A 72,089-nucleotide genomic window follows, 5' to 3' on the forward strand; every position below is an offset into this window, starting at 1 on the left:
GAACATATTGACTGCATGATATTTTCTGTAATTTCAGATGTTGCAGCCCCTAGACTGTGGAACAGCATCCCCTTTCTCGTCAGAACTGCTCCCTCCATCGACTCTTTTATGTCAAGACTAAAGACTTATCTATACTCCCAAGCCTTTCCTGACGTCCTCTGAGTGAGGGTGACATGTATATATGTATGTAGTTTGTTTTGTTGTGCTATTCTTATAACAAATGTAAAGCACTTTGGCCAACGAGTTGTTTTTTAAATGTGCTATATAAATAAATGTGACTTGACTTGACTTGACATCCTTAAGTTATATATCATTTGTAAATTTTGCTCAAAACAAATTTAATTTTGTGAAATACTTAATTTAGATAACCCCACCATTACAGACAGATCTCATTCCACTCTCTGGCTATTGGGAAGAGCAGACCCATTTTATTGTAGAGAAACAACTCTATAGACACAAAAACATTAATGAACATTCCAGGGCGATAGGAACTGGAATCTCCATATTGCTATTATTTTCCCAAATAGTGCAGTTGTGAACAGTGTGATTAGATGAATGAATTACAGAGTGCAAGTGTAATACAAAATCAACTCAAACACAGCTTATGAGCCATTTAAAAAGAAATGATTTAAAAAACATTAAAAAAGAAAATTACCAGTCAAAATGTATAAACATTTTATTCTTTAAGACGAATTAACCAAATTATGAAGGAACAGAATTATGAACTAACCCTATATCACACACACAAACTGTTCCCCCGCAACGTTGATTACACTGCGAGTCAGGTTGGGTCCGGTTACTGAAATGGACAACAAAATGCCCAGGTTCTGCTCCATTGCTACCACACGTCAGCCCATTGCATTACGCAGGAGTGGCCTATCTTGCTCCGCTATAGGATCTTTGGTAGGGATTACCTGAAATTAGAGAAGTCAATGTTCATACCGCTGGGTTGCAAACTGCCCAAGCGAAATATGAGGTGCTGCTCCTCCAATTTACGGTGGGCCTCACTCTGGCCATGGAGGAGGCCCAGGACAGAAAGGTAGGATTCAGAATGAGAGGGGGAGTTGAAGTGCTCAGCCACTGGGAGATCGGGTTGGTTAATGCGGACCGAGCGGAGGTGTTTGGTATGTGTGCGTGAGAGAGATAGTGTGTGTGAGAGAGCAATAGAGAGGATGTGTGTGTGTGTGTGAGTGTGTGTGCGTGAGAGAGAAAGTGTGTGTGAAAGAGAGAGGATGTGTGCGTGTGAGAGGGAGTGTGTGAGATAGGGAGCGAGAGAGGGAGTGTGAGAGAGAGGGAGAGAGAGAGGGAGTGTGAGAGGGAGAGAGAGGGAGTGAGAGAGAGGAGGGGGCACAAGAGGGTGAGTGCGTGTGAGGGAGTGTGAGATAGAGAGCGAGAGGGAGTGTGAGGGAGAGAGAGGGAGTGAGAGAGAGGGAGTCTGAGAGAGAGGAGTGTGGCACGAGAGGGTGAAGTGGAGAGAATTTGTGTACCGGGGGGGGGGGAAGTGTGGGGAGAGAGAGGAATGTATACGTGCATCTTTAAGGGACATTGGTCAGGTAGCATTTGGAGTATTGCATACAGTTCTGGTCATTCCATTCCATTACAAAAAAGGACACAAAATGCTGGAGTAACTCAGCGGGACCGGCAGCATCTCGAGAGCAGGAATAGGTGATTGAAGAAATGACCCTAAACGTTACCCATTCCTTCCAGCATTTTGCGTCTACATAAACAGCGCCTATCTATCCACGTGGCGGTGTGCCAGCCGGCTGGTGGAGCGGGCAAAGGCCTTGCCACAGAGTGGGCATGTGAAGGGGAACTGGCCGGTTTGGACTCGCCGGTGCTCCAGCAGGTGGTCAAGGCGGGTGAAGCCCTTCCCGCAGGACGGGCAGGTGAAGGGACGCTCACCGTTGTGGATACACCGGTGCTGCCACAGGCTGAACATGCGGGTGTAACCCTTGTCACACTCAGCGCACACAAAGGGTCTCTCTCTGGTGTGTATCCACTGGTGCTCCCGCAGCCCCCGTGCTCTCTTGTCACAGTGGGAGCAGCTGCCCGCCGACGTGGGTCCACCGGTGCTGCCGCAACACCCGCGAGCTGTCAGACTCCTCACCGCAGTACGGGCAGTCGTCAAAGGCTTCAAGCTGGCCACTGGTGCGCACGCGCTGGTCAGGCAGGGCATGGAAGGCCATGGCAAAACGCTCTCCACATACCGGGTTGGGGACGGGACGGTCGCCGGTGTGCACCCGCTGGTGGGACAACAGCTTGGAGGAGCAGGTGAAGCCCTTGCCGCATTGGGCGCAGGTGAAGGGGCTCTCGTCGGTGTGGATGCGCTGGTGGGACAGCAGGTTGCCGGAGGAGGTGAAGCCCTTGTCGCACTGGGCGGAGGTGAAGGGGCGCTCGCCGGTGTGGGTGCGCTGGTGTTGCAGCAGGCTGCAGGACTGGGTGCAGGTGTAGGGGCGCTCCCCGTTGTGGATGCGCCGGTGCTGCTTCAGGTCTGGCGACGACTTGAAGCCTTTGCCGCAGTCGGAGCAGGTCGCTCACTGCGGTGCACCCGCAGGTGGTTACTCAGCCCCGACAACTGGGCAAAGCTCTTGCTGCAGGTAGAGCAGCCTTAGGGCATCTCGCTCGTGTGCACCTGCCGGTGGGTTTTCAGGGCATTCGCCGTCTTAAGCTCTTGCCGCACTCCGAGCAGTCGAAGGGGTTGCCAGACCTTGCCACACACGTCGCACTCATAACGCTTCTCCTTGTTGTGCCACATCATGTGGTCCTCCATCGAAGCTTAGCCCCTCGAAGCTCAGCCCGCACACCGAGCAGATGGGGGAGGGGGGCTCATCTGCACCCTGGCCGCCCTCAATGGCCACTCACGTCCCCGTCCACAGCAACGACTCCTAAACCCTGCATGAGGCGTACACAGAAGGTCAACAAGCTGGCAAACAGGACATTACTAGCACATATCGGGTGCGTTTATGGTGGAGGAAACCATTATATAATTCTGCGCGGCACAGTGGCGCAGCGGTACAGTTGCTGCCTCACCGCCAGAGACCCGGGTTCGATCCTGACTACGGGTGCTGTCTGTGCGGAGTTTGTACGTTCTCCCCTTGACCTACGTGGGTTTTTACTCCGAGTGCTCCAGTTTCATCCAACATTTCAAAGACGTTCAGGGTTGTAGATTAATCGGCCTCCGCAAAATAGTTAAGTTGTCCCTAATGTGCGTCGGATAGTGCTAGTGTACGTACGGGGTGATCGCTGGTCGGCGCGCAGCGGGGGAACAGTAATTCATTCATCTAATCACATTAATATAATCACACTGTTCACATCTGCAGTATTTGGGAAAATAATAGCAATATGAAGATTCCCGTTGCTCTAGCCCTGGAATGTTACTTAATGTTTTTATGCTTATGTTCTATGGAGTTGTTTCTCCACAAATAAAAAGGGGTCTGGTCTTCCCAATAGCCAGAGAGTGGAATGACTGTGGGGCTATCTAATTGAAGAATTTCACAAAATTAAATTTGATTTGAGCAAGATTTACAAAAGATGTATAACTTAAGGATGGTTTTATTCCATGAGCACACAACTGACTAGATTGTGCTGGAAAGAACACACATACATGAATGTGATATAGATGTATATAATCATATAACACACACAATTATATTTCTTCTGATCTTTATATCCAATGATGAACTTTATTTCAGACTAGACAAGGGACATTAAATAATAAACATTGTAAACCTCCCCGCAACTTCACACACACTAGGCCATATCCCACCCCTCAACAGCAGGAGGAGATTAGCAAGAGATACGACTGATTAGCTCTAGCCCAAGTGGGAGGAGAGAAGTGAGTCAGTGCCGGGGGTTGACATGAGGAAGACACTAACGATGTTCTAAACAAACCATTCACAAAGACAGAATTCAACCGAGCTCTTAGAAAAACCAAGATGTCTGCACCAGGTAAAGATCAGATTTGTTACACCATGTTAAACCATCTCAGTGAAACATCCAAGGATTTTTTGTTAGAATTTTATAATAAAGTGTGGGAGGGTGGGAAATTACCGCAAAGGTGGAAGGAGGCAGTAGTAATCCCAATAGGAAAGCCAGGTAAAGATCTGACAAACCCAGGGAATTATAGGCCTATTGCATTAACATCCAACATATGTAAAGTAATGGAAAAAATGGTAAATGAAAGGTTAACATATTATGTAGAAAATAAAGGATATTTATCCAATTACCAGAGTGGTTTTAGGAAGGGGAGAAACACCATGGATCCAGCTATATGTTTAGAACATGAAATTAGGAGAGCACAAATTAATAGAGAAAGTGTAGTAGCTGTATTTTTTGATATTGAGAAAGCATATGATATGATGTGGGGAGAAGGGTTATTAGTGAAACTAGGTAAATTGGGGATTAAAGGTCGTATATTTAAATGGATTAAGGATTTTTTATTTGGGAGGTCAATACAAGTACGAGTTGGAAATCAATACTCAGGAACATTAGATATTGTAAATGGAACACCTCAAGGGAGCATAATAAGTCCTTTACTATTTTTAGTAATGATAAATGATGTGTATGATGAAATTGTAAATGAAATGGGAGTTTCACTGTTTGCGGATGATGGGGCAATCTGGAAAAGGGGGAGAAATGTGAAGTTTATTGTGCAGAAACTACAGAGGGCTATAATAAAGGTACAAGAGTGGTCTTATAAATGGGGATTCAAATTTTCTGTGGAAAAGACAAAGATAATGTTTTTTACTAGGAAGGAAATTGGTAGTGAGGTTAAACTAAAATTATATAACCAGGAATTGGAGAGAGTAAAATACTATAAATTTTTAGGTTTATGGTTTGATGAGAGGATTACATGGATAGTTCATATTCAGAAAGTAGTGGACAAATGTAAGAAGATACTTAATGTAATGAGATGTTTAGTTGGATGTGATTGGGGGGCAGATAGAAAAGCTTTGAAGGCTATATACAATGGGTTAATTAGATCTGTGTTAGATTATGGTTGTGTGGTGTATGGGTCCGCATCAAGTACTTCTCTTAAGAAAATAGACAACATTCAATATCAGGCATTGAGAATATGTACAGGTGCAATAAAAACAACTCCAACCGCAGCATTACAGGTTGAAATGGGGGAGATGCCTCTAGAGATGAGAAGGATACAGCTTTCATTAAATTACTGGATTAACCTACAGGGCCAGAGTCAAGAACACCCAGCACAAATTACTATCAAACCATGCTGGGAAAAGGAGAGAAGGGAAACAAAAAGTTTTGGATGGACAGTGACCCAGAGAGCAGTACAAATCGGCATAGCACAATTAAATGTGGTTCCAACAGTTCCATTACCTTCAATTCCACCTTGGATACTTCCAGATGCAACAGTAGATTTTACAACATTAGAACAGGAAAACAAGGATAAACAACATAGGTATAATTCAGTCATCATACAGGAATACATTGACAGATACTACAGTTTTGTCCAAATTTATACAGATGCATCAAAAGATTCAGTAGATAAAGTAGGAGTAGCATTTATTGTACCAGAATTTCACATCAAAGTAGGGAAGAGGATCAATAATGAGGTCTCAGTATACACAGGTGAAATGATTGCAATATTGTTAGCGGTACAGTGGGTCGAGGATACTAGGCCTTTAAGGACAGTTATTTGCTCAGATTCAGGTTTAGCAATAAAGAGTTTACAGCACAGCCATTCAGACTGTAGACCAGACATTTTGATTGAAATACAACAAACACTATTCAGAATTCAAATGATGGGGCTTACAGTCATATTTTTATGGGTACCAGCACACATTGGCATTAGAGGAAACGAAATGGCAGATAAGGTAGCAAAAGAGGTAGCAAAAAGAAGTAAAATTGATTTAAGTATTAACATAGGTAAAACTGAAATCAAAGACATTATTAAGCAAAGACTGAAGGAAAGATGGCAAAAGCAATGGGATGAAGAGCGGAAAGGACGGTGGTTCTACAGAGTCCAGAGGAAAGTGGGAGAAATGAGATGTGCAGGAAAAAACAGAAAAGAGGAGACAGTAATCTCAAGAATTAGATTTGGACACACTGGTCTGAACAGTACACTTTTTATAATAGGCAAGCATAATACAGGTAGATGTGAATACTGTGGGCAAGAAGAGACAATAGAGCATGTCATTGTACATTGTGAGAGGTATGAGGAGGAGAGAGAACAGATGAGTGAGCAGTTCAGAAAAGAAAGAATACAATTTGATTTGGTAGATATTTTGCAAGGAAGTTCATATAAGTGCTATCAAATCCTGTTGCATTTTCTTAGGGTAACCAATTTGTTCGGAAGGATATAGGTTATTAGTATATGTAATGGTGTTGTTTGATCCACACTCCATGCCAGTTGGTGGCGGTAATGTACCAAAAAAGTTGTTTGCCAACCGCCAAAAAACACCACATAGAAGAAGAAGAAGAAGTGAGTCAGTGCTGGGAAAACAGTTGAAAACTGAGGAATTTGGTTTGTAAATTGGTAAATCAGGCAATTTATCAGTCAATTTAAGCAAGACTGCTCTTAGGGAGCGGCCTTGTGAGTGAGCGGCCTTGTGAGGGAAGTGCCCTGTGAGTCTTTGGCTCGAGAGTCTTCGGAGAGGAGACCACGCAATACGCTTGAGAGGTAGAGACGAAAGAAGGAGATGTCAGGCAAGTTGATTCAGTGCGATGCTTGCAGTATAATAATAATAATAAACTTTATTTATAAAGCGCTTTAAACAACCGCAGTTGCCACAAAGTGCTGTACATGAGAACTCATGGACAAAAAGTTATTACAAACCATTAAAAACCGTAAAACGAAGGACTAAAAACAGTAAACATTAAAAGACATTAAAAGCACTAAGAACAGGAGCAATGTCTCAGCCAGTGTCGAAAGCCAGAGAATAACAATGCGTTTTTAGGGAGGATTTGAAGATGGACAGTGAGGGGGCCTGTCTGATGTGCAATGGCAAGGTGTTCCAAAGTGCTGGAGCAGCAACAGAAAAGGCTCTATCCCCTCTGAGCTTCCGCTTAGACCGTGGTACCTCAAGGAGCAGCTGATCATGGGAGGAGGTCAAGGACACCGCTGGTGCCTCTGGCTGCTACAAATGCGAGAAGTGCATCCAGGTAGAGCTCCTGAAGGACCGTGTTGGGGAACTGGAGAAGCAAGTGGATGACCTCCGGTTCGTCCGAGAAACTGAGTCGTTCCTCGACAAGTCCTACAGTAAGATTGTTACACCTAAGGTACTGGAAGAGAGAAGGTGGGAGACAGTGAGAAAGGGAGGGAAGCATGGAATGCCAATGTCCCTGGGTTTTGTACCTCTTGTGAACAGGTTCACCCACTTAGAAGCTGTCGGGACAGAAGACGTGTTTACACTGAGCGGTGGTCTGGCTTGCGATGCGAATAGGGCATTTGAGCCAAAACCAAAAAGGCCTAAGGCAGGCAACGCCATTGTAGTGGGAGACTCCATTGTGAGAGGTACGGACAGGGGTTTCTGCGGCAACAGACGGGATGCGAGGATGGTGTGCTGCCTTCCTGGTGCCAGGATCCAGGATGTCACGGACAGAGTGCAGAAAATCCTCAAGGGCGAAGGTGAACATCCGGAAGTGGTAGTGCATGTCGGCACAAACGATGTCGGAAAGAAGCGGATGAATATTCTGCAGCGTGACTTTAGAGAGCTCGGAAAAATGCTGAAAAGCAGGACCTCCAGGGTTCTTATCTCCGGTTTGCTTCCAGTTCCTCGTTGCTGGCGAGAGCAGGAACAGGGAGATACGGGACCTGAACGTGTGGCTGAGGAACTGGTGCACGGGGCAGGGATTTAGATTCTTAGATCACTGGGATCTGTTTTGGGGTAAGGGGGAACTGTACAAAAGGGACGGATTGCATCTTAACAGGTGTGGGACCAGCATTCTGGCAGGCAGGTTTGCCACTGCTACACGGGTGGTTTTAAACTGAATAAGGGGGTGGGGTGTCAAATGGGATAGTTGGGTGGAGTTAAAGGGAAAGGGTTTCTTAAATGTGTGAGCGTAGAGACAGAGGGGTGTAAAATGAGGGTAGAAGCAATAGGTAGCAAGGTGAAAAGTAAAAGTGGCAGGCTGGCAAATCCAGGGCAAAAATCAAAAAGGGTCACTTTTCAGCATAATAGTATAAGGGGTAAGAGTGTTGTAAAAACAAGCCTGAAGGCTTTGTGTCTCAATGCAAGGAGCATTCGTAATAAGGTGGATGAGTTGAATGTGCAGATAGCTATTAATGACTATGATATAGTTGGGATCACGGAGACATGGCTCCAGGGTGACTAAGGCTGGGAGCTGAACATCCAGGGATATTCAATATTCAGGAGGGATAGACAGAAAGGGAAAGGAGGTGGGGTAGCGTTACTCGTTAGAGAGCAGATTAACGCAATAGAAAGGAAGGACATTAGCTTTGAGGATGTGGAATCGATATGGGTAGAGCTGCGAAACACTAAGGGGCAGAAAACGCTAGTGGGTGTTGTGTACCGGCCACCTAACAGTAGTAGTGGAGTTGGGGATGGCATCAAACAGGAAATTAGAAATGCGTGCAACAAAGATAAAACAGTTATAATGCGTGACTTCAATCTACATATAGATTGGGTGAATCAAATTAGCAAGGGTGCTGAGGAAGAGGATTTCTTGGAATGTATGCGGGATAGTTTTCTAAACCAACATGTAAAAGGTCAAAGGTTATTTATTAGTCACATACACCTAGGTGTAGTGAAATGCTTCTTGCCAGTGCAGCACATAAAGAAAGAATACAGACATAACATTAATAAGAGATTAAACATAAAGAACATCCCCCCACAATGGCTCCCACCATGAGGGAAGGCACAAAGTCCAGTCCCCAACCCCAGTTCACCCATAGTCGGGCCCATTGAGGCCTCCACAGTTGCCTCTACGGAGGCCCGATGTTCCTGGCCGTTCTCGCCGGGTGATGTTGACCGGCGTCGGGAGAATCCTCGCAGCGGCTTGGGAACCCTGGAACGGCCGCCTCCGTACTGGAGGCCGCGGCTTCCGAAGCCTACAAGGCCGCGCCGGTTGGAGCTCCACAACTGGCGATCTCATCTAGAGATCCCAGGCTCCCGGTGTACAGTTCGGCGCCGCCGCCCGCAGCTGGTCGCTCCACAGTCCCGCATCTCCGCGATGTTGTTCCCGGCGGTCTTCAGCTCCCCGGAGCTCCAGCGCGGCGACCCAGGCAAGGCATCGCCCGCTCCACGATAGCGCTCCAGCGCTGTGCCGCTGCCGAAGCCGTGGTTCTGGGCAGTGCCCGACAGGAAACGCCGCTCCAGGCCCGCTGGTAGGCCGCGAGGACGGGTCGGAGCTGCAGCCCGGAGAAAAGCTGCCTCTCCGACCAGGTAGGGACCCTGAAAGGTAGTTCCCCCCCCCCCCCCCCCACATAAAAAAGTCTAGAACTCCAGAAACAAAAACACTTTAACTAACTAAAAATAAAAAAAAGATGAAAAGACAGACAGCTGCAGGCTGGGCAACCGCGCACAGGTCAGCGCCCCCTGTTGGTAGAGGAACCAACGAGAGAGCAGGCTATTCTAGACTGGGTATTGAGTAATGAGGAAGGGTTAGTTAGCAGTCTTGTGCGTGGCCCCTTGGGCAAGAGTGACCATAATATGGTTGAGTTCTTAATTAGGATGGAGAGTGACATCGTTAATTCAGAAACAAGGGTCCTGAACTTAAAGACAAGTAACTTTGAGGGTATGAGCCGTGAATTGGCCAAGATTGACTGGCGATTGATTCTTAATGGGTTGACGGTTGATATGCAATGGAAGGCATTTAAAGGCTGCATGGATGAACTACAACAATTGTTCATCGCAGTTTGGCAAAAAAATAAATCAGGGAAGGTAGTGCATCCGTGGATAACAAGGGAAATCAGGGATAGTATCAAAACAAAAGATGAAGCGTACAAATTAGCTTGAAAAAGCAGCCTACCAGAGGACTGGGAGAAATTCAGAGACCAGCAGAGGAGGACAAAGGGCTTAATTAGGAAAGGGAAAATAGATTATGAAAGAAAACTGGCAGGGAACATAAAAACTGACTGCAAAAGCTTTTATAGATATGTGAAGAGAAAAAGATTAGTTAAAACAAATGTACGTCCCATGCAGTCAGAAACGGGTGAATTGATCATGCGGAACAAGGACATGGCAGACCAATTGAATGACTACTTTAGTTCTGTCTTCACTAAGGAAGACATAAATAATCTGCCGGAGATAGCAGGGGACCGGGGGTCAAATGAGATGGAGGAACTGAGTGAAATCCAGGTTAGCCGGGAAGTGGTGTTAGGTAAATTGAATGAATTAAAGGCCGATAAATCCCCAGGGCCAGATAGGCTGCATCCCAGAGTATTGAAGGAAGTAGCCCCAGAAATAGTGGATGCATTAGTGATAATTTTTCAAAACTCTTTAGATTCTGGAGTAGTTCCTGAGGATTGGAGGGTAGCTAATGTAACACCACTTTTTAAAACGCGAGGGAGAGAGAAAACGGGGAATTACAGACCAGTTAGTCTTACGTCGGTAGTGGGGAAACTGCTAGTATCAGTTATTAAAAATGGGATAGCAGCACATTTGGAAAGTGGTGAAATCATTGGACAAAGTCTGCATGGATTTATGAACGGTAAATCATGTCTGACGAATCTTATAGAATTTTTCGAGGATATAACTAGTAGAGTGGATAAGGGAGAACCAGTGAATATGTTATATCTGGACTTTCAGAAGGCTTTCGACAAGGTCCCACATAAGAGATTAGTATAAAAACGTAAAGCACACGGTATTGGGGGTTCAGTATTGATGTGGATAAAGAACTGGCTGGCAGACAGGAAGCAAATAGTAGGAGCAAACAGGTCCTTTTCACAATGGCAGGCAGTGACTAGTGGGGTACCGCAAGGCTCAGTTCTGGGACCCCAGCTATTTACGATATATATTAATGATTTGGACGAGGGAATTGAATGCAACATCTCCAAGTTTGCGGATGACACAAAGCTGGGGGGCAGTGTTAGCTGTGAGGAGGATGCTAGGAGGCTGCAAGGTGACTTGGATAGGTTGGATGAGTGGGCAAAGGCATGGCAGATGCAGTATAATGTGGATAAATGTGAGGTTATCCACTTTGGTGGCAAAACAGGAAAGTAGACTGAATGGTGGCCGATTAGGAAAAGGGGAGATGCAACGAGACCTGGGTGTCATGGTACACCAGTCATTGAAAGTAGGAATGCAGGTGCAGCAGGCAGTAAAGAAAGCAAATGGTATGTTAGCATTCATAGCAAAAGTATTTGAGTATAGGAGTAGGGAGGTTCTACTGCAGTTGTACAGGGTCTTGGTGTGACCATACCTGAAGTATTGCATACAGTTTTGGTCTACGAATCTGAGGAAAGACATTCTTGCCATAGAGGGAGTACAGCGAAGGTTCACGAGACTGATTCCTGGGATGTCAGGACTTTCATATGAGAAAGACTGGATGGACTCGGTTGTACTCACTAGAATTTAGAAGATTGAGGGGGGATCTTATAGAAACTTACAAAATTCTTAAGGGGTTTGTGAGGAAAGAGTTAACAGACATGGTTGATTTAGACTAGGGATAGAAATAAAAACTTAGAAAAGAAATGAGGTGTCAGCAGAAGCCAGACTGCTAGTTGAATAGAAAGTAACGATATACAGAACAGAGAGAAATTCTAGATAAAAAGTAGCAATAGAAATACTTCAGCAGGAGTTTTGAAAGAAGTAAGTGAAGGGAGAAAGTACATAAGGTCAAACAGATCTGCGCAGGCCTGATGAGATTATATGAATATGTACTCACACCCACTATGACAAGATGCCTAATTTAAATGCACATGCGATGCATGATAGGGAGGTGCCTTTGACGTTGGGTTGGGCGTTCCACGACGTTCTTGTGGGAATCTGGGTTTTATGTTATGATTGGAAGAAGCTCAATGGGGAGAGATGAGAATGTGATAATAATGAAAAGAAATGTATAAAGATAGAAGACATCCCGATCTTCGGTGTGCCTCTAGGGGATAACAGTGGAGAGGCACCTATTCTGCAGAATATGAAATTAATAAAACATTTCTTTGTCTGAATTTGTCTCAAGAGCATTTGTGATTTTTGAATCTCACAGGTTGGACAGGCTAGATGCAGGAAGATTGTTCCCGATGTTGGGGAAGTCCAGAACAAGAGGTCACAGTTTAAGGATAAGGGGGAAATCTTTTAGGACCGAGATGAGGACACTTTTTTCACACAGAGAGTGGTGAATCTCTGGATTCTCTCCCACAGAAGTAGTTAAGGCCAGTTCATTGGCTATATTTAAGAGGAGTTAGATGTGGCCCTTGTGGCTAAAGGGATCAGGGGGTATGGAGAGAAGGCAGGGATGGGATACTGAGTTGGATGATCAGCCATGACCATATTGAATGGCGAACGGTGCAGGCCGAATGGCCTCTACTCCTGCACCTGTTGTCTATGTTTCTATAATCGACCATGAATCTGCCCTGACCGTAACTACGTGTCTGCTATAAGATCCTGGGTGAGTGGGGTGATGATGATGAAGCCGTTTACTGACCCCGCCCTGTCCCCCCTGCGCCGTGACGTGACCGCCAGTGACGTGACGTGACGTGCCGTGACGTGTCCGCCAGTGACGTGACGTGACGTGCCGTGACGTGACGTACCGTGACGTGCCGTGACGTGACCGCCAGTGACGTGACGTGACCGCCAGTGCCGTGACGTGACCGCCAGTGACGTGACGTAACGTGCCGTGACGTGACCACCAGTGCGAAGGCGGGACGGACACAAAATGGCGGCGAATGTGGAAAGAGTGAACGTAAGAATGAAATAAATACACACAGTAATAAATAAAAGATAGATAGATAATGTGGGGGAGATACACAGAGACAAAACGAGTCGAGAAAGAGAATGAGACAGAGAGAACGAAAACAAAGTCAGAGACAGAAAGAGACAGAGACATATCTATCCATGCACATATAGACTTGTATTACACTGATGCAGTTGAAATATGGATGGTTTCATATCCACTGATGCTGCTGCTTCACACTGAAGGGAAACACACACACAATGCTGCACACTCACTTAGTCATAGAGTGTGGAGACAGAGAGGGTCAGAGAGAGGGGGTAAGAGAGAGAGGAGATGGAGAGTATAGAGAGGGATATAGAGAGGAGGGATGGAGAGAGACAGAGAGTGAGGGGATAGAGAGAGATAGAGAGAGGGAGGGACAGAGAGAGAGAGAGAGAGAGGGGTAGATATAGAGAGTGACAGAGGGATAGAGAGAGACAGAGACATACCAGAGCGAGAGATAGAGAGAGACAGAGAGGAACAGGGAGAGAGAGAGGGGTAGAGAGAGTACAAAGAGAGAGAGAGATGGTAGAGAGAGAGAGATGGATAGAGAGGTAGTAGAGAGAGGTAGAGGAGAGAGATAGAGAGAGAGAGAGATAGAGAGAGAGAGAGAGAGAGAGAGAGAGAGGGAGAGAGAGAGATAGAGAGAGAGAGAGAGGAGCGCAAGGGACAGCGAGAGACAGAAAGGGACACAGAGAGAGACAGACATAGAGGGATAGAGAGACAGAGACACAGAGCGAGAGAGAGATGGAGAGAAAGAGATAGACAGAGAGAGAGAGAGAGAGACAGAGTAATGAGAGAGACGGAGAGAACGAAAGAAAAGTCAGAGAGAGAGAAGGGGGGGCGAGAGAGACGGAGAGAGAAAGAGACACAGAGCGAGAGAGAGATGGAGAGAAAGAGGTAGACAGAGAGAGAGAGAGAGCCAGAGAGAGAGACGGACATATCTATCCATGCACTGTAGACTTGTATTTATACTGATGCATTTAAATATGTATAGTTTTCACATCCACTCCCTGCGGCTGCTGCTTCACACTGAAGACATACACACACCAACACACACACACACACGCAGGCACGTACGCACGCACGCACACACACACACACATACACACACAATGCTGCACTCACTTGGTTATAGAGTAGCAATGTTACAAAATTTTGAGATTTTAAAAATTAAGTCTGCAATTTATCCCATCAGATAAAATATAAAAAGAAGTTTAATTTGACACCTCTTTCACTTTCATATCTTCAGTATTAAAAATCTTTGGCCATTTTCATACTCGGAAATTAGCATCTTGTTCCCTGTTGCTTTTCCATTGAAGCTGTGATCGTGGACAGTCACATCCACTCCCTGGCCCCCCTCTTAAAAGGCGCCAAAGTCGCGCACACGGGCAGTGACAAAACTGCAGCGCCGCTGAAGGTTAAGTTTTGTAACGTACCTACATAGAGTGATCATAGAGTGGGGAGAGCAGGGCTGCCAACATTGGGTGAGAGTTGGGAGTGAGAAATTGCGAGAGACCAAGCCAGAAGGAGGGTAGCGACCGGGGGGGAGGGTGTTGGAGGAGGGTGTCGTCGTCCCCTCCCCTCCCCCCCCCAGGTATGTAGCTGTTGCATTCTTCAGCTTGAAACTGTGCAATATGGTGCATACTGTAATATTGTGGCAAATCTTTTACACTTTAATGCAATATATATGCTTTAAAATGGATTATCTATGAATAAGGTTAGGCTAAATTGCATTGCGCATGAGAGTCAAGCTCCAATCAACAGGTGCAGCACATGAATGATCTTAGTATATTCATGTATGGAAATCAGATTATAATCAAACACTTGGCCCATGTTGACGAACCTGGGTCTCGCTGCACACCTGGTACTGCTCCTGATCCTGAATGCAGCCTTACACCTGGCTCCCTTTACAACCCTTACCTGCTTAGGTTCCCAGTGCTGAACACACCCCTGGTCCCAGCTTCGATTGCACACCTAGTACTATTCCAGACCTTGACTCTGGATGCAAACATTGTCTTGCTCCTAGCCCCTCTACACTGACAATATATCTGGCCCACGCATGAACATAGAAACATAGAAAATAGATGCAGGAGTAGACGCCATTCGGCCCTTCGAGTTGGCTGATCATCCAACTCAGTATCCTGTACCTGCCTTCTCTCCATACCCCCTGATCACTTTAGCCACAAGGGCCACATCTAACTCCCTCTTAAATATAGCCAATGAACTGGCCTCAACTACCTTCTGTGGCAGAGAATTCCACAGATTCACCACCCTCTGTGTGAAAAATGTTTTTCCTATCTCAGTCCTAAAAGATTCCCCCTTTATCCTTAACCTGTGACCCCTTCTTCTGGACTTCCCCAACATCGGGAACAATCTTCCTGCATCTAGCCTGTCCAACCCCTTAAGAATTTTGTAAGTTTCTATAAGATCCCCCTCAATCTTCTAAATTCTAGCGAGTAAAAGCCAAGTCTATCCAACCTTACTTCATATGAAAGTCCTGCCATCCCAGGAATCAGTCTGGTGAACCTTCTCTGTACTCCCTCTATGGCAAGAATGTCTTTCCTCAGATTAGGAGACCAAAACTGTACGCAATACTCCAGGTGTGGTCTCACCAAGACCCTGTACAACTGCAGTAGAACCTCTCTGCTCCTAGACTGAAATCCTTTTGCTATGAATTTTAACATACCATTCGCTTTCTTCACTGCCTGCTGCACCTGCATGCCTACTTTCAATGACAGGTGTACCATGACAACCAGGTCTCGTTGCATCTCCCCTTTTCCTAATTGGCCACCATTCAGATAATAGTCTACTTTCCTGTTTTTGCCATCAAAGTGGATAACCTCACATTTATCCACATTATAGTGCATCTGCCATACATTTGCCCACTCACCCAGCCTATCCAAGTCATCTTGCAGCCTCCTAGCATCCTCCTCACAGCTAACACTGCCCCCCAGCTTCGTGTCATCCGCAAACTTGGAGATGTTGCATTCAATTCCCTCGTCCAAATTATTAATATATATTGTTAATAGCTGGGGTCCCAGCACTGAGCCTTGCGGTACCTCACTAGTCACTGCCTGCCATTCTGAAACGGACCCGTTTACTCCTACTCTTTGCTTCCTGTCTGCCAGCCAGTTCTCATAATCTATTTTCCCTTTCCTAATTAAGCCCTCCTCTGCTGGACTGATTTTTTCCCAGTCCTCTGGTAGGCTGCTTTTTCTGGCTAATTTGTATGCTTCATCTTTTGTTTTGATACTATCCCTGATTTCCCTTGTTATCCATGGATGCACTACCTTCCCTGATTTATTCTTTTGCCAAACTGGGATGAACAATTGTTATGGTTCATCCATGCAGTCTTTAAATGCCTTCCATTGCATATCCACCGTCAACCCTTTAAGAATCAATTGCCAGTCTATCTTGGCCAATTCACGTCTCATACCCTCAAAGTTACCCTTCCTTAAGTTCAGAACCCTTGTTTCTGGATTAACTATGTCACTCTCCACTCTCCATCCTAATGAAGAACTCAACCATATTATGGCCACTCTTGCCCAAGGGGCCACGCACAACAAGACTTGCTAACTAGCCCTTCCTCATTACTCAATACCTAGTCTAGAATAGCCTGCTCTCTCGTTGGTTCCTCTACATGTTGGTTTAGAAAACTATCCTGCATACATTCCAAGAAATCATCTTCCTCAGCACCCCTGCCAATTTGATTCTATGGATGTTATGGAAACATATTGTTTGAGCTTAGGCCCTCTACAGTCGCGTCATTTGCAGACTTGTAAATTGAATTAGAACAGAATTTGATCGCTATACGTTTGTGACTGTATAGATATTATAGTAAGGGGCTGAGAAAGCAGCCTTATGCTGGACTGTTATTGAGAATTATCATGGAGGATATTTTGTTACCAATCCTTTTCGAATGCAGTCTATGGTTCAAGGAGTCAATGATCTAGTTTCAGAGAGGGATACGAAGTCTTCCTTCAAGAGTTTGCTTGGAATAACGGTGTTGAATGTGATGCTATTGTCAATAAACAGGAACCTGATTCAATCACCTTGATAAATTCACCTTATAGTAATGATTTAGACGAATTAATTCATTATTAACGACGTAGAGGAAGGAATTCATTATTAACGATTTAGAAAAAGGAATTAAATGTAACAACTCCAGGTTTGTGGAGGACACAAAGCTGGATGGCAGTGTGAGCTGCGAGGGGGATGCTCTGAGGCTTTAGGGTGACAAGGATAGGTTGAGTGAGTGGGCAGATGCATGGCAGATGCAGTATAATGTGGATATATATGAGTTATTGTCTGAATGGTGTCAGATTATGAAAAGGGGAGGTGCAACGAGACCTGGGTGTGCTTGTACACTAGTCACTGAAGTTAAACATGCAGGTACAACAGGCAGTGAAGAAAACAAATGGCACGTTGGCCTCCATAGCTAGAGGATTTGAGTATAGGAACAAGAAGGTGCTACTACAGTTGTACGGGGCCCTTCTGAGTCCACACCTCGAGTATTGTGTGCAGTTTTGGTCTCCTAATTTGAGGAAGGACATTCTTGCTGTTGAGGGTGTGCAGCGTAGGTTCACAATGTTAATTCCCGGGATGGCGGGACTGTCATATGATGAAAGAATGGATCACTGCCTTATATTGACTGGCATTTAGAAGGATCTTATAGAAACATATACAATTCTTAAGGGATTTGACAGGCTAGATGCAGAAAAAAAAATCCGGTGTTGAGGGCGTCTAGACCAATGGTCACAGTTTACGACTTCCATTTAGGACAGTGACGAGGAAAAACTTTTTCACCCAGAGAGATGTGAATCTGTGGAATTCTCTGCCACAGGAGGCAGTGGAGGCCAATTCACTGGATGTTTTCAAGAGAGAGTTAGATTTAGCTCTTAGGTCTAACGGGATAAAGGGATATGGGGGAAAGCAGGAACGCAGTACTGATTTTAGATGATCAGCCATGATGCTGCCTCAAAGGGCCGAATGGCCTACCCTTGCACATATTTTCTATGATTGATATCCATATATTTCATGGGCGAGTGCATTTCCAACGAGAAGGCATTTGTCCTGGACCTGTTGCAATGGCAGGTGAATGGCAGTGATCCAGTCCGTCTGGGGATATGTACTAATCCTCCAATATCATGCCTGAAAAATCTAGCTCAGAATTAAATGGGTAAACCTCTTATCCTGAAATCACCTCGTTGACGAAAGGAATCCCCCTGCTATTTCCCTATAACATCTTTTAACCAAACCTCTTTCCTGAACTAAGCACATAACATATTCATGATCCCATTGCTATGTGGGACATTGCCAGGCACAGCTATCTGCCATTTTCTTGCACAGCAGCAGTGACCAAGACATGTATATGAAGGAACAATAGGCAGCATCTGCGGAAAGAAACAGTTAACCTTCCAGATAGAAAACAGACCATTCATCAGAACTGGTCCTGCCCACAAAAGCTGCCTGATCCAAGAGTGCTTCCAGCATCTTCTGTTTTTCATTACAAATGTAATCTGCACTTCTTTTGATTTTAATCAATACATAATTACTGCTATGGAATGATTTCATTTAAAAAGCATTAGATCATTGAGATATATTTTCTAAACACGAAGCAGCAATTCCAATGTTTGCTTTCTCCCAAACTAGACCTCAGTGCATTTCTTTTTTTTAAATGGAGCATTCACATTCACTCCATCAATTCATTCACACTTTTAGCATTGAGCTGTATACAACCCTGTTCCACAGAAGATGAAGGCAACGCTTGTTCTTCTCCCACTATTATTCTACTGCATCAGCTCCAAAAGCTGAACTCTCTCTACTAAAGGGCAGCGGTCAGAGTAAGATAACAATGTGTAAGGTCTGAAAAAGGATCTAGACACAAAATGTCACCCATTCCTTCTCTCCAAACATGTCCCGCTGAGTTATTCCAGCATTTGGTGTCTACCTTCGATTTAAACCAGCATCTGCAGTTGCTTCCTACACAATGTGTAATGTTTCCTGCACCACTGTTGCCCTGGCAATGGAGGAGGTTGCTCACCACAGGTAACTGAAAAGTAAGAAATTCAACATTTCCTACTCAGACCTTCATTACAACAAAGATGAATCTTGAACATTGAGATATATTTTCTAAACACGAAGCAGCAATTCCAATATTTGCTTTGGCCATGATCATATTGAATGGCGAATGGTGCAGGCTCGAAGGGCCGAATGGTCTACTCCTGCACCTATTTTCTAGGTTTCTATGTTTTCGCCCAAACTAGACCTCAGTGCATTCAGATAAATGTGAGGTTATCCACTTTGGCGGCAAAAATAAGGGGGCAGATTATTTGGTCTTAACTAATATTTTCCTCTTCACATACCTAAAGAAGCTTTTACTATCCTGCTTTATATTCTTGTCTAGCTTACCCTCGTACCTCATCTTTTCTCCCCGTATTGTCTTTTTAGTTATCTTCTGTTGTTCTTTAAACATTACCCAATCCTCTTGCTTCCCGCTCATCTTTGCCACGTGGTACTTCTTCGCTTTAATTTTTATACTGTCCCTGACGTCCCTTGTCAGCCATGGTCGTCCCTTTCACCCCTTGGAATATTTCTTCCTCCTAGGAATGAACTGATCCTGTACCTTCTGTATTATTCCTAGAAATACCTGCCATTGTTGTTCCACTGTCATCCCTGCTAGTGTATCTTTCCAGTCAACTTTGGCCAGCTCCTCCCTCATGGCCCCATAGTCACCTTCATTCAACTGTAACACTGACATCTCCAATCTACCCTTCTCCCCCTCCAATTGTAGATTAAACCTGACCATGTTATGGTCACTGCCTCCTAATGGTTCATTAACCACGTGGTCCTTTATCAAATCCGGTTCATTACATAACACTAAATCCAGAATTGCCTTCTCCCTGGTTGGCTCCAATACAAGCTGCTCTAAGAATCCATCACGGAGGCACTCCACAAAGTCCCTTTCTTGGGGTCCAGTACCAACCTGATTTTCCCAGTATACCTGAAGGAAACGTCTTTGAAATAGAGATAGCTCAGTACAGGCTTCTGAAGTACCTAGATTGATCAGTTCCGTGTGGGGGTCCAATTTTATTTTCAGTGTTTCCAGAAGTTATGTAACTTTATACAAGAGACACAGGAATGGGTTATAGTTGCTTCCTGAAGAAGACATTTATCGCAAATAGGTGATACATTTAGAAAGATATTATTCAGTTTGGACTTTGAATAATAGAGTCTGTACAGTATTTTAAATTGATTAACGAATGCCTAATGTTCATCAAACAGTTGTGTATATATAGGTTTTCCTCCCATCTGTCTTTAAAATGTTTTAGGATAAGCTCATCTTCCCAAGCTCTTCTAATTACTTCTGACAATGGGGTTTCTATATTTAAAAGTGTGTTATACAGATATGATATTAACTTGTTTGACACCGAGTTTCTATTCATACATTCGTCTCGTGTGTCTGGCAACAAAGAATGATATTCTTGGGTATATGATTTCAGATAGTCTCGTATTTGGAGGCTCCTTTCTTTTATGAACGTGAATAAAAGGTGTTGTGGACAAAATACAGGGAACCTGTCATTGAGGCGGGACACCACTGGGTGGGAGTGTTGACCAACAAATAATTAATTGGAGGCACAATCCGCTAATTATAGTTGGGGACCATTAAAGGAGAGAGGGAGAGGGAGAGTGTGGAGCGAAAAGGCGTGTGGGAAGGAGGACGGTAGGAGAGGGGGAAGGAGGGTGGGAAGGAGAGGGAGACGGAATGCAGGCGAGGAGGAGGTAACATGACAGGGTAGAGCGTAGGCAGAGGAGGGGGGGGTGATACGAGGCAGGGTGCAGGAGCAGGGGCAGGATGGGAACATGAGAGGGAGTGGGATGGGGAGCAGGCGGTGGGGGGGCAGGATGGGAGCATGAGAGGGAGTGGGATGGGGAGCAGGCGGGGGGAGGGGGTGATACGAGGCAGGGTGCAGGAGCGGGGGCAGGATGGCAACATGAGAGGGAGTGGGATGGGGAGCAGGCGGGGGGGGGGGATACGAGGCAGGGTGCAGGAGCAGGGACAGGTTGATCAGGATAAGGTAGAAGTAGAAAACTGGAGGGTAAACGGACAGAGAAAGGGGAGGAGAAAGGTGTGGGAGTGGAGGGGGAGAACGGAGTGAATAAAGAGTGGACACAGGTGGGAATGTCGCCTATTTCTGCTCAAATCATCAACAATCCGACAGGAAATGTGGAATTGGCAAATGTTTATTGATTTCAGCAAATATTAGCAACGTGGACATCAAGAAACTTTACAAGTATTAAACTATAATAAACCATTTACGTTTCATTTACAGACGGTAAAGCAGTAACAGACATTGCTGTGTGAATGAACAGTTTGAACAATGAATGAATGAAGAAGATTATTGGCCAAGTGTTCACATACAAGGAATTTGCCTTGGTGCTCCACCCGCAAGTGACAACATGAACATCAAGGAGCAGTACAACGTGGCAGCCACCGTCGGCGCCGGCAGCATCAAGCAGCGTGCTGCTGTTGTCACCATCAATCCACAGCAGGAGCGGGGGCCGCTGATGATAAAGTCATATCCGGGATCCAGCAGGTCCCGCTGTAATTCCCCCGTCCCCTCACTGGGGGGCAGCACCGGATATCCAGCGTCAGCAGCAGCGCCGCGTACCCGGGTCAGGTGACAGCAGGTAGGGTCACCTCTGACATCCCCGCCCAACCGGCCCGGGAAGCGTCGGCGTTTAAAGGGGAGGGCGGCCGTTAAAGGGGAGGGCGGCCGTTTAAAGCGGAGGGCGGCCGATTAAAGGGAGGGCAGCCGTTTAAAGGGGAGGGCGGGCGTTAAAGGGGAGGGCGGCCTTTTAAAGGGGAGGGCGGGGAATCGGCCAACAATATTCCGGTCCCCAGGGCGGTGACATTCACACCCAGAGATGTTCACACGTCCACACTCAGTCCGGTTCTGATTCCCTGCAGACTCTTCAGCTGGTTCCGTCCGTCTCCACTGAACTTATTCTTCTCCAGACTGAAACAAGTTGAGGAATAAAGAGGAAATAAACAGATGAAACAACAGTGTCAATAACCGGGACTGGGGTTAATATTTCAACAACATTTACTGAACAAAATCACAGAAGAAGATCGCGGATCTCCTGTTATTTGATCACATTAAACATTAACACAAACACTCACCTGATCAGCTCCAGACTCGTGTGGGTCAGTATGAGGCGGCGGAGATTGGGGACACATTGGTCAGTGAGGGAGTTGTGTCCCAGCCGCAGCTCCGTCAGTGAGGGGTTTGTACTGAGAGCCGATGCGAGATCCTCAGCTCCAGAATATGTGAGACCGACATTGTCCAGCCTGGAGATGAGAGATAGTGAGGGTGAGGGACACAGAGAGACAGGAGACGGTGCAAATCCCCAGTGTTTATCAGTGACACAATTACTGATCATATTAATGTTCATTGTCAGACACCCAGTGAGTGTAAACACAATCTCTCACAGTCTGGGACTTACCACAGCCTCTGTTTTTTACAGTGCGGGTTCCTCAGAGCCGCAGACACCAGTTTCACGCCGGAATCTCCCCGTTTATTCCCACTCAGCTCCAGCTCCGTCAGTGAGGGGTTTGTACTGAGAGCGGAGGCAAGATCCTCAGCTCCAGAATCTGAGACCGACACTGTCCAGCCTGGAGATGAGAGAGAGTGAGGGTGAGGGACACAGAGAGACAGGAGACGGTGCAAATCCCCAGTGTTTATCAGTGACACAATTAATGATCAAATTGTGAGGGATAGTATGATTAAACCACCACCATTGTGAGGGGCCGAGTGATTGAAGTCACCGACCTTGTGATGGGCCGAGCAGTTGGAATCACCAACCTTGTGATTCGAACAAACTGTTACGGTCCTTCAGAGCTGTTGATAATATTGTAGAATAACGTGATGAGGTAAGGAATGTAGCTGACTACACAGAAGCTATTCTTTAGGTCAAAGGCAATTAAGTAGGTTAGGCCAACAGATACTGCGCATGCTTAAAAGGTTAAATGAATATTAACTTTACGCCCCTCATGACAAAGAACCTAATTTAAATGTACATGCGATGTATGATGTGGGAGGAGAGAGAATGATTGATGACGCGCGGAGGGGAGGGTTGGAAGATTGTGAACCTCGGTACCCTGATTGGAAGGGGTCAGAAGGGGAGGCGTCCGATCAATAAAGACTGTATACTGAATTGTATAAAAATAGACGGTTTTCATTTGCTCGGTGTGTCTCAACATGGAGAGGCACCCGATTCTGCAGACTCGCAAATAAAGCATTTCTTGTTGCCACGATTTAGTCTCTGAGTAGTGATTGTGAGCACAAACAATATATCTCACAAGTTGGGGGCTCGTCCGGGATTGCCACTCCGGCCGCTTGACGGAGGCACGAAAGGAAGGGAAGGTGCACCCTGCTGATTTCAGCAGTCTCTGATCTCCTTGCTTGCCGTCAGCGGTTTGAGCGAGTGATATTCGGACAAGAGACTCTGGAAACAAGAGGGAATCCGGTGAAAGGGATCAATCAATCGAGCAATTTCTGTGCACAGGACTCGGGTAAGAATATTGACCATTAAGTATTACTCGGGCGATTGGGTTCTGTTGGATGGGAAAAGGTCTGACAGGGATGGGTAACCGGAACGGGCAAAGTAAGGGCCCGGGGAAAAAGGCTCAAACTGGTGAAGAGCCGCACATTCCGCCTGATAGTCCATTGGGGCGGATGTTGCACGGATGGGGTGAGGGGGGGGGGGGGCGGTGAGGTGTGCGTCTGGCTTATTGAGACATCCGAAGAGTTGTCGGATTGAGAAATAAGTGGCGTTGGAACCCAACCCAAGGAACCCCCGTGGTCAGGGCATCTGCTCCTCCCGTGAGGGGGGGCGAGAACCAGGGACCCCAAACTTTCAAAGAAGAGGAAGAGGAAGGGGTGAATGGAGGGACCAAGGTTGGGAGCCCCCGGGAAATAAAGAACAAGGATCAGGGGGATGGCGCACCGGGCCATCCCGGTGTTATCATTGTCACAAAGAAGGACACTTTAAAAGAGAATGTCCAAAGATAAGGCATGAAGTACAATCGTACACACTGATGGAGGAATAGGGGGGTCAGGGGTTCCCCTCCTTGGGGTGTGTAGGACGTACACGGGAACCCTTGGTAAACTTAAAATTAGGTCCCCAAGGAGAAGACACGGTATTTATGGTGGACTCAGGGGCGGAAAGATCAAGTGTAACCAAGATACCGGAGGGAATGGGATTAGGGGAAAAGCAAGTCAAAATCTCTGGAGTAGGGGGAAAGGTAAGGACAGTTCCCGAGATAGAAGGAGTAATGGTAAGATATGAAAATCGAGAGGTCATGGAAGACTTAATCCTGGTGCCCCAGGCAGGAATAAATCTGATGGGAAGGGACTTACAAGTTCAATTAGGAATGGGCACAGCTCCCGTAGGTGGACAGATTATAGTACAACTATATAAATTGACGACCGAAGATGAAGAAAGAATAGTCTCACAGGTGTGGGCAAGAGAGGGAAATAGGGGAGGGCTAAGAATACCACCTCTGAGGATAGCCTTGCGAGAAGGAAGTGAAGTAGTACAAGTAAGACAGTATCCGATTTCAATGGAAGGAAGGAAAGGGCTGCAGCCAATTATAGAAAACTTACTGAAGGATGGAGTATTGGAGAGTTGTATGTCCCCCTACAACACGCCAATACTCCCTGTAAGAAAGACTGACGGAACGTTCCGACTGGTCCAGGACCTAAGAGAATTGAATAGGGTAGTTAGGGCTCGACACCCGGTAGTCCCAAATCCTTATACCATAATGGGACGTATACCCCCTAACCATAGGTGGTTCAGTGTGGTAGATCTGAAAGACGCCTTTTGGAGCTGCCCCCTGGCTGAGGAAAGTAGAGACCTCTTTGCATTCGAGTGGGAAAACCCAGACACACTGAGGAAGCAACAGTATCGATGGACTGTGCTCCCTCAGGGATTTACTGAATCCCCGAACCTGTTCGGGCAAATATTAGAACAAGTATTAGAGGATGTTCCCAGGACCTATGGGACACAATTATTGCAGTACGTAGATGATTTGTTACTCTCAGGCGGAGAAGAAGAGCCAGTAAGGGATGCAACCATAACCCTCTTAAACTTTTTAGGGGAAAAGGGATTGAGAGTGTCCAAAAATAAACTACAATTTGTAGAACAGGAGGTTAAATATCTAGGACACCTGATTAGTGACGGGAAAAGGAGAATAAACCCCGAAAGAATAGCTGGGATCACCGGGCTGCCGATGCCAAGGAACAAAAAAGAAATCAGGAAGTTTCTCGGGTTAATTGGATACTGTAGATTATGGATAGACAATTACACCCGACAAGTCAAGTTCTTGTATGATAAATTGTGTGAGGAGACTGATAAAGTACAATGGGATTCTGAGGACGAACAGAGATTTGGAGAAATAAAGAATAGCCTGATCACCGCACCGGTACTGACCCTCCCGTCCATCGATCAACCATTCCATCTCTTTGTTAATGCGGAGAATGGAATTGCGTTGGGGGTACTGACACAAAAGAGAGGAGGGAAGCGACAGCCAGTCGCATTCCTTTCTAAACTCTTGGATCCGGTATCACGAGGGTGGCCTGTATGTATTCAAGCGGTCGCAGCAACAGCAATATTAGTGGAAGAAAGTAGAAAATTGACATTTGGAGGTGACCTGGTAGTATCCACTCCCCACACGGTCCGGACAATACTAACTCAGAAGTCCAACCGGTGGTTGACTGACTCCAGGATCCTAAAGTACGAAGTGATACTTATGGAAAAAGACGATTTGACCATTCTGACCGATAAGAATTTAAACCCTTCCCAGTTTTTATACTCGGCGGACGACGAGCAGGAAGGGCAGAGACCAGAACACTACTGTAGCGAAGTTATAGAACTACAGACCAAGAGCAGGGAGGATTTGGAGGAGCAGCCTCTGGTAGAGGGAGAAAGGTGGTTTATAGACGGTTCTTCCCGCTGTATAAATGGAAAAAGATATAGTGGGTATGCCATAATAGGAGGAGAAGGATTTGAAGGAGTGGAGGCGGGCAGGTTGCCAGGTAGTTGGTCGGCTCAGTCATGTGAATTGTATGCCTTAATACGGGCCGTTAGAATTGTTGGAGGGGAAGGAAGGAACGGTGTACACCGACTCCAAATATGCATTTGGAGTAGTGCACACGTTTGGGAGAATATGGAAAGAAAGGGGGATGATTACAGCAAGAGGGAAAGGAGTTGGCACATGAGCAATTAATTGAGAAGGCGCTGGAAGCATTACATTTGCCAGAAAGGATAGCGGTGGTCCATGTGGCGGGACACCAAAAGGGGAACTCATTAGAAGCAAGGGGAAATGAAGCGGCAGACGAGCGCCAAAAGGCAGCGACAGAAGGAACAGTGAGGATGTTGTCTTTAATACCATTAAGGGAAGGAGTAGGAAAGATACCTGTATTCTCCCAGGAGGAGGAGGATAAAATGAATGAGTTAGGGGCTCGGCGTTCCACTGATGGGAGGTGGTGGACGCCGGATGGGAAACAAATGTTAACCAAAGGATTAACTCGGGATTTGATGACACAACTGCACTCCCAGTCACATTGGGGAGCGCAGGCCCTGTGTGACACACTACTACGGACCTACGCTTGCCGAGGTATCTATACTTTGGCTAAGCAGACAGTCTCCGGTTGTGTGTTATGTCAGAGGGTTAACAAGAAGGTAATGAGAGCTGTCCCTGGTGGAGGACAACAATTGGTTATAAGACCCTTCCAGAGAATACAGGTAGATTTTACAGAACTTCCAAGAATACAAAGGTGGAAGTACCTCCTAGTAGTTGTAGACCATTTCACCAGGTGGGTGGAAGCATTTCCCACGATAAATGCCACCGCTCAGGCAGTAACCCGGATATTATTAGAACAAATCATTCCCCGATACGGGGTCATCGAATCCATAGATTCCGACCGAGGAACACATTTTGCCTCTAAGGTTCACCTGTTGGTTTGCAGTACCTTGGGAATAAATTGGAAATTGCATACACCCTGGCACCCCCAGAGTTCTGGGCGAGTGGAAAGGATGAATGCAACCCTTAAAACACAGATAACTAAGTTAATGGAGGAAACCAGACTACCCTGGACTAAGTGTTTACCAATTGCATTATTAAGAATACGAACGGCACCCTGTAAAGATATTGCGGTGTCTCCCTACGAAATGTTGTTTGGGCTGCCCTATCTTGGAAAGGTAGAGGGCACGCCGACCTTCGAAGGCAGCGATGTGTTCCTGAGGAACTATTTACTGGCAGTGTCTCGTTCCCTTACAGAATTAAAAATAAAAGGACTGTTGGCACAAAGTCCACCACTCGACTTTCCAATACACGCTATAAAGGCCGGTGACTGGGTACTGATTAAAAGTTGGAAGGAGGAGAAACTGCAGCCCCGGTGGACTGGCCCATACCTGGCATTGCTGACAACGGAGACAGCAGTACGCACAAAAGAAAAAGGGTGGACACATGCGACCCGGGTTAAAGGACCCGTTGACCCGCCGTCAGTTCCTGAGAAAGACGATCAGTGGACGGTAAAACCAGGGAATAAGCCCCTGGCATTAACTTTCAGTAAGAAATAAGTGTATGAAACTAACAGCATGAAAGGAGCAGTTGTAGTATTACTAACTATGTATGTAACCATTATAAGAAGTGTTAATAACTGTGATAAGTGCTACCATCCTATCAGATATGGAGGGCGAACAACCAGATCATTTACCTATCATTCCCATGTAAGTGATGATTGCTACGACCTAAGGACTAGAGCTGTTTGTCAGGACGGGGAGGAGGGGGTATTATGTAGTAGAAAATAAGGGACGGAGGAAGTTTTGGGCACATTACCTGCCCAAAAGGGGAGAAATGGGTCTGCATGACCAAGAGAGGACAGTTAGGCATCCCTTCCCGAGCCAGGGAGGAAACATTAGACAAAATTAAGGAGGTAGTGATAGGGAAGTTAGCAGAAGCAGTAGTCAACAAATTTCCCCCACCTTCCCAGCCTCAACTGCACCAGACTATGTATGATGAAATAAAGCAGCAGATTGAGATCCCGGAAGTGGGGAGAAACCTGTTTGTGGACTTGGCCCTCCGGATAGCCAGAACCCTGAATGTGACTAACTGTTGGGTTTGTGGAGGACCACTGATGAGCTCACGCTGGCCATGGAGAGGATCTATCATTGAGGTATGGGACCTGATAAAGTGGAATTTGACGGTGGGAAGAGATCGATGTCCCCAGGAATGGGTCCTGACACACACCCCGGTTGGAACTGAGTGTATCGCCAGGCCCTGGGCAAAGGATGCCATCCTAGTAGGCAGCAGCCCCTGCCAGCGCATCATCACCCAGTGGCCAAATCAATCCCGAGTGTGGTGGCCAGAGGAACCTCAATGGTATCCCACTGTAAAGGATGAAGGAAACTATACTATCTGGATGAAGACTGATGGAAGCGAATCGACTGGATTATGGAATTGCACCGGGAACAACCCTTACCAGGGAATCCCAGTGTTGCAGGACATATGGAACAATGTTACCTCTAGTGGACCGGCCCCTGAAGGACTGTTATGGATATGCGGACACAAGGCATACTCGGTATTGCCAGAAAAATGGAGTGGGACTTGTTTAATTGGACTGGTACAACCAGGGTTTTTTTTCTGTTGACCACTGAGGAGGGGCGGTCGCTAAGAACACCCATCTTTGACGATCTACACCGAACGAAGAGAAGAATGGACATCGGAAAATGGGAAAATGATGAGTGGCCACCTGCAAGAATCATCTCATATTATGGACCAGCCACTTGGGCACAGGACGGATCCTGGGGCTACCGGACCCCAGTGTATATGTTAAATCGGATCATAAGACTACAGGCAGTGCTGGAAGTAATTACTAACCAGACTGCATCTGCACTAGAGATGTTGGCGAAGCAGCAGACACAGATGAGAACAGCGATATACCAAAACCGTTTGGCCTTAGACTACTTACTAGCCGAAGAGGGAGGAGTATGCGGAAAATTCAACCTCTCTAATTGCTGCCTAAACATAGATGACAACGGACAAGCAGTAATGGATATATCAGAAGGAATCAGAAAAATAGCACATGTCCCGGTACAGAGATGGAACACAATCATGGGAGCAGGATGGTGGGATTACATCTTAGGAGGAGCCTGGTGGAAAGCGGTGGGACTGGTGATTTTATGGGCATTAGCTGCATTGATCATTATCCCCTGTTGTATACCATGTCTCAGGGTTCTTATAACTAGAAGTATAAGCCAAATGCAGGCAGTTGTAGTCCCCATGGGGGAGAAAGGGGGCGTCCAGAAGATAATGATAATGAGGCCGAGAGAGGACCCAGAGGAAAGAGAGATAAAAAGAATGTTATTAGCTTTGGAACAGCAGGAAGTCTAGGAATGGGGTTTAATACAGGATGCGTAGCAAAAGAAAAAGGGAGGATTGTGAGGGATAAGATGATTAAACCACCATCATTGTGAGGGGCCAAGTGATTGAAGTCACCGACCTTGTGATGGGCCGAGAAGTTGGAATCACCAACCTTGTGATTCGAACAAACTGTCAGACCTTCAGAGCTGTTGATAACATTGTAGAATAACAAGATGAGGTAAGGAATGTAGCTGACAACACAGAAGCTATTCTTTAGGTCAAAGGCAATTAAGTAGGTAAGGGCAACAGCTACTGAGCATGCTTAATTAAATAAATGAATATTAACTTTACGCCCCTCATGACAAAGAACCTAATTTAAATGTACATGCGATGTATGATGTGGGAGGAGAGGGAATGATTGATGACGCACGGAGGGGAGGGTTGGAAGATTGTGAACCTCGGTACCCTGATTGGAAGGGGTCAGAAGGGGAGGCGTCCGATCAATAAAGACTGTATACTGAATTGTATAAAAATAGACGTTTTTCCTTTGCTCGGGGTGTCTCAACTTGGAGAGGCACCCGATTCTGCAGACTCGCAAATAAAGCATTTCTTGTTTCCACGATTTAGTATCTGAGTAGTGATTGTGAGCACAAACCATATATCTCACAGGTGTGGGTAGGTGTGGGTGTGTGTGGGTGTGTGTGTGTGTGTGTGTGTGTCTGTGTGTGTGGGTGTGGGTGTGGGTGTGAGTGTGGGTGTGAGTGTGTGTGTGTGTGAGTGTGGTGTGTGTGTGTGTGTGGCTGTGAGTGAGTGGGTGTGTGTGAGTGGTTGTGGCTGTGAGTGTGTGTGTGTGTGCGTGTGTGTGTGTGAGTGGCTGTGAGTGTGTGTGTGTGTGTGTTAGTGAGTGGGTGTGAGTGAGTGAGTGGGTGTGAGTGAGTGAGTGGGTGTGAGTGAGTGAGGGTGTGGGTGATTTAGTGTGGTTGTGAGTGAGTGTGTGTGTGGGAGTGGGTGAGTGGGTGTGGGTGATGTAGTGTGGCTGTGAGTGAGTGGGTGTGTGTGTGTTAGTGAGTGGGTGTGAGTGAGTGTGTGGTGAGTGAGTGAGGGTGTGGGTGATTTAGTGTGGCTGTTAGTGAGTGGTGTGTGTGTTAGTGAGTGGGTGGTGTGAGTGAGTGAGTGAGTGAGTGGGTGTGTGTGTGTTAGTGAGTGGGTGTGAGTGAGTGTGGTTGTGAGTGAGTGGGTGTGAGTGAGTGGGTGTGGGTGTGTTAGTGAGTGGATGTGAGTGAGTTAGTGTGGATGAGTGGGGGTGGGTGATTTAGTGTGGTTGTGAGTGTGTGGGTGTGTTTGTGAGTGGGTGTGGGAGTGTTAGTGAGTGGGTGTGAATGGGTTTGGGAGTGAGTTTTCTCATATCGGTCCTAAAAGATTTCCCCCTTATCCTTAAACTGTGACCCCTAGTTCTGGATCCTTAAACGGTGACCACTTGTTCTGTAGTGGGTGTGGGTGAGTAGGGAGTGGGTGTGAGTGTGACCGGGTGTGTGTGAGTGGGTGAGTGAATGTGTGTCTGAGTGTGTGTGTTAGTGGTAGGGTGAATTTTGTAAATGCACTGTTAAAACATTAGATCTGTTGAACTTGTTAACAGAGTATACACTTGGTGACCTGTTTCCAAATGTTTGTGTTAGCTTAATAATACTATTAACAATTCCAGCCACAGTAGCTTCTGCAGAGAGGTCATTTAGCAACCTCAAGCTGACTAAGAATTATTTAAGGTCTACAATTAAGGTCTACAAAGCGAATGGTATGTTAGCATTCATAGCAAAAGGATTTGAGTATAGGAGTACAGGGACGTTCTACTGTAGTTGTACAGGGTCTTGGTGAGACCACACCTGGAGTATTGCGTACAGTTTTGGTCTCCTAATCTGAGGAAAGACATTCTTGCCATAGAGGGAGTCCAAAGAAGGTTCACTAGACTGATTCCAGGGATGTCAGGATTTCATATGAAGAAAGACTGGATAGACTCGGCTTGTACTCGCTAGCATTTAGAAGATTGAGGGGGGATCTTATAGAAACTTACAAAATTCTTAAGGGGTTGGACAGGCTAGATGCAGGAAGATTGTTCCCGATGTTGGGGAAGTCCAGAACAAGAGGTCACAGTTTAAGGATAAGGGGGAAATCTTTTAGGACCGAGATGAGAAAAAACATTTTTTACACAGATAGTGGTGAATCTGTGGAATTTTCTGCCACCGAAAGTAGTTGAGGCCAGTTCATTGGCTATATTTAAGAGGGAGTTAGATGTGGCCCTTGTGGCTAAAAGGATCAGGGGGTATGGAGAGAAGGCAGGTACAGGATACTGAGTTGGATGATCAGCCTCGAAGGGCCGAATGGCCTACTCCTGCACCTATTTTCTATGTTTCTACAATGTCTCAGAAATGTCTTGTGGATTTAGCCAGGCTAAGTATTGAACCAATCATTGCCACAACAATACATTTTTGTGCTGTGATCAAAAATTTTCACAAAAAAAGGCCAGGAAAGCTCTTTATTAAAGTAAATAATTATGTCTTTTCATGATCTGATCTGCTTTGAAATACAGATTTATTTTGTGTGAATTCTTCCTCTTTATCAGTATTGTAGCATAAAAAAGATGTTCAAAACAAATGTGCTTTCTTCTTTCTGATCATTTTATTTAATTTATATTCATCATGGAGGGAGTATAGGAGCATGAGGCCTCAAATGCAGAAAATTAACAGAGCGCTCCATTCCACCCCTCTCTCATCTTCCATACCCCTTTTTGTCTTTCAGGCTACAGCTCATGGTGTAAACCGGCAGTGGATAAAAACAGGATGACTAATGGAGAAGGGACGGGGCCCGAAAGAAACTTTGTACCCACTGATAAAATTCCTCTCAGAGGCCCCGTGTACAAGCACACCCAGGTCTCGTTGCACCTCCCTTTTTCCTAATCTGATACTATTCAGGTAATTATCTGCCATTCTGTTCTTGCCACCAAAAAGGATGGCCTCACATTTATCCACATTATGCTGCATCTGCCATGCATCTGCCCACTCACCCAACCAATCCAAGTCACCCTGCAGCCTCATAGCATCCTCATCGCAGCTCATGCTGCCACCCAGCTTTGTGTCATCTGCAAACTTGGAGATGTCACATTTAATTATCTTGTCTAAATCATTTATATTGTAAATAAATTGGGTCCCAGCACTGAGTTTTAGTCACTGTGTGTCATTATGTAAAGGACCTGGTAATTCCAACTCTTTGCATTCTGTCTGCGAACCAGTTCTCTATCCATGTCAATACCCTACCCCCAATAGCATGTGCTCTTATTTTGCATACTAATCTCTTGTGTGGGACCTTGTCAAAGACTTTTTGAAAGTCCAAATGCACCACATCCACTGGCTCTCCCTTATCCATTCTACTTGTTACATCCTCAAAAATTCCAGAAGGTTAGTCAAGGAAGATTTCCCCTTCATAAATCCATGCTGGCTTTGACCGATCCTGTTACTGCTTTCCAGATGCACTGCTATAACATCTCCTGGTCTATAATTCCCTGTTTTAGGCTGTGGGCCAAAGTGCTTTTTTGTTTAAGTTTGTCATCCAAATCACGTAACTACCTGAATTTTTAACATATTGTGTAAAAATATTATATATATGCATCTTACTTTGATGGACTGAAATTAAAGTATATAATTAGTTAATTACCTAATTAAGTAGCTAATTACAAAATTAACCGTTGTGATGGAAATAGTAATAAACACCCAGACTGCTTTAAAATTCAAAAATGTGATATTCTCAAGATCAGAACTTTAATATTAATCACAGCAATAAAGGAGGAAACGATATCCTGGCCTGGATCTCACGGGGAGCAAATGAAGGGAGGGAGAAAAATACTGGGGTGAGGTTTAATACTTGCAGGGAGAATACTTACTGATGAGCCTGGGCTAGTACATGCCTGATGGGCCGAATGAGCTCTTTAAACAAATCTGAGCAGATTCTCAGTGAAAGACAATTTTTCTGGACTTTTCCTGGCCTGGCACGGGCCTAAATGCTCCTCCTGGGCTAATAAGGGCATTTGGGGCTAAAGGGACTAGTTTCTCGACTAATAGGGGCCTTGTGGGCCGAAATTGGTGGTTTCAGGCAGGGCAAACAACTAATTTCATTTCATTTCCAATTGCATTGCAGATTCAAGCTCAGGGCAGGCTGAATAGCTCATTGCATTTTCATTTCACTTCCATTGCCATTGCAGTTTTAAGCACAGGGCAGGCGAAGACAAACAATTTATGGCATTTTCACTTCATTTCCATTGCCATTGTAGTTTCAAGCACAGGGCAGGCCCAAGCCAAACAGCTGATTGCATTTTCACTTCATTTTCATTGCCATTGCAGTTTCAAGCACAGGCCAGGCCTAAGCCAAACAGCTGATTACATTTTCACTTCACTTCCTTTGCCATTGCACTTCCAACACAGGGCAGGCTCAAGCCAAATAGCTCATTGCATTTTCACTTCATTTCCATTGCCATTGCACTTTCAAGCACAGGGCAGGCTCAAGCCAAACAGCTCATTGCATTTTCACTTCATTTCCATTGACATTGCTGTTTCAAGCACAGAACAGGCCAAACAACTCATTTCATTTTCATTAAGGGCTAACAAATCATTTATTCAAGTACATTGCAGACTTACAGTGTTCTGTAGTTTCCCAGCTCAGACAGAGAGTTGTGACCTCTCCCTCGCCATCTTGTAGATAGACTGAGCCACGCCCACACTTCCGGGTTTTATAGTCCCTCCCACCAGAAGGGGCGTGGCCTTCATGGCAGTGATTGCCAGGAGAGGGAATCAAAAAGTTGTAAACACTGCCCAGGCCATCACCGGCTCTGACCTCCGCACCATCGGAGGGATCTATCGAGATCACTGCCACAGAAAGGCAGCCAACATCATCAAAGACCCATCCTGGCCACACACTCATTTCACCATTGCCATCGGGAAGAAGGTACAGGAGTCTGAAAACTAAGGTCCAAGTTCAGGAACAGCTTCTTCCCTACAGCCATCAGGCTATTAAACACGACAACAAATAAGCTCTGAACTGCAACAAACTATTACTATTATTGCACTATATTTGCTATTTATTGTGTATGTGTGCATGTGCATACACACACTGAATTTTTTCTTCTTCTCCCATTATGTATTATGTTGTGCTGCAGCAAGTAAGAATTTCATTGTCCTATCTGGGACATATGACAAAAAAACACTCTTGACTCTTGATATGTGTGAAGAAGGGTCTCGAGCTGAAACATAACCAATTCCTTCCCTCCAGAAATGCTGTCTATCCTGCTGAGACAATAGACAATGTGCAGGAGTAGGCCATTCGGCCCTTTGAGCCAGCACTGCCATTCAATGTGATCAAGGCTGTTCAATCCCAATCAGTACCCTGTTCCTGCCTTCTCCCCATATACATGACTCTGCTAGCTTTAAGAGCCCTATCTAGCTCTCTCTTGAAAGTATTCAGAGAACAATCTCCATCGTCCTCTGAGGCAGAGAATTCCACAGACTCACAACTCTCTGAGAAAAAATGTATCCTTGTCTGCGTTCTAAATGGCTTACTCCTTATTCTTAAACTGTGGCCACTGGTTCTGGACTCCCCCAATATCGGGAATATGTTTCCTGCCTCTAGCGTGTCCGAACCTTTAATAATCTTATATGTTTCAATAAGATCCATTCTCATCCTTCTAAACTACAGAGTATACAATTCCAGCCACTCCATTCTCTCAGCATATGACAATCCCGCCATCCCGGGAATTAACCTTGTAAATCTATGCTGCAGTCCCTCAGCAGCAAGAATTTCCTTCCTCAAATTAGGGGACCATAGTATCCTCACAGTTCACACTTCCACCCAGCATTGTGTCATAGATTTACAAGGTTAATTCTCGGGATGGCAGGACTGTCATTTGCTGAGTGAATGGAGCGGCTGGGCTTGTATACTCTGGAGTTTAGAAGAATGAGAGGGTATTTTATTGAAACGTATAAGATTATTAAAGTTTGGACACGCTGGAGGCAGGAAAAATGTTCCCAATGTTGGGGAAGTCCATAACCAGGGGCCACATTTTAAGAATAAGGGGTAAAGCATTTAGAACACAGAGGAGGAAACACTTTTTATCACAGAGAGTTGTGAGTCTGTGGAATTATCTGCCTCAGAGGACGATGGAGCATCTCCTATGTGGGATCTCTCTCTTGCTCTCTCTCACACACATATATACATTTGCATATGTACACAAACATAAAATTAACCAACAAACAATAATAGTGCAAAAAAACGAAACCGCTGCTCTGAAGTCGATGTAGCTCAGGTCTTATTTGGAGGTTGTATTGTTTAATAGCCTGATGGCTGCAGAGAAGCAGAAAATGTTGGAGCTACTCACTTTCATTTGTGCCGAGAGGAACATAGTTCACATCTCAGGTCAACAACTTTTCATGAGAACTGGGAAAAAGTGAGAAATATAAGCTTGTTTTATAGCTTCCAGTTCTGATGAAATGTAATTGAAAACAAAAATAAGTCTCTTGGTTAGAAACCCTGGTTGGAAACAAATAAATTGCAGAATAATTAAATGCTGTTCAGTTCTATCTCTACAATGGAGGGCACAATTAAAGGCCTGTCCCACGGTACGAGTTCATTCCAAGAGTTCTCCCGAGTTTGCCCTGATTCGAACTCGGAGATTTACGATACTGGCCAATCGTCGGAACTCGGGGCTCTCGTGGACATTTTTCATCATGTTGAAAAATCTTCACGAGTCTTCCCGTGCATTACCTGCCGTTAGCGAGTCTTCCCGAGTACCTGCCATTAGAGCTAAGACACGTCCCCGAGCTCCGACATACCCGCTACGTTCATTCTCCGTGCTTACCATGAGTCTGATTTTTTTTTTAACTCGGGAGAGCTCTTGGAATGAACTCGCACTGTGGGACAGGGCTATTAGGTTTCTATATGTGTGGAAGGTAGGAATTGAAAGAAATCGATGTTAGGATTAATGACATAGTGCTTGGAGATTATGGCGATAGAAGCAGGAAATCTCTGAAGTTTGGTGATCTACTTCCAGTGGACTAAAGGAATTTGATGTGTTAAATTATTTGGATGTAGGAACAAACTGAAACACCTCCAATAATCTATATTCTATCCTATGGGGAGAAGGCAGGAAGGGGATACTGATTGTGGATGATCAACCATGATCACAGTGAATGGTGGTGCAGGCTCAAAGGGCCAAATGACCTGCTCCTGCACCATTCAGGTAATTGTCATATGACATTGTCTATTGTCTATATAATGGAATTCAGAAAATTAAACAATGCCTTGTTGCCAAGAGATGGTCTGTAATGTTCCGTTGCTGTGGCAGCGTTAGGTCAGTTCAACAACCTGATGGGACAGTAGCTTTTTTTGAACTGGGAGTGTGGGACATTTACACTTCTGCATCTACTGTGGTAACAGTGAGAAGAGAGCACGGCTTATCACATTTCAATTATCAGTTGAACAAACTTAACCCGAACAGCTTGGTATTCCTAACATCTTTACATTCTGAGACCTTTCCTTTAAAAGATCTTTCAGGGAAAGTGTTACGACTATCCGCAGAAACTGCGTGTCTTTTGTAATCAATTCCCCTTGCAGTAGACAATAGCCTTCTTTGTGTCATCAGAAGGCTAAATTCAATCTGGAAATTGTCCTCTTGGGGAAAGACCATCAAATTTTCTTTATTTATTGTGACATTTGGATCGATACAGGTATTGTAATTTTCTTTTACACTTACCTTGTGTAGTGCTGATTTACATAAGATGTTCACTCCTGTATATCTGTATGAGTGTGGGAAGCCAAATGTTTCAGGACATTTTATAGTGGAGACTTGTGTGCACAAAATTACATATGTTTTCCAAGTGATTTCCATCACATAAGCAAAGAAATTAAGGAATTTCACAAGCTCTTGGTTTGAAACAATTTAAATATAGTTTAGAGATACAACATGAATCAGACGCTTCGGACCAGTGATTCTATGGTGACCATCGATCACCGATTTTAGTTTAGTTGTTCATTGTCATATGAAAAGCTTGAAATTGCATGCTGCAGGTAAAGGAAAGCCGATACATGATTGCAATCAAACCATCCACAGTGTACAGGTGAAGGGTAAATAAAGATTTTAGAGTGGAATGATTGTAATGGATGTCAGCAGACCTCTTACAGTCTGCACGCTGATGCAGACCAGCACGCAAAGGATCGCCTTGCTCAGGCGCCAGTTGGTCTCGACATTCATACTGGTTCAAGAGTGTTTTATTGTCAAGCATGTTTTATTGTCTTATGTCCCAAAACCGGCTATTTTGGCGAGACAGAGACGGTAAGTTGGCTTGAATTGTTTTATTTTAATGAAACAACGAGCCAACGAGAGTGGAACCAAATTTACAAGGTGGCTTCCACAAGTGTGGGCGCTAGACTGACAGTTACTGATAGTTACAGCAAAAACACTGCCAATAGAACACCCGCCCGTGCTCAGTGACTCCTCCCTCCCGTCAATCACGCGGGTTCTATTACCCAGAGCTACACTATGTTTTTCCCCTTTTTCAAACACTCCCTACACATTAGTGGCAATTTTATGGAGGCCATTTACGGAACCTAAAAAGCTGCATGTGTTTGGGATGTGGGAGGAAACCGGAACACCCGGAGGAAACCCACACAGCCACTCAAACTCCACTGTACCCAATGTCCGTATTGAACCAAGGTTTCTGGTGCTGTGAGGTAGTAGCTCTACCGGCTGCGCCATTGTGCTGCTCATTTTATGAGTGAAAATTCCATTGTTTTCTTTGTTTTGAGTTTTAGTTACTTTGAGTTTTAGTTACTTTGCTTTTGAGTCAGTTTATAGACACATAATCTGCGAGAATTGCCAATCCAATGATAAGGAAGTGCTACACTGAACTATTATCTACCTCTTTGATGACCCTTGGACTATCCTTGATCAGACTTTGCTGGGTTTATCTTGCGCTGTAAATGGGTCGATTGCAAACGTGTATTGTCCTTCTGCTGACTGGTCTGCACGCAACAAAAGCTTTACACTGTACCTCGGTACACGTGACAACAAACTAAACGTAAACTCAAGAGCATAGACCATAGAACAGTACAGCACAGGAACAGGCCCTTTGGCCCACAATGTCCGTGCCACGGCTGATGCCCGGTTAAACTAATCTTCTCTGCTTGTCTGCTCTGTACCAATTCTATTTAATTATTATATTAGTTATTTTGCAGCCACTTTAAATTAGAATCATGTGGAGGTGCATTTGTGGAATTGAAGAGTCCCTTGCATCATCGGAGGTAAGTATTTTTGTAATTTCCTGTTGTTGCATTGCATTTACAAAATTTGTATTTGTATTATCGCCGGAGTCCCATTGTTCTTCACGGCAGTCCCCTCACGCCCGATCCCCATTGTCTTCCCCTAGCACCCCTCCCCCCACCCCCCACTCTCATTGAACGATGATTGCGGGTCGATCATGAAGCCCCACTGCCGCTGAGGATCCCGTTGTCACTGAGGCTCCCGTTGCCGCTGAGGCTCCCGCCACCGCCGAAGCTGCAGTTGCTGCTGAGGCTTCCATCACCGCCACTGCTTAGGTTCCCTCAGCCCAGGCAGACCTCGCCATCCGGCTTCACCTCGGTCCCCTGGGAGGCCTGTGGGGTGAGTCTAGCCAACAGTCGGCGGCGCGTTTGTTTAAAAAATGCATTGGCTTTCATGCATTCCATATTAATGCACTTCTCAAGTCACTGAATATTTCAATACTGTTTTCTCTAAAGTCTGATTCACTATGATGCAGTTATTAATAGTGACCAATTATTCTGCAGGCACTGAGCTGCAGGTCTACTACAGGTAAGTATTTGGTGGCTGGTTTATCTGAGCAGCTGGCTCAGTATGAACAGCTGGTAGTGCAGCTCATAGACCAATATCCGGACAAAGAGACCCAGCTACAAGTGAGAGATGAACACCTTAAGGTAACATCAATTCCAGTTGAATATTTGTTACCCTCACTGAGTGAGCTATTACAGTGATCTGTGTACTTTGTGTTTGCATTTCTGCAGTTGGATTTCACTTTAAAGCCTGAAAATTCAGTCCAAAATATTGCAAGTTTTCTTTTTAACAATAACAATTAACAATGCCTCTTATTTTCTAAAGCAAAGACTATTGTTAAACCGTTTCACGTCGTGTGTCGGATCTTTTCAAGGAAATTGAAAGGATGACTTCACACTTGGTTTAGAAGGTTGTACTTCAAAATAGACTACAATGTGGCGGCTCCCAAGGGTCGTGCCACCTTAGTGTCGAACCCCTCGGCACAGGAGTGGTTCAGTCCGGAGGCGGCCCTTAGCCGGAGGCTTTAAAGGCTGGGGTTTGGGTGCCATCTTTCTCTCGTTTGGTCTTCCCTACAACCGGGAGGATCAGAATAAAAGGTGTCTCTCTCTAAACACGACTCCGTGCTTTATTCCAAGACACACGCTACATTGGTGACCCCGACGCTCCATTGGCATCATGATGGAGAACAGAGAAAGCCCTACCTCCTCACAGGCCGGCCTGGCCCTGTCTCTGGACGCGGTCTCCGTTAAACTGCCCAAGTTCTGGACCACCCGACCGCTCATCTGGTTCCAGCAGGCGGAGGCCCAGTTCAACCTGCGGGGCATCACGGTCGATGCCACCCGTTTCTACTACCTGGTGGGAGCCCTCGACCAGGATGCGGCTGAAGAGGTCACGGACTTCCTCGCAGACCCCCCGGACAATAATAAATACCTCGGCCTGAAAGAGCTCCTGCTCCAGATTTACGGACTGAGTAGGATGGAGCGGGCTGGTAGGCTCCTGCATATGGAGGGCCTAGGCGACCGGCGGCCATCTTCCCTCCTAAAGGAGATGGTGGCTCTACTAGACGGGCACACGCCGTGCCTGATGTTCGAGTATACATACCTGCATCTGCTGCCGGCCTACATTCGTCTGCAGCTCACCGACGTCTCGTTTGCCGACCTTCGGGCCCTCGGGAGGCGCGCCGACGCCCTGTGGATGGAGCGCCCTGATGACGTCAGCGCGCTGGGCGTCAGCAGAGACGGGGTCGCGCTGAGGTCGACGCGCCCTGATGACGTCAACGCGCTCGCCGTCAGCAGGTACGCCGATTATGTCACCCCAGCAGCTCCCGAATTCCCCCGGTGGGGCGGGGGAGATGTGGAAGGAGTGACAGCTCCAGCCCGACGGCCCGTACGATCGCCCCCAGCGGCAGTGAGGGGTACTGCACCTGCAGCCCAGCGCCAGCAAGCGGCAGGCACCACCAGCAGGAGCAGGCAAGCTCCAAGTGACTCCAACAGGAGACGTTGGTGCTACTACCATCAACGCTGGGGTGCTGCAGCACAACAATGCCGCCAGCCATGCACATTCCCGGGAAACGCCTGGGCCGGCTGCCAATAGTCCCCGCGGCGGCCGGCCAAATTCATCGCCTTTTTGCCTGGGATCGGCGCTCCGGGACCCGCTTCCTCGTGGATACAGGAGCGGAGCTCAGCGTTCTGCCCCCTTCGCTGGCCGACATTCGTTCCGGTAAGCGGGGGCCCGTCCTCACCGCGGCGAACGGCAGCCCCATCCGCACATATGGACTGCGGATGGTTCCCATCATGCTCGGCTCCTGCCATTTCTCATGGAGCTTCACCATTGCCGACGTCTCCCAACCATTGCTCGGGGCCGATTTCCTCCGGGCGCATTCCCTCATGGTGGACGTCGGACGTCAGCGTTTGATCAACGCCACTACGATGGAGCCGATCACGTTGCGTGTGGATCAACCGGTGGGACGGCCACTGGCGTCCGTGGACTCCCGATTTGCACGTATCTTGGCTGCGTTCCCTGACATTCTCACTCCGCAGTTTCAATCAGCAACCCCCAGCCACGGAGTGTTGCATTATATCCCGACTACCGGCCCACCACTCCATGCACGAGCACGGCGACTGCCACCAGATAAACTGCGTCTGGCACGGCGGGAATTCCGCACGATGGAGGCCTTGGGGATCGTCCGCCCTTCAAGCAGCCCTTGGGCGTCCCCACTCCACATGGTCCCCAAGTCAAGCGGGGGCTGGCGACCATGTGGGGATTACCGACGGTTGAACGCGGCAACAACAGCGGATCGATACCCCGTACCCCACATCCAGGACTTCACGGCCCATTTGGCTGGGGCTACGATTTTTTCCAAAGTGGATTTGGTACGGGGTTATAATCAGATCCCAGTTCACCCGGATGACGTGCCGAAGACGGCGATCATCACGCCATTCGGGCTTTACGAGTTTACTCGGATGCCGTTCGGCCTCAAAAACGCAGCACAGGCCTTTCAGCGCCTCATGGACGGGGTTTGTCGCGGCCTCGATTTCGTGTTCGTGTACCTGGACGACATCCTGGTGGCCAGCCGCTCGCAACAGGAACACTGTACTCACCTTCGGCAGCTCTGTCAGCGGCTCAGCGAGCATGGTTTGGCCATCAACCTGGACAAGTGCCGTTTTGGGGTGAATGAAATTGACTTCCTCGGCCACCGCGTGACTGCGCAAGGCGCGGTTCCCCTGCCTGACAGGGTCGACGCCATCCGCCGGTTTCCCCGCCCACGCACGGTGCGTGGCCTGCAGGAATTTGTCGGCATGGTGGCGTTTTATCATCGTTTCGTGCCATCCGCGGCCCACATCATGCGGCCCCTGTATCAACTTCTGGCGGGTGGGCAGCACAAGAGCGTTGAGTGGACCCACGAGGCGGAGGCAGCTTTTGACGGCGCGAAGGAGGCCCTTGCTCGGGCCGTACTGCTGGTACACCCGCGGGGAGATGCCCTGACTGCTCTCACGGTGGACGCCTCGGAGTCGGCGGTTGGTGCTGTGCTGGAGCAGCTGACGGGCGGAGGTTGGCGGCCCCTGGCCTTCTTCAGTCGGCACCTCAACCGTGCGCAGACCAAGTACAGCGCGTTCGATCGTGAGCTCCTGGCTCTGTACCTGGCTGTGCGCCATTTTCGTTACTTCCTGGAGGGCCGCCCGTTCACCGCCTACAGCCGCTCACTTTCGCCCTGCAGAAAGTTTCCGATCCCTGGTCCGCACGACAGCAGCGGCAATTGGCCTATATATCGGAGTACACGACATCTATCTGCTACATCAAGGGGAAAGAAAACCGGGTGGCCGAAGCATTGTCCCGGCCCGCTATCAACGCCGTGTTCGAGGTGGCGCCCGGAATGGACTATTCTGCTCTGGCGGCGGCACAGCTCACGGACGATGAGGTGCCCGCCTACCGGACTGCCATCTCCGGCCTCCGCCTTGAGGATGTCCCTCTCGGTCCTGGGGGAGTGACAATCCTGTGCGATGTGTCGTCCGGTCAGCCGCGCCCCATCGTCCCTGCCACCTGGCGCCGGAGGGTGTTCGAGGTGATCCACGGACTGGCTCACCCATCAATCCGGGCGACAACGGCACTAGTGGCCGCTCGTTTCATGTGGCACGGTCTGCGCAAGCAGGTTGGCCATTGGGCTCGCACCTGCATTCCGTGCCAGACGGCAAAAATCCAGCGCCATGTCCGTGCGCCGCTCCAGGAGTTTGGTCTACCTCACCGGCGGTTCGACCATCTCCACATAGACATTGTAGGGCCTCTCCCGCCGTCCCGGGGCATCACCCACCTGCTTACAATGGTGGACCGCTTCACGCGGTGGCCGGAGGCCATTCCGTTGACCGATACTTCAACGGCTACGTGTGCTCGTGCGTTGTCCGCGCACTGGATTGCTCGCTTCGGGGTGCCGGCGCACATCTCCTCAGACCGGGGGCCACAGATCACCTCCGAGCTGTGGTCAGCCATGGCTCACTTGCTGGGGGATGCGGCTACACCACACCACGGCTTACCACCCGCAAGCTAACGGTCTGGTGGAGAGATTCCACCGGCAGCTGAAGGCAGCACTGAAGGCACGACTATCCGGCCCGGACTGGATGGACGAGTTGCCGTGGGTCATGCTGGGCATCCGGACTGCTCCCAAAGAGGACTTGGGCTCATCATCGGCGGAGCTCGTTTACGGGTCGCCACTCACGGTGCCCGGGGAGTTCGTGCCGTCGGCGCCGGGGCAGCAGGGAACGCCCTCATCCACCCTACAGCGCCTTCGCGAGCAAGTTGGCAGGCTCGCACCCGTCCCGACGTCCCGCCATGGGACATTTCGCCCACACGTGCCATCAGCCCTCAGGGACTGCCCGTACGTCTTCCTGCGCCGTGATGCCCACCGGACTCCACTCCAGAGGCCGTACGAGGGTCCGTTCCGAGTGCTGGAACACGGGCAGTCGACTTTTGTCCTGGACATGGGGGGCCGGCCGGAGGCTGTGTCGATCGACCGGTTGAAGCCGGCACACCTGGACATTGACCAGCCGGTGCTGGTTGCCCAACCTCGGCCCCGAGGGCGCCCCCCTTCACGGCTCCCTCCGCCTGTCACTCCACCTGTCCTCCCGCCGGTCCCTCGTCCTGTCCCTCCACCTATGCCTCCGCATGCCCCACGAGCGGCTAACTTCCGCACACGGGCCGGCCGGGTCGTTCGCCCGCCGGTGCGTTTCGTGCCTCTGGTTCTGGGGGGGGGGGGTCCTGTGGCGGCTCCCAAGGGTCGTGCCACCTTAGTGTCGAACCCCTCGGCACAGGAGTGGTTCAGTCCGGAGGCGGCCCTTAGCCGGCGGCTTTAAAGGCTGGGGTTTGGGTGCCATCTTTCTCTCGTTTGGTCTTCCCTACAACCGGGAGGATCAGAATAAAAGGTGTCTCTCTCTAAACACGACTCCGTGCTTTATTCCAAGACACACGCTACAACAAAATGTTATTGAAAAGTCATACTCAAATAATTTAAGCAGAAAGTCATGCCTGATGTTTCCAGTACAATACTGAGAGAATGCTGCAGCTGAAGTGGCAACTTTCAAATGAAATGTTAAATTAAATCGTGTTTGGTGTCTCAGGTGGATGTGAAATATTTTATTTTGGCAAATTTTAGAGAAAGAAATGTGTTTTCCAGGGTGACTTTTCCAGTCTTTACCCCAAAATTTCAAGTAGTTGATCCACCACATTAGTACATTATCACATATTTACTATTTTCAAATTAGTTACATGGTTTACGACATTCCAATGTTAATTGAACAATAAAGGTCCCTTATAAGCAACGTTGGCTGGTTCGGCAGGTCCGGCAGAAATGTCCATCAGGTCCGGCAGAAATGTTTCCCAGCCTGTTAAAAGAAGCAAGGGTGGGAACAGATGAGGTTCTGACTAAATGTTTTCAGTTTTCCCTTGCCAAAGGAATGGTGCCAGAAAATTGTTCAAATTGTCGAGGAGTGCTTCCTGTTAGTATATAATAGCAAAGATGAAATTGTACAGGAGAAGATGCAGATGGGATTTAGTTTAGTTAATTGTCACATGTATCGAGTAAACTATAAAAGAATACAAGACTCAGAGGGATTGCCGTGAGTGCAGTGATCTTGGAGTCTGGTGCGAGTGCGGACGGCTTTCTGACTTTGGGCGGACAGGGACTGCAGAGAGAGTACAGCGGTCGGTGAAGGAGCATGTGTGTAGCCTGGACATTGAACTGATGGCTGTGGGTCTCCGCCTATGCTGGGTGCCCTAGAGATTCTCACACACCGCTGTGGTGGCTGTTTATGTTTAATCTTTATGTAGTTTTGTCTTGTTGCTTTTTTGATATGACTGTGTGGTAAATCAAATTTTACTGTACCTCAGTGCATGTGACAATAAAGGACCGTTAAACCATTGAAAGTAAATTAATAATTTCATCCCGTGATTTCATTATGATAATTTTAATATCTTAATAACAAGGTGGAATTGAAGAATTGGTGCTCTTGAATTACAAATGTTGCGTGTGTGTGATTTCCATTCTATGTTGCCCAGTTTTTATCATTGTTAGGAGGTATTAATCACGTTAACTTTCTCAGTTACTGGAAGACCTCAAGGTAAAACTCCGTGAAAACGAAGAAGCATTATTGGAAAAGACGCAACTTGTCGATGTGTTGCAGAAAAAGCTTAATAGGAATAATCGGGATCTAGCGGTAAGGACATCATTGTTTGCTGCTGTGTGAATGTCTATTTCAGGGAAAGATCTCTGCAACCGGCTAAGGGATTCTGTTGTAACTGGCAGTGAAATAAAAATGGAGGGGAGCCTCTTGGAAATAAATCTGTAAATATGAAAAAATGTGAAGATTTTCTTTTGTATAAATCTTCCCATTCTTTTTTTCATTGCAACATTGCCATTCTGGTTATGACAGGTTGTTGGCATTGCTGATCTGTGCCACCAATTTTTTGAGCCCTGATCAAGATCAGAAGAGATCTGCTATTTAAGATGCCAACAACACATGAACTCTTGATTATAATGCAACAGCGTCACTACCGATTATATCTATCTTCCATCTATTCTATTCCATATATATTACTAAAACTCTCATCTTGACCACTTCCTCTCTGCTATGTAATTAAATTTGATCAACAACGATCCTGCTTAATGCTACGATTGTGTTGGGGAATGGGACCAGGCCTCCTGTGCGACTGGGACACAACATTTTAGTTGTTCTTCTTTTTCCCATCCACTAGTGGGAGAGTCTAGGAGTAGAGTTCATAGCCTCAGATTTAAAGGAGATTAGGAGGGATTTCTTTAGACTGAAATAAGCGGTTGCCCATTTAATGCATTTGCATTTTTGGTTCTCTGACAACGGCATGCGTGTTTGCAACTATGTTTGTCAAAGTGTAGACAATGCAGGCTCGTAGAATATTTTCAAGATAGTGGGGATTGATTCATGATAAACTGGGTGAATGTATACATTAGGTCAGTGATGATCTTAATGAAAGGCAGAACAGACCTGATGGTCTGAATCGGTATTCCTGCAGAATGTGAAAACAAACAACTGCAGGTGCTGGTTTATACCAAAGATAGAAGTGCTGGAGTAACTCAGTTGAATAAGAACCATTGAATGCAAATTAATGATTTCATCCCCTGATTTCATTAATGATAATTTTAATTTTAATGTCTTAATAACAAGGCAGAATTGAAGACCTAACTATTGGCGCACTTGAATTACAAATGTTGCGTGTGTGTGATTTCCATACTATGTTGCCCAGTTTTTATCACTGTTAGGAGGTTTTAATCACTTGTTAACTTCCTTAGTTGCTGGAAGACTTCAATGAAAAACTCTGGGAAAGGGAAGAGGAACTGCGAGAAACAACAGAACACGTGAAAGTACTGCAGAAACAGCTGGAAAGGAAGAATTGTGTGATAATGGTAAGGAAATCATTGTTTGCTGCTGTGTGAATCTCTAATTACAGGGCGGCGTATTACTTCTATTACAGCGTAATCTCTATTACTTCAGCGGCGGGCGTGGTGCGGGTGAGTCATCGCCAGGGCTCGCCGGAGGGGAGCACTCTGATTTGCTGAAGCCGCGGTCTGCAGAGCTCCAGCCGGCGCTGCGTCAGTAGAATTCTGTAGAATTCATTGCCACAGAAGGCTGTGTAGGACGTCAGTGGATATTTTTAAGGCAGAGATAGATAGATTCATGTTTAGTACGGTGTCAGAGATGAAGGGAGTAGAACAGGAGGAAGAGATAGATGATTGGATGGCGCAGGAGAGTTGATGGGCCAATTGGCCTAATTCTGCTTCTATCACGGGACCTTATGATAACTGTTTTAATTTTGATGACTACTTGACAAATCCATTTTGACAGCTTCAACTTTTCTTGCTTATCTGCTTGGCTTATTCATTTCATTCATTTAATGTTACTTTAGAAAGCTGCATTATTCTAGGCTTAATGGGACTGTCCCACAGGTGACTTTTTAGGCGACTGCAGGAGACTATGCCGTCGTCACATGATCGTCACATGTTCGCAGGTGGTTGTTGGAAAGTCACCTTCATGGACGTGAGGAGTTCCAGCATTCTGAGAACCCATCGCGGCATCCTTATGGATCCTATATTCAACATGGAGAGTAGCGAGAATTCCCGTGCCATAGGTCCTAATGGGTTGCCAGGAGGTCGAAGGTTCCCGTAGGTTATAGCCGGTGCAGACCGGTGACAAAACGCCTAAGTGGAACAGGCTCCCGAAAGTCTTTTTCGTTTAATTTGGCTACTTTTTAATTTTTTTAGGAGTTAGTTGAAGATGTAAGAAAGCTTGAAGATGAGAATGAGGACCTGGACAACAAGTATTACGCTGAAGATTACGCCAGCCATATCAAGATCTGTGGTTTGAGGGCGACCCATAAAGCTGAATTAACAAATCTCAAAGGTAAACACAGCACTCGGCTCTGTAAAATCAGGGAGAAACATGCACAAGAAACATCACAGAAAGATCAGTGCTGTTTACAACTTCACAAAGATCTCCAACTTTTAAGACCTCACGCCAGGTTCTGTGCACCCCTTGCAGAACAGGCAACTGGTTCTTTAAATTATTTCAGCGAATGGAAGATTAACGAACTGGAAGGTAATTACTCAAAGTTGACCTGTTAATATTTTTGGCCATAAATGGTCCTACCGCAGATTTGTACATCTGTCGTCTCGTGGTAGGGAGTAGGTTTGCCCTAAAATATTCTAGCATTAGAGGAATGGAGTGGATTTTATGACAAAACATCACTTCATTTTTGTTTTGCGGTGTAATTCTCTGGTCCCTGTAACCTCGTGAGATTTTGTGTATGCAAATTGGTTGCTGTAATTCCCATATTTTATCACTGATCACACTTAAAAATATACTTCATTGGTTGGTAAATGGGTTGGTACATTCAGTGATCAGGAAAAGTAGCGTGTAATCTAAGTTTTTTTCATTCAGGTATTCTTGTCAGATTCCTTGATCAGAAGATAGTGATGTTTAAAGGATTCAATAAAATAATTCTTTGAGAAGCATTTGTAAGAGTCTGCCAAATGGCTGACAGGAACACACAGTAGTCATTTGGACAGATTCGTACAGATGCTTTTCAAAACATTCTCTTCTTGAATCCTTTAAACATCGCTATCACTGAATTTTCATTTCGAGAGGATGCCGATAGTTAAAACATGACATCGTGAAGGGCGGCCTGGTGGCGCAGCGGTAGAGTTGCTGCCTTTCAGCGCCAGAGACCTGGGTTTGATCCCGACTGTGGTGTTTGTCTGTACGGAGTTTGTATGTTCTCCATGTGGGTTTTCGTCCAGGTGCTCCGGTATCCTCACACTACAAAGACATACAGGTTTGTAGGTTAATTGACTTGGGTTAATGGTAAATTATCCCTAGTGAGTGTAGGATAGTGTTAGTGTGCGAGGATCATTGGTCGGCACAGACACAGTGGGTCGAAGGGCCTGTTTCCACGCTGTATCTCTAAATAAAATCATTTGAAGACATTTTACCATTCACAATGCACTTGCCGGAAATGGTACATCAAAGTATTTTAATTTCAAATAGCTTTTAAATGAGAAGGCCACAGAGCAACCATGACACTTCATTATCTCCATGAATGTCTTATCTCTGTGAGACTTGAGCTGTGTTTGCATGACAGTTTACGGAAGTGAGGGTGAAACCAGGGACAAGGTAGAGAGACTATATTCAGCAGCAGAAGAGGATATTCATTTGGAATAATTTAAAATAAATAAGGGTTTTAATGGAGCCAGTGGAGAATGATCATTTTGTTTGTTTTGGGATTAAGTAACTTTATACCTTAATTTCCAAAATGTTGAGGAGACACATTTTCTGTGGAGCTTTATTCAAGCTTCTAATCATTTCTCACTAGTAATAATTAAGGAATTTATCATTGGATAAATATGTAAATGGAATTACCATTTTGCCTGAGCAATCTTCAAGCTTAATGAACTGTAGCATTTCAAGGATATTTTATGATTTCAAATGCCGGTAATTAGTAGAACATATGATTTTCACTAATTGCCATTAACTGCAGTGGAAAAAATTGCAAACTGTGGAGGTATTGCTTTATTTACAACAAATATCAGATCATTATGGGTGTTTTTTCCTTTCTCTTTCTTAAAGAACAAGTGACGCTTCTGTACCAAGAGGCTGTAAGATCAGAGGACAGTTCCTTGCCAATGGAAGCTTCATACCTGTCTAAAATCGAGCAGATCCAAGAGGAGCTGGACAATGTACAGGTACCCCAAATATAAGTCCCTTGCACCTGGTGACGATTAACTGAATATTGATCTGTTTGCCATTTACCTGGAATGAAATGACTTCATCTTTTCAAAAAAGGAAAATTGATGGTTTGATATACCGTGAGTTGTTGAAGCATTGTAGGAAGCAATTTAAAACATTTTTGTTTACATAGTTAGTTATGTACATTTAAGAATAAATTGGATAGGCATATGGATGAGAAGGGAATGGAGGGTTATGGTATGAGTGCAGGCAGGTGGGACTAAGGGGAAAAAAATCGTAGGGCGCGGACTTGTAGGGCCGAGATGGCCTGTTTCCGTGCTGTAATTGTTATATGGTTATATGGTTATACATTGTATATTTTTAATCTGGGCTCAACTGTATGAAGGAATGCTTCCCTACATTTCACTGCTCACTCCATTCCGTGTAGAACCCCTTTCTGAAGAGTAAGTGACATGGGATAGATGCGAGCCTGCAGGAAAATTCAATCATAAAATAGTTGTGGTAGAATGGAGCTGTCAGCAGTGGCACATTAAAAGTATAATGCATGCTAAAATTATTTCGAGAGTCATACTGCTCAGAAACAGGCCCTTCAGCCCAACTTACCCACATTGACCAACATGCCCCATCTACACTAGTCTTACCTGCCTGTACAGTCATAAAGCAAAATATTTAATCTAGAATTTGAATGGTGGCTATTTCACAGACCATTAGAAATCCCTTGGCTTTAATTGACACTAAACTTATTTCTACCCAGCTTGTTTCTGCTCAGAAGCTTCTGCTGGAGCACAAAGATGCGGAGATTGACTATGAAGAGGAGGACGACCAGTTACACCTAAAAGTGAACTGGCCACAATACGTCGAGGCACAAAATGGTGTGTGTATAGTATGACTTTCATTGGGTAAGAAGGAACTGGGGATGCTGATTTACACCGAGGATAGATACAAAATGCTCGAGTCAGTAGGTCAGGCAGCATCTCTGAAGAAACGAATAGGTGTTGTTTCTGATCAAGACCCTCCATCAGACCGAGAGTCAGGGAGGGGGAAATTAGAGGTATGGGGAGGTACAGAATAAAGCAGAGCCCGCATCGATGACTCGGGGTGAGGGGGGGGGGGGGGGGGTGGAGCTGACAATGGTCCATTGTTGGCTGGGGATGAGGTGCTCATGAAGGAATATAAATGGTGAAATTAGCAAGAGGACTAGGGTGGGGGAGGGACGGGGAGATAGAGAATGGAAGGGTTATTTGGTTAGAGATCCTTCATTCTCTTGTGTAAAGGAACTGCAGTTGCTGGTTTAAACTGAAGATAGACACATAAACATGGAATAAGTCAGCGGGACATGCAGCATCTGTGTAGAGAAATAATGGGTGATGTATCAGGTCAGGGACCCTTCCTCGTTCTCTTTATTTAAATGGTGATGCGTGTTTTCTTGCAGAGAAGCTTCAAAAAATATTGGAAACATATGAAGAGCAATACCAGAACATGCAAGTAGGTTTAGAACAAGTTACCAAGGGAGCAGCTTCCCAGGTTGGGAGAATTTGTGATGCATTTAATTCCCCCACGTACAATCTTAATTCCAAGTGGGCGCATTCTGCACCGATTCAAAAGTCTCAAGTATCCTGCTAATTAATATTACATTGCATTTTACAAATAATGTTATGTTGCTTATTCAGATTTTTTGTTTAAAATGGGTCATTTAAGTAAATTTTTGTTTTGCTCTTTTCTATCATCATCCTTACTTTTTGGCTTGATGCTTGCATCTGAGGGGTGCTATTTGCTTCCACACCAGATGGTTTCTGTATGCATTACCACACACCTTGGACATGGAGAAAGTTTACTGAATTAGCTGGTGTGGTTGGGGAAGCAACAGAGTATTTCCAGACTTGCCTATTAATATTATACGGTCATAAGGAATAGTAGAATTAGGTCATTCGGCCCATCAAGTCTACCCCACCATTCAATCATGGCTGATCAATTACTCCCTCCTAACCCCATTTTCCTACCTTCCCCTCATAATCTCAGACCCTTGTACTAATCAAGAATCTATCTGTGCCTTAAAAATATCCACTGACTTGGCCTCTACCGCCATCTGTGGCAAAGAATTCCACAGATTCACCGCCCTCTGGGTAAAGAAATGTTACCTCATCTCCTTCCAAAAAGAACGTCCTTTAGTCTAGACCTAAAGGGCATAGCCTCAGGATAAGGATTGCCTTCAATGCTGCAATAGACAATAGGCAATAGATGCAGGAGTGGGCCATTCGGCCCTTCAAGCCAGCACCGCCATTCAATGCGATCATGGCTGATCATCCCCAATCAGTAGCCCGTTCCTGCTTTCTACCCATATCCCCTGACTCTGCTATCTTTCAGAGCCCTATCTAGCTCACTCTTGAAAGTATCCAGAGAACCGGCCACCACCGCTTCTGAGGCAGAGAATTCCACAGATTCACAACTCTCTATGTGAAAAAGTGTTTCCTCGTCTCCGTTCTAAATGGCTTACCCCTTATTCTTAAACTGTGGCACCTGGTTCTGGAATCCCCCAACATCAGGAACATGTTTCCTGCCTCTAGCGTGTCCAAGCCCTTAATAATCTTATCTGTTTCAATAAGATACCCTCTCATCCTTCTAAACAAGCTCAGTCGCTCCATTCTCTCAGTATATGACAGTCCCGGCATCCTGGGAATTAACCTTGTAAACCTATGCTGCACTCCTTCAATAGCAAGAATGTCCTGCATATAATACTCCAGGTGTGGTCTCACTGGGGCCCTATACAACTGCAGAAGGACCTCTCTGCTCCTGTACTCAACTCCTCTTGTTGTCCAACATGCCATTCGCTTTCTTCACTGCCTGCTGCATATTTACTTTCATTGACTGATGAACAAGGACCCCCGCATCTTTTCCTTTTTCCAACTTGACATCATTTAGATAGTAATCACCCTTCCTGTTTTTGCTACCAAAGTGGATAACGGCACCCTGAAAAGCATCCTCCTCACAGTTCACACTGCCACCCAGCTTTGTGTCATCTACAAATTTGCTAATGTTACTTTGATTCCCTTCATCTTAATCATTAATGTATATTGTAAATATCTGCACAGAGTCTTGCAGTACCCAACTAGTCACTGCCTGCCATTCTGAAAGGGACCTGTTAATCCCTATTCTTTGTTACCTGTCTGCCAACCAATTTTCTATCCATGTCAGCACTCTAGCCCTAATACCATGTGCCCTAATTTTTCCCACTGTAAACCCGCTACATTTTGTGAGAAGGTTCAGCTTTCAATAGCTAATGAGGTCTACATTTTGTAGGATTTTTGTAGGAATTTAAAAACGAGCATGATTGGGGACATTCTCCCTGATGTCCTGCCTAATTCTGGGAGACATTACCTCTTTTTTCTCTCATTGCCATTTTTTTAACATTCCCACCCAAAAAGTTAATATTTCAGAAGTATTTCATTAGCTGTAACTATTTCTGTGAAAGGTAAATGCTTTATAACTAGAGTCATCGAGTCTTCTAACGGAGAAACGGCCTCTTCGGTCCAACCTGCTCACACCAGCCAACATGTCGCATCTGCACTGGTCCCACCTGCCTGCATTTTGCCCATATCCCTCTAAATTTGTCCTATCCATGAACCTGTCTAAATGTTTCTTCAATGTTGTGATAGCAGTGACAACTACCTCTTCCGGCAACTAGTTCTATACACCCACCTCCCTTGGTTTGAAAAGGTTACACTACAAACAATTAAAAAATATATATATTTTATAAACTTGAACATTATAATATTGTAAAATCATGAACAGCACTGAAGGGCAGCAGGTAGAGAGCTGCTGCCTCACTGATCCAGCAAAGTGGCTTCAGTCCTGACCTCTGATACAGTCTCTGTGGAGTTTGTAACTTCATGGGTTTCCTCCCAGTGCTCCACCTTACCCCTGTCTGGTAAAGATGTGGAGCTTGATAGGTTAGTTGGTTCTGCAGGAGGAACTGTAGATGCTGGTTTAAGCCAAAGATAGACACAAAAAGCTGGAGTAACTCAGTGGGTCAGACAGCATCTCTGGAGAGAAGGAATAGTGACGCTTTGGGTCTGGACCTGAAAGGTCATCTATTCCTTTTCTCCAGAGACACGTCTGAGCCGTTGAGTTACTCCAGTTTTTTTGTGTGTAACAGGTTAGTTGGTTGATGGATGAATGGGTGGAACTGGGGAAGTTAATAGGAATGTGGGGAGAATAAAAGATGGGGTTTGTGTGTAAATGATTGGCTGATGATCAGTGGTACTAGTCCTCAGTGCTCTACTTCCTAATTGTGTGTCCCTTTAACTCTATCATTAGTTCCCATTGGGAGCAACTTTCATCGAAAAGACTGCTTTCCTTTTAGTGGTACCATGCATTCTGTAAGCCTCAGATTTCTGACAACACTTGATCTTGTGATTCAACTTCAAGAATAATCCAAGGTAACTATTTCATTAAGTCAGGTGGTTTAGGTAGCACTTATCAAACTGGATTAAAAGGGGAAGTGACTACAGGAAGAATTACAAAAGATTCTCGAATTAATGAGAAGGAAAATTTGAGAAGGGATAAAAGAGTAAGGTCAGGGCTAATTGTGAACGGTGCGAGGGGGGACGTGAATACGTAATAATACCCTAGTGGGACTTATCTACAGGCCCCCAAACAGTAGCCTGGACATAGGGTGCAAATTGAATCAAGAGTTAAAATTGGCATGTAGCAAAGGTAATGCTGTGGTCGTTATGGGAGATTTCAACATGCAGGTAGACTGGGAAAATCAGGTTGGTACTGGACCCCAAGAAAGGGACTTTGTAGAGTGCCTTTGTGATAGATTCTTAGAACAGCTTGTATTGGAGCCTACCAGGGAGAAGACAATTCAGGATTTAGTGTCATGCAATGAACCAGATTTGTTAAAGGAACTTGAGGTTAATGAGCCATTAGGAGGTAGTGACCATTCGGAGAAGCATGCCGGTACAGCAGGCAGTGAAGAAAGCGAATGACATGTCGGCCTTTATAACCAGAGGAGTTGAGTATAGGAGTAAAGAGATCCTTCTGCAGTTGTACAGGGCCCTAGTGAGACCACACCTAAGTATTGTGTGTGGTTTTGGTCCCCTAATTTGAGGAAGGATATTCTTGCTATTGAGGAAGTGCAACGTAGGTTTACAAGGTTAATTCCCGGGATGGCGGGACTGCCATATGCTGAGAGAATGGAACAGCTGGGTTTGTACACTCTGGAGTTTAGAAGGATGAGCGGGTATATTATTGAAACATATAAGATTGTTAAAGGTTTGGACATGCTAGAGGCAGGAAACATGTTCCTGATGTTGGGGGAGTCCAGAACCAGAGGCCACAGTTTAAGAATAAGGGGTAAGCCATTTAGAACGGAGACGATGAAACACTTTTTCTCAGAGAGTTGTGAGTCTGTGGTATTCTCTGCCTCAGAGGACAGTGGAGGCCGGGTCTCTGGATACTTTCAAGAGAGCTAGATATCAAGTTCAAGTTCAAGTTCAAGTGAGTTTATTGTCATGTGTCCCTGTATAGGACAATGAAATTCCTGCTTTGCTTAAGCACACAGAAAATAGTAGGCATTTACTACAAAACAGATAAATGGGTCCATATACCATGATATAAATATATACACACATGAATAAATAAACTGATAGTGCAAATAACAGAAAGTGGTTGCTAATAATCAGAGTTTTGTCCGAGCCAGGTTTAATAGCCTGATGGCTGAGGGGAAGTAGCTATTCCTGAACCTGCTTGTTGCAGTCTTCAGGCTCATGTACCTTCTACCTGAAGGTAGCAGGGAGATGAGTGTGTGGCCAGGATGGTGTGGGTCTTTGATGATACTGCCAGCCTTTTTGAGGCAGCGACTGCGATAAATCCTCTCGATGGAAGGAAGGTCAGAGCCGATGATGGACTGGGCAGTGTTTACTACTTTTTGTAGTCTTTTCCTCTCCAGGGCGCTCAAATTGCCGAACCAAGCCACGATGCAACCGGTCAGTATGCTCTCGACTGTGCACCTGTAGAAGTTAGAGAGAGTCTTCCTTGACAATCCGACTCTCCGTAATCTTCTCAGGAAGTAGAGGCGCTGATGTGCTTTTTTGATGATTGCATTAGTGTTCTCGGACCAGGAAAGATCTTCAGAGATGTGCACGCCCAGGAATTTTAAGCTCTTGACCCTTTCAACCACCGACCCGTTGATATAAATGGGGCTGTGGGTCCCCCTCCTACTCCTTCCAAAGTCCACAATCAGTTCCTTGGTTTTGCTGGTGTTGAGGGCCAGGTTATTGCGCTGGCACCATATGGACAGTTGCTCGATCTCTCTTCTGTACTCTGACTCATCCCCATCAGTGATACGCCCCACAATAGTGGTGTCGTCAGCGAACTTGATGATGGAGTTCGCACTGTGGTTCGCTACGCAGTCATGGGTATAGAGTGAGTACAGCAGGGGGCTGAGCACGCAGCCTTGAGGTGCTCCCGTGCTGATTGTTATTGAGGCTGACACATTTCCACCAATACGAACAGACTGTGGTCTGTGTCAAGGATCCAGTTGCAGAGGGATGCGCAGAGACCCAGTTCTGCGAGTTTGGTAACCAGTTTGGAGGGGATGATTGTGTTAAATGCCGAGCTGTAATCAATGAATAATAGCCTGACATATGAGTTTTTGTTGTCCAAGTGGTCCAGTGCGGAGTGGAGGGCCAGCGAGATCGCATCCACCGTTGATCTGTTGTGGCGGTACGCGAACTGCAGTGGGTCCAGGTTTTTTGTCGATGTAGGAGTTGATTTGCTCCATGATCAACCTCTCAAAGCATTTCATCACCAACGGCGTTAGTGCCACTGGTCGATAGTCATTGAGGCACGTCACCTTACTCTTCTTGGGCACCGGTATAATTGATGCCCTTTTAAAGCAGGTGGGGACCTCAGACCTCAGAAGTGAGAGGTTGAAAATGTCCGTAAAAACTCCCGCCAGTTGATCCGCACAGGTTTTTAGAACACGACCGGGTATACCATCAGGACCAGGTGCTTTTCGGGGGTTCACCCCTCTGAAGGATTTCCTGACATCGGCCTCTGTGACTGAGACTGAAATGCCATCGCAGGGAATGGGGGATCGGGAAGGCACATCAGTATTCTCCCTGTCAAAGCGTGCGTAAAACGCATTGAGCTCGTCAGGGAGTGATGTTACACCGGCATTCGAGCTGCCTCCTGGTTTTGCCTTGTAGGAGGTGATTGCATTCAGACCCTGCCACAGCTGCCGAACATCTGTCTCGTCCTCCAGTTTGGAGCAGAACTCCCTTTTGGCCTTTTTGATGGCCTTACCAAGGTCGTATCTGGTCTTCATGTAGGCCACTGTATCATTGGAGGTGAAAGCCCTGTGTCTGGACTTCAGGAGAGTGCGGATCTCAAAGTTCATCCAAGGTTTCCGATTGGGAAACACTCGGAAGGTTTTTGTAGGGATGCAGTCCTCCACACATTTCTTTATGAAGTCTGTAACGACTGTGGCGTATTCGTTCAAGTCCGTTGCCGAGGTCCTTGAACATTGCCCAGTCTACAGACTCCAAACAGTCCTGGAGTTGTTCTTCTGCCCCCCCCCCCCCCCCCCCCCCCCCGACCAGCTCTGTGCTGTCCTCACTTCTGGGGGTGCGCTCTTTAATTGCTGCCTGTAGGCAGGAAGAAGCAGCACCGCGGTATGGTCGGACTTACCGAAGTGAGGGCGAGGGATAGAACGATAGGCATTCTTGATGGTGGTGTAGCAGTGGTCGAGGGTGTTAGGTCCTCTGGTGCAGCAGGAGACATGTTGGTGGACGTTGGGGAGTGATTTCTTGAGGTTCGCCTTATTGAAGTCCCCAGCAATGGCGGTAAATGCCTCGGGGTAAGACGTCTGGTGTTTGTTGACCACGGCGTGCAGCTCCTCCAGTGCCAGACGGACGTCTGTCTGGGGTTGGATGTAGACCGCGGTCAGGATAATGGAGGTGAATTCCCTTGGGAGGTAGAAGGGACGGCACTTCACCGCCAGATGTTCGAGGTGTGGAGAGCAGGAGTTGGACAGGGCTGCCACGTCGGAACACCACGCAGAGTTGACCATGAGGCAGACGCCCCCTCCTCTCCCTTTCCCAGATGCCAGGGTACGGTCCATGCGGTGGATGGAGAACCCTTCAGGCTGAACCGCTGAGTCTGGGGAGCTGGGGGTGAGCCATGTCTGTGTGAAACAAAACATAGAGCATTCCCTCAGCTCCCTTTGATAAAGCAGTCTTGCCCTTAAGTCCTCCACTTTGTTTTCAAGGGACTGTACATTAGCCAGTAGAATAGTAGGGAGAGGGGGCCGAAGTCCCCTGCGCTTCATTCTGACCTGAAGTCTTGCCCGACGGCCACGTTTCCGGACACAATGGAGGCTTCCCCTTTGTTTCCAGGTACTGTACTTGCTGTACCTGCTGTTTCTGCGGACCTGCGCTGGAACGGGGATTCCCTCACAGACGGCAGCTCCAGCTCCGTAACGAACGGGGATTCCCTCAAAGTCGGCAGCTCCAGCTCCGTTGTTCCTGGAGGATCCAGCCCGTCGGCTCTGGGGGTCATCCTGGGGTCTCCAGGTACCGTACCTGGGATCCTCAGTCGGGCCGGGAGTTCCACAGCCAGCGTGGGAAAGTTTAAAGTCCGGGGTTCCCGCAGCTGCGGGAGGTCGCGAAATTGCGAGAGCCTTGAGGTGCTCAAGCAGCTTGTCCGAAACGGCACCGATTTCTGCCGTTTATCTGATCCAGGTAAGTTGTTGGAAGTTGTAGTTGAGCCTTTTATTTTCTGGAGCTCCGCAAAAGTCGCCGCAGGCAGGCGCCATCTAATCTAGAGATATGTCTGGATTAGAGCGCATTAGCTACAGAGAAAGGTTGGACAGACTTAGATTGTTTTCTCTGGAAAGTCAGAGGATGAGGAGTGACTGGTTAGAAGTAAATAAAATTATGTGAGAGACATAGATGAGATGGACAACCTACTTCCCAGGGTGAAAATATTAAATAAGAGAATTTTTAGCTTTAAGGTCATAAGCGATAAGAGTAGAATTAGGCCATTCAGCCCATCTAGTCTACTCCACCATTCAATCATGGCAGATCTATCTCTCCCATCTTTAAGGTGATAGGGGAAATGTCCCCTATGGGGAAATAATCCCCCATGTGGGACCTATATGAAATGCTTTCTGAAAGTCCAGGTATACTATATCCACTGGCTCTCCCTTGTCCATTTTCCTAGTTACAGCCTCAAAAAATTACAGATTAGTCTAGCATGAAACCCTTCGTAAATCCATGCTAATTTGGACCGATCCTGTTACTGCTATCCAAATGTGCCGCTATTTGATCTTTTATAATTGGCTCTAGCAGCTCCCCCACCACCGACGTCAGGCTAACTGGTATATAATTCCCTGTTTTGTCTCTCCCGCCTTTCTCAAAAATAGGGATAACATTAGCTACCCTCCAATCTACAGGACCTGATCCTGAATCTATAAAACATTGGAAAATTATCACCAATGCGTCCTGAATTCTAGAGCCACTTTCTTAAGTACCCTGGGATGCAGACCATCTGGCCCCGGAAATCTACCCAACACCATTTCCTGCCTAATGTAGATTACCTTCAGTTCCTCCGTCACCAGAGATCCTCTGGCCACTAGTACATCAGGAAGATTGCTTGTATCCTCCTCAGTGAAGACGGATCCAAAGTACTTGACATTTCTCCTCTGATGGTTGAGAATCTTTTGTGTTCTTTACCCTCCAGAGCTGTGGGTGGAGAAACCATTCAATATATTCAAGGGTTAGCCAGCTAGAATTTTACACTGCGGGAAGTTGAGGGTTATGGGGATTAGGTAAATGTTTAGATCACAGATCAAATCAGACATGATCATGTGATAGAATGAATAAGGCTCAAGGGCTGATTTTTTAACGTAATAAAAGTTTCCAATTATCCAAATCTACAACTTGCAATTCTAATGAGGTAACAATATGTCTTGAAGGTGTACATTAATAGGAACAAGTCAGTGCTTTATTGCCCATAGGTCCATTTATCTTAAAGACAATTAAAATAATTTTACTTAAATCTGAAAATCACTGAAATCATCTAATCATTTCCAGCAGAGAATAAAAAATGGTAAACTTTTTAAAACTACATTTTTCACCATGATGTTCCTTTTTTAATGCTTATTCCACCTCTGGTCGTCTTGCCGAATAACTCTAAACTTCAAATCAGCTTGCTATTTTGTTAATTAAATATGTCCCGGAGGCAAACATAGAGAATCATTACTCTTGTATCATGCCGAAACGTTTCTGTTTCTTATGGCATCAAGCATATAATTGGCCAGTTAGATGAGTGGATGATGTTGCTTTGTGTGTAATGTGTCTGTAGATAAGTGAATCTGAATCTGCAGAGGAACTGGTGAAGTGGCAAGAAACGGATTATAAACCAACACCGAGCCATGACAACAATGAGTGGACTGTGATGGAATTAAAGATGAATCAAGTTGAAGAAAAAAAAGAAGGTAAATTGTGGTGCTCTCTGGTTCTCTCTTAAAAGAACCATACAGTTTACTTTGTTTTAACTTAAAATATTTAAGAAGTGAATGACTTGATTTGATCTTGATGACTTGAAAGTTGAGTGCACCTCTATTTTGGGATCTGTTGTCAATATTTCAGTCGAGACAAAGGCACTTCACTAGCTAAATTGTGCTGTGAATCTAGAACATACCCTGCTCAGAAGTGTCGATGTGCAATTCCTGTGGAATATGATTTGCCATTGATCATTCCCACCTTCCTATGCAACCTTTACCATTGCACAATAGTGAATTCTGTACCCTGAAAATTTGTTTGGGCTGAATTTTCTCCCCTTGTTCCATCCATTTGTTCAGAACAAATGTTGCTTGTTAGCTGCGACAAGCTTTCTTTTATATGTGAATCGTTTAGTCCTTGGTTCTTTTACACCCTTAAGCCTCTCATGGCTCTTATAATTACTGACAGCAATGCTGAATTGTTTCCGTAATTAGTTTATGATGATAACAGATGGTTCAAAATATTTTGCCTAGTAAGATGATGTATTTAGAATCTGAGGTGTGCAGCACAGGAATGGGTCTTTCATCTCACCATGTCCATGCTGATTTTTGTTTCCCATCTACACTTATCTCATTTGCCTGCATTATAAATGTCTCCTTCTATGCTTTGCCTATTACGTGTTTGTCTAAAATTACTTTAAAAATGTTTTAATTGCATTTGATTCTGCCTCCCTTGGCAGCAAGTTCCAGATCCAAAGCCCTCTCGGGGGAGAGACATAAACTTTCCCTCAGATCGCCTTTACAACTTCCTCTTCTTACCTTAAACTTATGTTCTCTTGTTTTGGAACTCTACCACGGAAAAAAGATTTTGGCTCTCTACCCTGCCTCACATAATCTTACATACTTCTATCAGTCACTCCTTAACTTTCTCACTCCAGGGAAAAAGAGCCCCATCCATCCAGTTTCTCCCCATAACTAAAGTTCTCCAATCCAGGCAACATCCTTGTGAATTTTCTCTCCATTTTCTCCAAATCTATCGCTGATCAGACAGTAGAAGAGGCCCAACCTGAAACGCCGCCTTCCCATGTTACCGGAGATGCTGTGTTACTCCAGCATTTTGTGTCTGTTTTTGTAAACCAGCCTCTGCAGTTCATACATAGTGTGCTGACAGGAACTGCACACAACCCTTCAAGTTTGGCCTAACTCGTGTTTTGTAAAGTTGCAATAAAACATCCCAGCTATTATATTCCATACCCACACCTACGACAGCAACCATGCCATATGCTTTCTTCACCAGTCTGTTGCCCTGCTAAATGTTGAGAACTTTGGACTTGGACCTCTAAGTCTCTATTCATCAACATTCATCAGTGCCCTGACCTGTCCTACAACAATTTTTACTTCCCAAATTATATCTGTCTGTGCTCCAGCCAACTTTCCATCTCATCTATATCCTGCTATGACCTTGGACAAACCTCCTCGCTCGGGCAACGGAAATCTCAGCTGTGATCCCCGTGGTACCGCAATAATCACAGATTTCCCATCAGAAAAACATCCTTCCATCACTGCCTCCTATTTAGATCCAACTGGCTAGCCCACCTTGCATTACATGTGCCCAAATCTTCTGCACTTGCCTACCATGTGGGACCTGATGAAATGAATGCCCTAGTAATGTACTAAAATGATTAGTAGAATCCAGTTAATGTTACTGCTCATTTTCCAAAATTGTTATAAACCCCAACTAAAATATACTTTCATTGAATTATTTAGTTAATTCATTAATCTAATCATTTTATAACATTTAGCTCTGCATTAAACATGCAGTTAAATTTCCTATTACATACTTTAGAGTGAGTTTTTATGAATACGCAAGTTTCACTGAAAGACTAGGAGGTTTATTTAATACGGGCAAGTGGGGTTAAACTAGATGGCATGATAGTCGGCACAGACACATTGGATGTAAAAGGACATGTTTCTGTGCTGTACAACTCTTTGGACTATTTAGTAATGAAAGGGAACACTGTTTTAACCCATAGTTTATTCCATCCATTATCTGATGTAAGTAAAATGAACCAAACTTCCTTATAATTTTTCAATGCGAAAGGATTTATTTTCCCCCCTATATTTACATTGGTAATTGCAAATGTAGAACACTTACCATTTTGTCCAAATGGCCACGACACAGGCTTCACTCAGTTTATTAATGTATTTGCAGGTTAAATTACAAATCTGCCTCTCCTGAAAAAATACTGAAATTATATCTATACAGTTGTCTCTGTGATACCAGTGATGTTAATTTAGCTTTGTTACTGCAAGCTTTTAAAATTTAAAGCCAGCTGCAAGGTGTTTTAGCCCAGTCAGAAACTAACATCTTAACTTGGAGAAGCCACAAGGTAGCGACGGTCACCAGGGTCCAATCAGTCCATATTGTGTCTGTGTTCATGCTGTCTTTCTGAACGACGTGTCTTCCTGTGGCACAAAACTGATTGAGGATGACTGGTTCTGCTCCGATCCAGATTTGATCTCAGAACTGCAGGAGCTGGAGGAGGAAGTGGGGATCTTCAGATACAAGGACAGGGTCAAGGATGGACAAAGCAGACCACAGCTGGCCAAAAGCTTATGGTATGTGCTCAGTCTGACACTTTCAATTTAAACTTTGATTTTATATATCGGAGGAAATTTAATGCTTGAGTTCACTCAACATTTTACACTTAGTAGAGCGTTAATTAGTAGAGCATTGGTGAATTCATTTTAGCTTGATACCAAGTAACTACATTTGGGAAATTTAAAGGGTTGTTAATACAGCAACTTTGTTGTTCCTTGGTACAAATATATTGTGAATTCATGTGCAAGGAAGTAAACGTTTCTATTAATATTTAGGATACTATTATTTATGAGGGAATAAAACTTTTGTCACAAACAGAAGAACATTCTCGTGTTTTATACCTTCTGGCCAAAGTACAGCAAGTGAAGATGTAAACTGAGCAATAGTTAAGCTGTTAGACTTCTCCAATGCTTCCGATGTCAACAACTACTCCATTGATGGTTGACCTGCCGCCAGTGCACCGATGATCACATTGGCAGCATATCTCCCTACAGCTTCAGATGGATGACCTTAATTCTGACAACACGCTGCTAAATGCACAGTTGGTTCAGTACAGGGAGGAGCTAAACCAGATCCCGTCTTTGAAGGATAATCAGTTGAAGGAGTTGTTGCAAAAGCAACAGCAAATTAAACCTTGAGAATGAGAAATCCATCTTTAAAGAGCAATGGATAGTTGCACAAGGACAGCTTAAACACAGTCCCTTAAAGAACCCTTAAACAAAGGGACTTTTTAAAAGAGCACTTTCAGAGTATAATGACATGCACGGAAACAAGCCCTTGCAACAATTAATAAATTGAGCAGGATACTAAATCTCAAGGTACTAAAGATGAAGCCATGACATTGCTCATTGGTGGGACTTGTTCCTCAGGATGCATATGATGACTAAATATCTGTGTATTTATTTATTTTTTAATTTAAAAGATTCCAAGATGGACACAGCAAAGATATGTTGTAATCTTGTTTTGCATTCATGTGTGTATAAAGATTGAGCACTATTTTCATTTTGCAGGAAAAGGAAGAACTGGAAAGCATTCAACAATCAACACAGCAGGAGCGCAGAGAGCAAGATCCGTCCTGCAAGAATGAATTGGCTGAGCTAAGGTTTGGTTCTACTTGAACTGGGATATCAGTTGCATTTCTATTGTGCCATACGATCAAATGGGATTATCCCTTGATGCTTTGGCCAGCAAACAACGTTTGAAGTGTCGATGATGGTAGCAAACACGGCAGTCAATTTCCATAGGGTGGTGTCGTAGAGCCACAAATTATTCAACTCCTTGACGAAGGAGAATCCGTCTGGTTAAAGGAGGACATTCTGTTGCCAATGGCTCAACGGCTTTCATTTACTTTGTTTTAGATTAGATTAGTTTAGGGAGAATCTAAATCCAAGCTGACTATCAACACGCATTTGGGATTGTTTCAGTTCAATAGGCTCCCATTTGGCATATCATCAGTCCCTGGGATTTTTCAAGGGTTTATGACACAAATTCTAGCCGGAATTGAAGGTGTGGTGTGTTACGTGGATGACATCCTCATCTCAGCCCCTGGCAGGCAGACACATGATGAAAGGTTGGAAGTGGTACTCACACGCCTTGAGACACACAGTGTAAGAGGGAAGGCACAAAAATGTGAGTTATTTTAGAACTAGGTAGAGTACTTGGGTCATAAGATTTACAAGGATAGTCTACACCCCATCAAGGGTAAAGTTGATGTGATCAAGAACGCGCCCACTCCCAGAAACATATCTGAGATACGATCCTTTTTAGGATGGCACATCCATTTCGCCCATCACTTTTAGCAACCTTGGAAAAATAAGATGTCATTAGTCTTCGAACGCACTAATGACATCTTATTCTTCCAAGGTTGTTAAAAGAAACGCGTTAGTTACTTTAGACTTTAGAGATACAGCGTGGAAACAGGCCCTTCGTCCTACTGAGTCTGCGCTGACCAGCAATCATCCTGTACACTAGCGCAATCCTACACACGAGGGACAACTTACAATTTTAACCAATCCAAATAGCCTACAAACCCTCACGTCTTTGGGATGTGGGAGGAAACCAGAATACCTGGAGAAAACCTACGCAGTAACAGGGAGAAATTGCAAACTACACACAAACAGCACCTACAGTCAGGATTGAACCTGGGTCTCTGGCGCTGTAAGGCAGCAATTCTGCCCCCACTGTTACTTGATAGAATCTGAAGAACCATGTGGAATTACAGAATTCTGCTTGTACCAGCTCTGAACGATTTATCCACTTAATGCTCCCCCCTTTCCTCTTTGACATGCGCCTTTGAATTGTTTTAAAACATATATATTATCATTGAGTTTTTTTTACCACTTTTTAAGGGAATATAACCTAGGTCATAATTTGCAGAGTGAAAAATAATTTCTCCTTCTCTTCCCCTGGCATTTTTGCTAGTTTCTATACCCTTGCTTCCTCCAATTCAAGAAATGGTATTTCCTGTTCAGCTCCATCAAACCGCTTGTAGAGGAATCCACTGATTGTCGAAAGCAGCTGCTTCAAAGTCCTTGGAGAAGATTCCTTGAAAGCCCTGTGTTCTTCCCAGCCCTTGGTACCGATGACATTTCTTTGAGAAGGTGGGGCTACTGTGTTACTGTTTATACTGCTGTTTTCTTTCCAGACATGTCAGACCAACGCCCAGGAAGCAAACCATTGAAAATGAAACATACGAGGAATATGAGGAGGCTTTTGAGAATGACTCAATTGAAAAGGTGGTGGTGGCACGGAAGGTGTGTATTGCCAATCAATTCATCGTTTTCTAGTTGTAGTCTAATTTTCTGATGTTTTACACTGCATCGTGCCCCTAACACCCCACCCCAGTGAACAGGGCAACTCTGGAAAACCTGCTTCCATGTACATACTAACTAATAAATAGGATACATAGTACATCGGTTTGGAGTGGGTGATTCAGGCATCAACACAGAAAACCTGGCCTGGTTTCATTGTCCAGCCTCGAGGTCTGCACGTGGTGCCCCTCCCCTCACCCAGCAACAACTCCTCTCCTGCGAGACATGAGGTGTTTGAGTTACTCTCATGTCGCACTCACGCGAATCGGTTTTCAAATGCATATCTCTAATCTCCCTGTTTCAGTATGAAACAGTGCAGTGAATACAGGCCAATGTGTAAGCCAAATCTCCAAATGAATGCAATAAATTTAGTTATCTCATCTTAACCAAAAGAAATTCTTAAATGTAGAGACACCTTTCTAGGAATACAGAGAGCAGGAAAAAACAGCTGATGAAGGTTCATCTTTCCCCACCTTCAGCTTGCTGTATAGTGTAAGAATGGATATGTCACCCATCACCAAGGAATCCAAGACTAACCATGGAAGCACTGTCATTTTCTGATTGACTGTGACAGAGGATTGTTTAGAATCTAGACTTCCTGTCCAATAGTTCACCAAGGAATCTACATTGCTTGTTTGCTCATAGAATAGTGCATTCATTTGGACCATAGTATTGAAGCCGCTGCCACCCATTCGTACATTATAATGCGGTTCTTTATAACATGATAAGTAAAAACAAATCTTCACATCTGTACCTTGGCATTTTACTAATTAGTTTAATTCTGAAAGAACTAATTAGTTGAGGTTCATAAGTGATGGGATAAGAATTAGGTCGTTTGGCCAATCAAGTCAACTCCTTGATTGAATCATGGCTGATCTATCTCTCCTTTGTAACCCCATTCTCCTACCTTCTCCGCATAAACTCTGACACCTGTATTAGGTTGATGTTAATTAGCTATTGACATCAGTTTCTGTTTTGCAGGCGAAGAGGCGAGTGAATTTTTTCAAACGTATATTCACCTCTCGAAAATGAAGACTTCACGATGCATGTTGGTGTTGAACCGGCCGACCCCTGTACGGAGCCAGTTCAGGGCGACCCACTCGTTCCAGGGCATGTCCGAGCCAGGTGTGGCTGTGGTGTTTGGTGCAACAGTGAATTGAGGAGGTCGGGAAGTCTGTTCCCAGCTGGTTCTCCAAGCTCCTAGTGTGTTGAAACCGGAGCCACAGAGGGTGGCTGCGTGACGGTAAAAGGGGCGATCAGATGACAGGCGTTGAGGTCCCAGTTGCTGTGAGTCCTGGGCGAGGTGGTGCAAAGGATGTTTGGTGTCCGAAGGGGCCTTGCACACCAGCCTGTGGGTGAAGTACTCTCTGCGAAGCTTGGCGGGTGCGATAGCTGCGAGCACCGGCAGAAGATCCGGAGTAGGACGTAGGCAGCCGGTGATGATCCGCATGGTGTCGTTGAGGATGGCGTCCAGCTTGCTAGTATGAGCGCTGCGGCATCATGCTGGGGCGGTGTACACAGCGGTGCTGTACACGAGTGCAAGAGGCTGGTTCAGAGAATAGATATCCAGGCGCCCCATGATGATCCAGCCAAGCAATGCAGGAGGTACACAAAATGCTGGAGAAACTCAGTGGGTGCAGCAGCATCTATGGAGCGAAGGAAATAGGCAACGTTTCAGGCCGAAACACTTCTTCAGACTGATAGCGGGTGGGGGAGGGGGGAGGGTGGGGGGAGGAGAGAAGGAATGAAAAGGGGAGGAGGAGGAGCTCGAGGGCTGGGGGATGGGAGGAGACAGCTCGAGGGTTAAGGCAGGAGAGGAGACAGCAAGGGCTAGCAAAACTGGGAGAATTCAATGTTCATGCCCCCAGGATGCAGACTCCCCAGGCGGAATATGAGATGCTGTTCCTCCAATTTCCGGTGTTGCTCACTCTGGCAATGGAGGAGACCCAGGACAGAGAGGTCGGATTGGGATTGGGAGGGGGAGTTCAAGTGCTGAGCCAACTGGAGGTCAGGTAGGTTATTGCGGACTGAGCGGAGGTGTTCGGCGAAACGATCGCCCAACCTCCACTTGGTCTCACCGATGTAAATCAGCTGACATATAGAGCAACGGATGCAGTAAATGATGTTGGAGGAGATGCAGGTGAACCTTTGTCGCACCTGGAACGATTGCTTGGGTCCTTGAATGGAGTCGAGGGGGGAGGTGAAGGGACAGGTGTTGCATTTCTTGCGGTTGCAACGGAAAGTGCCTGGGGAGGGGGTGGTACGGGAGGGAAGGGAAGAATTGACAAGGGATTTGCGGAGGGAGCGGTCTTTGCGGAAGGCAGACATGGGGGGGGGGTGCGAAGATGTGGCTAGTGGTGGGGACACGTTGGAGGTGGCGGAAGTGGCGGAGGATTATGTGTTGTATTTTCCGGCTGGTGGGGTGAAAGGTGAGGACTAGGGTGACTCTGCCCTTGTTGTGGGTGCGGCGATGGGGAGAGCGAGCAGTGTTGCGGGGTATGGATGAGACCCTGGTGCGAACCTCATCTATGGTGGTGGAGGGGAATCCCCGTTCCCTGAAGAACGAGGACATTTCCGATGCCCTGGTATGGAATGTCTCATCCTGGGACCAGATGCGGCGTAGGCGGAGGAATTGGGAGTAGGGGATGGAGTCTTTACAGGGGGCAGGGTGGTAAGACGTGTAGTCCAGATAGCCATGCGAGTCAGTTGGTTTATAGTGTATGTCGGTCAGGAGTCTGTCCCCTGCGATGGAGATGGTGAGGTCAAGGAATGGTAGGGAAGTGTCGGAAATGGTCCAGGTGTATTGTAGTGCCAGATAGAAGTTGGTGGTGAAGTGGATGAAGTCAGTGAGTTGTGTGTGGGTGCAGGAGGTGGCCCCAAAGCAGTCGTCAATGTAACGGAGGTAGACGTCGGGGATGGGATCAAATACAACACATAATCCTCCGCCACTTCCGCCACCTCCAACGTGACCCCACCACTCGCCACATCTTCCCATCTCCCCCCATGTCTGCCTTCCACAAAGACCGCTCCCTCCGCAACTCCCTTGTCAATTCTTCCCTTCTCTCCCGTACCACCCCTTCCCCGGGCACTTTCCGTTGCAACCGCAAGCGGAGGTTGGGCGATCGTTTCGCCGAATACCTCCGCTCAGTCCGCAATAACCTACCTGAACTCCCGGTGGCTCAGCACTTCAACTCCCCCTCCAATTCCCAATCCGACCTCTCTGTCCTGGTCTCCTCCATTGCCAGAGTGAGCAACACCGGAAATTGGAGGTACAGCACCTCATATTCCGCCTGGGGAGCTTGCACCCTGGGGGCATGAACATTGAATTCTCCCAGTTTTGCTAGCCCTTGCTGTCTCCTCCCCTTCCTTAACCCTCGAGCTGTCTCCTCCCATCCCCCCGCCCTCGAGCTCCTCCTCCTCCCCTTTTCCTTCCTTCTCTCCCCCCCTCCCCCCCCCCACTCCTATCAGTCTGAAGAAGGGTTTCGGCCCGAAACGTTGCCTATTTCCTTCGCTCCATAGATGCTGCTGCACCCGCTGAGTTTCTCCAGCATTGAGTGATGACAGGAGAGAATTCTGCAGAGGAAAAGGCTGCTGACAGGAGCCCATCAGCGCCTGGAGCTTTCCAAAGATTAGTGGTTTCCTGTTTGACAGAACGAGTTTGATTCTTGTCTGTCTCTTTGACGTGGCCGTTGGCCAGGAGCTGGTGGGCGACGGAGTTGGCCGTGACAGGGCAATGCTTTGGGCGAGTACTTCGACCTGTGAGGCGATTGAAGGTCTTCCAAGCCACCCTACTGGAGTGTGTGAAGTTGATTCCTTGGACTGTCTCTTCCCACCACTCTGCGCTTCTTGTCAAGGCGGATTGTTAGGTCCGTAGCCTTGGAGACAGCCTCTTCGTCAGGTTCAGCGTCCAGGAATGCGTCGTAGCATGCGTCACACTCTTCGTCCCATGTGGGGATGTACCGGCAATGATAGCTGCGAGGAATGGAACTCTTTGCTGCCCTGATGTGTTTACAGAAGGCCAAGTAGGCTTTGTCCAGAGAGGTGGGGGTGGGAAAGCTGTCGATCCAGAAGTCCACCAGACTTGTGAACTGGTCCCACCTGGTCTTGCGGAATTTCCAACTCTTCGCAGGTTTGGTTGCGACCGGCTCGATGAGGTTGTCCGGAATAATCAGAGATGGGGATGTTGTGATTTCGGGAAGTGATCCAGGATGATACGGTGTGAGGATGGTCCATTCAGGTTTGCAAAAGGCAAGTCAATGTTGGTAATGATGTTCCACCTGCCAGAGTGGAAGCTGTCCGGTTGTTTTGGGTCGTACAGGAGTTGAACGGCAGTAGCTGAGGCCCAGTCTGCTAGTGCAGTGGCATCTGAGTTAGTTGAACGGTAGCCCCAGGTGGTGCTGTGGCAGTTAAAGTCTCCGGTGTAGATGCAAAGCGAACCAAAGGTGGAGATGGAGTCTTTGTGGAGCTTGGTATACATTGGTGGCTTGTATACATTGATGACCGTGACACCTTCGATTTGCGTTGTTGCCCTTTCCACGTCAGAGTGAGGAGGGGAAACTGCAATCGCTCTCCATTTTGATGTATTCCTTACAAAAGTGGCAATCCTGTGGGTGTCGCTCTTGGTGCAGGCGGCCAGGGTATAACCAGGAATCTTCAGATGGGAGCTATCACTTTTGTAAGTCTCTTGGAGCAGGATTGCAATGACTGTGGGTCTGTAGCAGATGTTCAATGATGGTGGTCTAGGCCTTGGTGAGGTTTTCTGCATTCAGCTGCAGCAGGGTGATGCCATCCGGTTCCACATCTGTAGATGCCCGCCCTAAAAAGGGCGCACGCTCCTGGTTGGCGCCAAGCTGCGGCGACTGAGGTTGCATTAGAGCTGCAATCTGTTGTTCATTGTTATTTCTGCTGCTGTCTGTTTGTTGCCATTTGCCTGACTGAGGTTAGTTGACAGGGCTCACCACGGGGAGGTCGACAACATGAGCCCTATATGTTATACAAAACGGTTATATACGTTTATACAGGACGAAATCCGGCTTGTTCAGCGGGTAGTTGGGGGTCGACGATTGGATCGAGCCGGGCCAGGAGAAGCCGTTCGAGAAGCTTGTACAGGACACAGATGAGTGAGATGGGCCGATGGTTCCTTGGGTCGTACACACGCTTGTTTGGTTTTGGTAGTGCAATGACGGTGGCTTTCCACCAGATCTTCGGAATGGACTGACCAATAAGGCATGAGTAGTAGATCTCACGGAGCCAGACCTGGCATTTAGGACCACAGTGTTTCAGGAATTCTGGGGGAATGTTATCAGGACCCTGGGCTTTTCCGCATTTCAATGGAGTGATGACAGGAGAGAGTTCTGCAGAGGAAAAGGCTGCTGACAGGAGCCAATCAGCGCCTGGAGCTTTCCAAAAATTAGTGGTTTCCTGTTTGACAGAACGAGTTTGATTCTTGACCGCTTCTTTGAAGTGGCCGTTGGCCAGGAGCTGGTGGGCGATGGAGTAGGGCGTGACACGGCAATGCTTTTGGCGGGTACTTCGACCAGTGATGCGATTGAAGGTCTTCCAAGCCACCCTACTGGAGTGTGTGAAGTCGATTCCTTGGACCTGTCTCTTCCCACCGCTCTCTGCGCTTCTTGTCGAGACACATTGTCAGATCCGTAGCCTTGGAGACAGCCTCTTCGCCAGGTTCAGCGTCCAGGAATGCGTCGTAGCATGCGTCACACTCTTCGTCCCATGTGGGGATGTACCGGCAATGATAGCCGCGAGGAATGGAACTCTTCGCTGACCTGATGAGGAATTTGCAGAAGACCGAGTAGGTTTTGTCCAGATTGGTGGAGGTGGGGGTGGGAAGGCTGGCAATCCAGAAGTCCACCAGACGTGTGAACTGGTCTCACCTGGCCTTGCGGAAATGCCACCTCTTCACAGGTTTGGTTGGGACCGGCTCGATGAGGTTGTCCGGGATAATCAGAGATGGGGATATTGTGATTTCGGGAAGTGATCCAGGATGATACGGTGTGAGGATGGTCCATTCAGGTTTGCAAAAGCCAAGTCAATGTTGGTAGTGGTGTTCCACCTGCCAGAGTGGAAGCTGTCCAGTTGTTTTTGGTCGTACAGGAGTTGAATGGCAGTAGCTGAGGCCCAGTCTGCTAGTGCAGCGGCATCTGAGTTAGTTGAACGGTAGCCCCAGGTGGTGCTGTGGCAGTTAAAGTCTCCGGTGTAGATGCATGGCGAACCAAAGGTGGAGCTTGGTAGAATTTGGCTTGGAAATATTGATGACCGTGACACCTTCGACTTGCCTTGTTGCCCATTCCACGTCGGGGTCAGGAGGAGACACTGCAATCTCTTTCCATTTTGCTGTGTTCCTTACGAAAGTGGCAATCCTGTGGGTGTCACTCTTGGTGTAGGCCGCTTGGTTATAAAGCTCTAAATGCAAAATTACAGATATTTTTGAGGTGTTAAGAAATGTTATTTAACTCTGCTCCTTGGGAGTTAGGATGTCGGAGAGAGATTATATTGAGAGATTATATTTCTGCTTCGATATGCATTTGTACATTTAAAGTGGTGCTGCAGATTTGAGGAAAGCACTGAGTACATTATAAATATAATTTATCTATTACACTACTGTCATGTTTGTTATGTTGCCATTAGGGTACAATTTAGAAATGCACTTTTGTTAATTATTTTGTTTGACAAAGTTTTTATTAAAAGTTACAATTCGTTTTGACTGTTTTATCACCTGTATTTATATTTGAGTGAAAATCG

At 46.1% G+C, this 72,089-nt stretch overlaps 1 protein-coding gene across 1 annotated transcript; it reads left to right on the forward strand.

Annotated features, from left to right (window-relative positions):
- Positions 1 to 38,551: 38,551 nt before the first annotated feature.
- On the forward strand, positions 38,552 to 47,992 carry LOC116970150 (myosin heavy chain, non-muscle-like). Its single transcript, XM_033016863.1, has 5 exons — positions 38,552 to 38,623; positions 39,146 to 39,292; positions 45,239 to 45,352; positions 46,462 to 46,575; positions 47,431 to 47,992. Exons 1-5 carry the CDS (start codon positions 38,576 to 38,578, stop codon positions 47,788 to 47,790), a joined length of 783 nt encoding a protein of 260 aa, XP_032872754.1. The 5' UTR covers positions 38,552 to 38,575; the 3' UTR covers positions 47,791 to 47,992.
- Positions 47,993 to 72,089: the final 24,097 nt, after the last annotated feature.

Source organism: Amblyraja radiata, unplaced genomic scaffold (assembly GCF_010909765.2).
Source record: "Amblyraja radiata isolate CabotCenter1 unplaced genomic scaffold, sAmbRad1.1.pri scaffold_574_ctg1, whole genome shotgun sequence".
NCBI classification, from domain to species: Eukaryota; Metazoa; Chordata; class Chondrichthyes; order Rajiformes; family Rajidae; genus Amblyraja; species Amblyraja radiata.

Excerpts from the sequence above, each read along its gene's own strand:
- LOC116970150 (XM_033016863.1), top strand. The coding sequence starts at position 38,576 with ATGTGGAGGTGCATTTGTGGAATTGAAGAGTCCCTTGCATCATCGGAG. Across the intron at positions 38,624-39,145 it reads AGTCCCTTGCATCATCGGAG|GCACTGAGCTGCAGGTCTAC; the intron begins GTAAGTATTTTT and ends ATTATTCTGCAG. Across the intron at positions 39,293-45,238 it reads TGAGAGATGAACACCTTAAG|TTACTGGAAGACCTCAAGGT; the intron begins GTAACATCAATT and ends TAACTTTCTCAG.